The sequence below is a fragment of the Rhipicephalus sanguineus genome, chromosome 3 (genome assembly GCF_013339695.2).
Source record: "Rhipicephalus sanguineus isolate Rsan-2018 chromosome 3, BIME_Rsan_1.4, whole genome shotgun sequence".
Classification (NCBI taxonomy): Eukaryota; Metazoa; Arthropoda; class Arachnida; order Ixodida; family Ixodidae; genus Rhipicephalus; species Rhipicephalus sanguineus.
The window spans coordinates 226,715,303-226,783,944 of record NC_051178.1 but is presented as its reverse complement, the minus strand read 5'-3'; the positions used below and the strand labels follow the sequence as shown (position 1 = coordinate 226,783,944).

The 68,642-nt window shown below is 46.1% G+C and overlaps 1 long non-coding RNA gene across 1 annotated transcript; it reads right to left on the bottom strand.

Moving 5' to 3' along the window:
• Positions 1-7,980: 7,980 nt before the first annotated feature.
• On the bottom strand, positions 7,981-52,768 carry LOC119385266 (uncharacterized). Its single transcript, XR_005182151.2, has 3 exons — positions 52,601-52,768; positions 44,405-44,666; positions 7,981-8,101 (listed from the first exon to the last, which is right to left on the bottom strand). It is a non-coding gene; the product is annotated as an uncharacterized LOC119385266 (long non-coding RNA).
• Positions 52,769-68,642: the final 15,874 nt, after the last annotated feature.

Below are 68,642 nucleotides of genomic sequence, written 5' to 3'. Positions count from 1 at the left end.
GTAGTATTTTAGAATATAAAATGTGAAGAAAGTAAAGTGGACGAAAAGATGATGACTTGCCGCCGGCAGGGACCGAACCTGCGACCTTCGAATAACGCGTCCGATGCTCTACCACTGAGCTACGGCGGCGGTCATCCTCCCGTCCACTTTGTGGGGTATATATGTTGATTTAAACCTAGGAGCGTTAGTCAGCGCCAATCGCAGCCATGGCGGCGAGTGTGGAACACTCTTTTTTTGCCTATGGGCGTCACGTAGCACGTGATCTTTTTACGAGCTGGCAGCTGACCAATAATCCCTCGCATGCTACCTGAAGGCATTAGGTCTGCCAGGACGAGACCCTTGCTATGAATGAAGGAAAGGAGATGACTTCTAAGGGCTCGTTTTATCTTTGTTTAGACACAATATTAATAAAAACTAACAGACAATAACGCCAAGGAAAGTATAGGGGGTGTGATCTGTAGTATTTTAGAATATAAATGTGAAGAAAGTAAAGTGGACGAAAAGATGACTTGCCGCCGTCTGGGACCGAACCTGCAACCTTCGAACAACGCGTCCGATGCTCTACCACTGAGCTACGGCGGCGGTCATCCTCCCGTCCACTTTGTGGGGTATATATGTTGATTTAAACCTAGGAGTGTTAGTCAGCGCCAAGTCACCAGTGTTTAGTCTATGAGTCCGTGCTTACACCAGTGTATGAAAGATGGTTTTGAAGACTTGCAGTCTTTGTTAAAAATTTTAAAGCCTCCTCATGTGGGAACATCTTTGAGCCAAGTGCTTTGACCATGTTAGCCTCACTCTTTGAGCGACTAAAGTTCTGCAGTTTTTCTCTTCTCAGTCAATATACCGTTCCTGCCCTGCCACCCTCCGGAAGCTTCCTGCACCTAACGTGGTTTTGCAGAGCTGAGGATGTAACAGCGCGAATAAAGCAAGGACAACAAAGGAACGAAGACCACAAGACAAACGCTTGTCCTGTGGTCTTTTTTTTTTTGTTGTGCTTGTTCTATTCGCAGTGTTACATCATCTGCTCTATGAACCAACAAGCCCTCGTCAAGTTTGTACTATAGTGGTTTTTTCACTGCCTCTGTGATCAGCCCACTTTGACAAAGCTACGATGTCATGTGTTGACGCCATCATGTGACGTCAGGAAATATGACATCACAATGACGTAAAAATGACGTCACGAATTATGGGAATCTGTGACGTCATCAGGTGATGATGATTTTTTGCATCAGTCACGTTGACGCCGCTGACGCGGGACGCCGGTCAATTTTCGCGTTTGATGAGGCAAGGCTTTCGCCTTTATAAAAGAACGAAGGTAAGGAAGAAGTATACTAAGGAAAACTAGTATAGCTGCAGCAAGAGCATGACAACCGTTCGCCTTTCACTTAAGTGCCCCTAGGTTGAATATTTAGCAACGCGTAAATGTGCCAGCGAGACCAATTTGAAACAGCCGGCTAGTAAAGCACGAGTACGAGTTATTAAGAGCGAAGCTCTTTCCCGTCGAGCATTTCATGACCGGGACCCGTGTTAAGGCTTGTGGGCATCATAAACGGGTATGTCCCACAGACATTGGGTAAAACCCACTACTCACCACTGGTCTACTAAAAATCAAGGCAGCAGTTAGCCCAACAAATTGGTATGTGCAACAGAAATATGTGCGGCCTATCAGAAAACTATCATCACCAAAACGCGTATGTACCACAGAAATTGGCAAATCCCACTACACAGAACTTCCACTAAAAAAGGAAGGAGGCAACAGTTAGCCTAACAAAGGGCGTTCGCGTTACCACATTCACACCCGTGTCACGTGATACTTTGTAGTTATAAAAGGTGGCGGCTATACCACCACTTGAAAGCTTAACAAAGAGTGTTCAATAAAGAGCAGTGATACAACATGTCGGAACATTTTAAGGGAAGGCTTCTTTGTAACAAAGTTTGAGATTGGCCTAGTTGGTAATCCATCTTCAACAACCAGAACAGAACGCAAGGGACAAGAAAGGGACAGCGCTCGTCTATGTTCCCTCTCTTGTTCTGCGCTTGTTCTCCGTTCTGCGCTGGTTGTGGAAGCTTCTTCGTAAACCTGCGTATAGGGGCGGTATGGTGAAGATACGCTAAAACTAGTGTACCGCCTTAAAGCTTAACAAAGAGTGTTTAATAAAGAGCAGTGATACAACACATCTGAAAGACTTGCAAAACATAGAAATGCGTTAGCCTAACGAATGGAACCCCACAAGGTTCGCTGTCTCATCGGTGTCCGCGAAGCGGAGCTGGTTGAATTTTTTTTATTCTCGTATTGTAACACTGAGAAGAGCTTGCAGGAAAGTCAGAAGGAACTGCTGTCATGAATCAAAAGAAATAAGGAAAAACAGAAAATAGAAGAAATGAAGAGAAAATGTACGATAATATAGCAATGGGGCGGGTGTGCGAGCCGGCGAGGCGAATTGGTCGGTTGATGTGCTGAGTTGGGGGGGGGGGGGGGGGGGGGGGAGTACAGCGAGTACAGAATGTGGCGGCGTCGGGTGCGTCCCGCAAGCCATCAAATCAACCCTACTCGTTCTCAGGTCCGTATTGAGCCATGACCTCCCTTTCAATCGGGAGACCCACCTCTCTGGAAAATTACCTGTAGTGGATAACGCATTGTAGCCGTCTGTTTGTAACCTTCGTTCTTTCTTTCTTTCTTTTAGCGTAATTCTCCCTTTTAGACACGGCGTTGTTAGTTTTACTTGTATACGCCCGGGCAACCGTCTTCGTGATGCCTCCTTTGAGAGAGCCCAGATCACGCGAATCTGCCCGCCAATCATTTCTTCATTTCTTGTTCCGAAGCGTTGATTTTTTTTTACTTGTGATTTCTCGACGAGCTTGGAGGGTGGGGCAGGTAGGCGGTGGGTGAAAATAGCGTGCTACGAAGGACGTTTGATTGTGACACATGTGAGCTAATAGAGAGACAGTTCCATGGCGATAGTGAAGCTCTATGAAGCAAGCAGTAACGTGCATTGCATTGTCGCTTCTGACTTTTAATTGGGCCCGATCTTCGACATGCGATAGCGAGTTTCAAGTTCTCATGTTTTTGAGATTCACACACCGTTGTGGGGACAATTAGTGTCATAACGTGTATAAATGTAGTATAAGCGCGTGCAGTAAGTGCTTCTACTCTTGGAAACTCCGTTGCAGTCGGAAATTATGAAGTTTGATTCTGAAACCTGCATCGCGATGGTAAATATATTGCGCGCGAATTTCGACAAACTCCTTACCACTCACTTGTTGTGTGTGTCAAAAAAGCCTCATCAGTTTCGCCCGAAAGGGACGCTTTGAAACCGTTAGAAAGATTCAGTTTTTACTACTGGAAGGGGTTTCTGAAAGCCGACATGACGAGAAGCGTGTTAAGGAACGTGCCAGCGGCCAGGCGGGTATCGTGCATTGACTGCGCAGGGGACAAAAGAGGAAAGCCTGATCATCATCCAAAGAAAAAAATTCATGTCTACCGTTACGTCCATACCGCTGCTCAATAGAGTGCATACGCAGGACAGTATGCAGCAGTCGGTTCCTCTATTATTAAATTTCACCAATGTAGAAATATGCCTTGTACATTCTTTACGCCTCCCGCTATGTCAACGGTTGCCCAACAGCTGAAGACTCCGAGAAATGTTCAGAGCTATATCGTGGACATTCATCAAATGTTGTGATATTATGCATATGCGAATGCTATTCGAGAAATGCTTTTAGAAATTGTAAACTGCGAACTCGTCAAACTGGCAGTCACGCTCTTGTCTGTTCATTGGTAGCGAGTTCTGTAAGATAAAACTGCAATCCTTGCACAAAAAGCAAACATTCATGCTTTTGATTAGACATCAATTAATGTCCCAGAAAAGAAAGCACTTCGCAGAGCAATCATTCTCTGTGTCGAGAAACAGTCACGAATGGTATACGTTGAAATAGAATTGCGATAAATTGGGTTGGTAGTACTACATGGACAAGCGGCAAACCGAGAATGGTAAGCCGGTCTGGTCGAATGCAGTCTATATGGAAATACAGCGCATAGGAATCCATAAACAAATGCAGAATAAAATTAACACAAAACGTCGTGGCTTCTTTCCACTTTTGTTTTACGAAGTCCTATCGACAAGGTCGTACCAACACTACACTCTTCAATTACAACCTGTCTCATCTGGGCACCTGCGTATACGCTCAAGATCGATGTGTTTTCATAGCGCGCCTCGTCGCCACTATTGCCATTCTCTTACACGCATGCGGGCGTGTGCGGCATTCATTGCACTTCTCATTTTGGGATGCCAGTAGAGAGTAGACAAAGCGCTATGCCTGAATGCATCGCCACGTACCAGGTAGGCGGGTTAAGGAAAAGGGGAGTTGAGGTGTGGTATGATTGCGTTAGGCTACGGATGCCCACTCAGCCCAAGGATCGTCACGCTGAAACCGCACTTGTAGCTTTCATTTTGTCTTCGTGTATTGCCGATGTGCTCTCACTTCCTTCGTGATAGCGTAACAAAACGACATTCTCATCGGCCAAAATTTCGCTCATTTTGCTGGAGGGCTTTATGGCAGGCACCTGCAACCTTCCAAAATGAAGGTCGTTGTAAATTATGCGCAAGATAACTTCAAGATCCACAACGTAGCCAACGAGCCTCTTTTTTTATGCACATAAAAATTCACTTGAGGAGCATTAAAATATATATTTTTTTTTAATTTTCAGAGTCCACTGAAAATTACAAAAAAAAAATATGACCTTCCATCTCAATTGAACAGTAGGCCTATTCCACAAATTCAGCGTACACTTCTTATCTTGCAACATGACAAAGAAAACAGAGGTATAAAAGAATGGAATGTTGATCAGTAGACAACTTGGAGGACGCTTGAGCTTCGCCTTCAAGAGTAGAGCGCGATAGCGTAATCGGGCCCCATTCGCATCGTTTTCTCAAATCGCTAGCCTCGCTTCGCTTCTCAGTGGACACCGTGCCGCAAGGAAAGGAACGTCTGTGCGCGTAACATTGCCTGTTTCAGACTATCCTAGAATGCCCAGTGCGAGTAGAGTTGCGAAGTGCCCACTACGCTATAATTCTTCCTTTGGCGAATAGGCGATGTACCCAGTATACGCGTCCGTAAGGAAACACGCTCACTCGCGCAGGTGCACACATTGTTGATGCTGTTTTTCTTAATGATGATTAATTATGCTGTGCGATTTGCAATTGGTGGGCCTTTAAACCAACCGCTCGTTGCACAATTCACATGCCTTGACACCTGGTGCGATACTACGCTTCCGCCACGCAGTATTAAATGCTTTAAGAAGGCTCCTAGCGGTACATGAGATTCGTTTTTCGAAACAGCTTCAAGCAGTGACGTGGCTCTGTGGTAGAAAACATGCTTACCACGGAAAAGTCCTGGGTTCCATTGCCACTCCAACCGAACATTTTTATAATTTATCTATTTTCATCTCTTTCGAATTTTCTCTCACGGACATCGCTGATTTTTCGCTTAGAACCAATGACACCGACGCCGACACTGACACCAGAATTTCTGCGAAACGAGCTATCTAGCGCTATCGCGTTCAAATACATTTGGATGGCTACACAGGCGCTTCACAGCGAAATCTAAAGCCGTTGTGTACCAATAATATTTCCAATAACTGTTATAGCAAACTCGTGCGTTGAAAAATAGCTGCATGGTTTACACGAGACTGTGCATGATGTTCAATGTTTGCAGCTTGTGTGCGCCGATCTGTTTGCCTTATAAACAATATTGCTAGTGAAGTCTGGCGAGCTGCCGCTTGACACAAATTGAAGAACTGAATCGTGGCTTGCCTCTTAGGAAACTGAACTGCTCTTTTACATGAATATTGCTGAAACCACCAATCACCTTAACACAAGCCTAACCTCTTCGCGCGCCCTCGAAGTCCTTACAAGATACTCATAAGGATCACGTTTCTTTCTTTCTTTTTTGGTATGGCAGGGAAAAGGCTGGGGACGGAAGGGGGGGGGGGGAGTAGCATTTAGTTTGATAGTAGAGAGTTTTATTGCTGGGTTCCCGCGGGCTTGGGGGCGCGTGGCGTTGCGTACCCAAGAGTTCCCAAAGCGGAATGCGTCATAGTGGCGCGTACCCAACTGCAAGCCGCACGAAAGTCATACGCGCTCGCAGCGCCATAGCGTCTAGTCGCGTATGGATTGATTTGTGTTCTTTTACAATTTAAAATGTTAAACTAAGCATAGATAACGGCGTGAAATGAATTGCTTCCAATAAAATATTCTTAATTATTATGTCAAACTTATAAACCCGAGAGAGAGATAGAGAAATAAACGTTTATTTGTGAAACAGTGTTCCGAGCGATGCTCGGTATCACCCTAAGGTGGGAGGGCTCCCTAGTCCAGGAACCCTCTGGCTTCACCTGCCCTCTTGGCCCTGATGACAAGTTGTCGCTGGTCTTCCAGGTCCTCGAGGGCGAGCTTGGCCTCCCACGTTTCGGTTAGGTGGTCGTCGTTCGTGTTTAATGCTGGATTGACGTCCGTCTCCGGTTGCATATTGAGGTCTACATGACACGGGCATTCCAGGAGCAAATGTGCCAGGGTGTCCGGTACGCTGCAGAGCGGGCACATGTAGCTATGTTTCGTTGGGTAGAGGCGGTGTATTAATATTCCATGTATGTGTGTGTTGCTTTGCAGGCGTCTGATGATCACGCTTTCTTCTTTAGCCAGTTTTGCCTCCACCACATCCGAAACTGACTATAAACCCGAGAAAAAAGTTTTTTTGCCCGTGTCGGAGTTGCGACTGCAGCCGGTGCCGTAGCCCGACAACGACATACACGTGGAGAGCTTGTGGCGGGTTATCGGCGTCGTCTCTTCCCGTGCACCGTTCATTTTCATGAACTGTGCGGGTTCATTAGCGTCTTATAGTCTGTCCGGTATTCCGCCATCGCAAAGGCATAGCATGTGCCATAGCTGCCGCCACGTCAAGTGGCGCCAGCTCTGGACGAAGAAAAGAAAACTAACAAACACGTAATCTATGTCCTCCGAGATTCCGGGAGCGCCCATCCTCTGGCTAAGCCTACAGCATCGATTATTTGATTATGGCTCTCGCAAATGGTGCCGAATCGACACCAATACTTTGCTGTGGAAGCTTAAGGGACATAAATCTAAAGCAAGTAAGAGGATTGGTTCGGAGCTGACGAACTACAGAGCGCCCGACGGCCACTTAATAGATTCCAGGCAGACGTGGCCTGCTAGAGACAGCTGATCTCCGCTAGGAGGCCACTGGTGGCAGCGTTGTTTATGGCCGCGCGCACGCACGACCGCCCCGTCGACCCGGGGACGCATGTTCTAGAGCCTTCGCGCATGCGCAGTACCGCCGCCCCAACGTCTTGGGTACGCAAGCCGCTAGGGTACCCAGCACTAAAACTCTCTAGTGCCTACCAGCCGAACTTTCGGGGATAAAGAAACTCCCCCAGACGCCATGCGGCACACGCGCCCACCACATCAGTTGCGGGCTTGCCTGTATACGTTTTCCCGCTTTCTCCCTTTATTTGACGCAGCTATCACTGACGGTCTGTACAAGCGGTATAGCGGCTCATGCCGCAATCCCCTCCAAGTTTGTGCAGCCGTGCGACGCCTTATCTTCACTGCTGGGCTGTGCCCCGACAAGGCGAGAACGATGGAGCGCTCTCAACGTCGTCATCGCTTTTGGTTTCTCGTCTGCGCCCGGAGATTTGAATTCTCGTGCTCTGGAGGCCAAAACCGCACCTAGCAGACCCTTCGCTCCCAACCCTCTATTTGTATACGGAAGACGGTTCGTGCTTTGCAAAGAAAAAAAGAAAAGAAAAGGTAATAAGCTCCGCAGGTGCAATGTAGCATGGCCAGAATGTATAAAAAAGAGAGCAAAAAAAAGGAAAAGCAAGACAAAGACATCGAAGCTGCGGTCTTGAAGCAAGACGTGCGCGATATGAGCACAGCGGGCATCGACCTGTCAGCGGCGTCGCAGGCAGCGCTTGGTTTCATATTCTCAGCGTGAACGACGGTGGCTTGCCCCGTGTGTTGACAAGTCGTATTGAGGAGATCACCTCGCTTGTGCTAGGCTCCCGCCGACAATTTCGGTAGGGGATCTGAGAGAAGCAAATGGGAAGCAGTGGGCTAAATTTTCTACTTTTATGTTTATTTTCGCCGCGCCCCTGCGTCATTATGCATGCCGAAATTCAAAAAAAGTAGGAGGCGAACGGCAAGAGCCACCCTAGGTGCATGGTCGCGTGCGCTGTGCTGATATGCGCAAGGTGAGAAGCGAGAGAATACGATGGGGTGCTGCTGCTTATTATGCGTTTTAAGATGCGCACCGCTCGCTTCGTCGTCTTGAAATGACGAGGATCTGCATGGCACCCGCACGGATATCAACCTGAACAATGTTTTTGTACGTTGTTTCTTCTTCTGAGATTTTGCCGGGTTAGCGATGAATAGATTGTGAAGCACCCCATTTTGTTTCATGCGTTCTCACCCACTGCCATGTCTCCTTCTGTTTGACAATGTAACGCTCCCGAAAGCGACGTTATTGTTCGAGGAGGCAAGCTGCAAGAATTCGCTGGATTAAAACTTGCAGCATTCGAACTCGTGGGACTTGATGTCATATATTTGAACGACTACCGCTAAGGTGGTCGGATGGGACGAGATATCTTCAAGGTGAAGTTCAGCACAAATAACATATCGGCCTACAGAAAGAGCGCCTTAGTGAGAATGCTGCGGGCTATTCCCCATGCTCGTAGCTTTCAAAACGCGTTCTCTTCTAAACAAGACAATTCATCCTTTGAAAACATGGTGTTTTCAAGCTCTTCTAGCGCCGTGCATGGTTGCTGTATTTCGTGCATCGTGTAAAACCGAAAACAAATAGCAGCGCAATCTTGGCCCACGCGGCAGAGTCAGCCCGACATTTGGCAAAAGGTGCAATTTGTGTATTCTTTCACGTTATTTGAAAATGACAATCTTCTAGCATCTGCAATATTTCATAAAAGTTTTCCTAATTCTATCAAGCAAGAAATGGCAAAGTGTCCATGTTTCTTGCGTCATTCAGGAAATAGCACAGAAAGCTTATTACGACGTTTGCTAGTGCTGTTTATTAGTTGACGTAATGAGTAACATTTAAAAACTATATTACGCTACCTTAGCCTATGCAGAAGAACTGACGTTTGGGCGAGTAGGCATTGATTGAAGAACTTGGTAGCGTAGCGCCAGAAGAAACGCAAAAAAAAAAATGACGAAGCTTGCACTAAGTCTCGCAAGGCTTGAAGCAGCAAAACTGGACGATTCTGAAGTCTAATCTGGTTGCTTCTAGGTTGTTGCTAGGCTTTAGCTAGGTTATTCACGACACGAATGTTCAACCTCTCGAGCCGAGTGTTCGCACATTCATAGATCTACAGGCAAGTCGTCGCTGGCGTAGGGCTTCCATCGCTTCGGGCTCTTCTCGCAGCCGCCGTTGCCTTTCCCATTCCCTAGTATGGCAGCTTAGTACTTCTCGTGCCAAGCCTGAAGGAAGAGCGCAGCTGCATGGGTCATGATTTCTCTCAATTTTGGAGCACACCTCTTAGGCGCGCGTTCCTGCGTTTAGCGGCGCCGTCGTTGTCGACGGCGTAACCGATAGAGCGAATGAAGACGAAAGAGAGTGAAAGAGAGGCTGTCTTAATGAGTTTTCCACCATGAGAGCCAGCGAGCCACTTGTGTTAGCGTCTGCAGTGGTTGTGGTAGTGATGCAGAGGAGAAGGAAAAGGCACTTATTTTTGCAACCCTATAGGGAGCACGGCGCCGCGCCTTGAGGGGGAGGGGAAGGGGTAAAAATGAAAAGTAGGAAGAAAAAGAAGCGAAAGTGACCAGAGCGCCGCGGGCGCGACAGGGGTAGTGGCTGTTGTAACAGTATGCAGGGGTGAGCGAGAGTCCCGGGGGGGGGGGGGGGGGGGGGGGGGTCTCGTACCTGCTCGCGCTTCTTGCGACAACGCAACGCATGCCTCTCGCTCACGGTCACGAGAAAGTGGGTTGACCTACGATGCTTTGAAGGGACACTTTGTGGGTGGAACGCTCCAGCAGACTCTTAAGGGCCCTGTATAGTCCGGCACAGCGTTTGCGTCAGCATGCGGCGGCGAAAGCTGGCGACGCCAGGTTCACCACGTTACGTTGACGCGAAAACCGAGCATTCCATACTCCCACTCTCGCCGCGCCGCGTCACCTTGACGCATGCGCATTTGCTCAAGTTATCGCAAAATGAAAACACCTACACAGCTGCGCTCAGAATCGCATTAGGCAGTGTCGTAATTGTCAGTGAATTTTTTTTCTCTCTCTCTCTTTCTTTCTATAGCTTTCTTTCTCTCTTAGTGAACCAGTGATGAGTAATGGGATTTCCCCAATATCTGTGGCACATACCCGTTCATGACGATGACCATTTTCTGATAATTTTAACCGCTTCGCCGTTAAACAATACGAGCAGGAAGCCATCCTGTGTTTCTTCTCGCTCCTGTTTTTCGTTTCATACACCCTATAGACCAAGATGCTTAGCCTAAGCACCGCACACACGCTCCACGAAAGTACTCGATACAAACAAGGCAACCATGTGCTGCTTATTACTGCGGACATACTTGATGTATACACATTTAATTTCAGAACAAAAAAATAACCAATTAATGTATAGAGAAGAACCTACGAGTTCGTTCAATGCTATCGCGTCAAGTAACCCCGTAGGGCGGCGAAGTGTGAGGGAACGTTTTACGGTTTGCTTTCATGCGAACATCCTCACTCATTTTCTGCTCAATCTTCGTACAATACATTTTTGCCTTTTCTAATACTCTAGCGTCTTGTTCGCCTCCACACACGTAAGACACTAATTACCTGCATATTTAAAAAAGAGAGTAAACAACGTTAACGCTTTTCACACGATCAGACGTTCTTTTTTTCTCTCAGTAAATAGTAAGCCTTTGGAGATATACCACGAAATGAAGCTGCAGCTGCAGTAGAAAATCCAATAAAAAAAACGAAACAGCTTGAAATCAAGTTTGAAAAGACCTTGGTGTGGCTAAAAAGGCTGTCATAGAAGCGCAAGGCCCATAACTTCTTCAATTTTAAACACCGTTAACCCTTACATTGACAGGTGCAAGTGAATCTCTGTAAAACCCACGCGATAGGATATGCATAATACAATGAAATATCATGTTTCATGCAAAAAAAGAACAGAAACGATAGGGCAGGAAGCCTAGAGTCAATGTGCTATATTATCACATGAGGGAATAGAAAAGGTCTTTACAGACAGTAGCCAAAGTACGGCAAGGTGTATACGCGAGAGGCCGTTGTTTCAAAACAACCGCAAATGCGACAAAAAAGACCAGTAATATACATCTGAACTACCCGCCATCAACGAACGTGAACACAGTTATAAAAGGAGGCTGTGAAAATAAGATGACTGTCGAGTAGGAAAGCAATAAAATACCAGTATGCTTGTTTTATTTTTTTGTTGTTATTGTATTTTACATTTTCGTTAGCAGCGATGGGAAAAAATAAAACCAGAAAGAGAAAGGAGACGAAAGTCAAGCAGTATAAGAAGGTTGCATTTGTTTTAGAAGCCCACACTCAAGGAGAAAAATAGAAATAAATAGAGCTATAACGGAATGCAAAATAAATATATGAATAAGGTACCCATGGTCAAATACCTGCTAATAATTAAATGAACAGAATTTCGGTTTTAAGTATGCACCCTGTCTAGAACATTTCGGCTGAATTCAGAAGGAAGTTTTCTGGTTATAACTCGGAAACCCGCCCGTGTGTTATCAACATAGATAGCATCTCTCATTTCACGGACATTTGAAGGATGCGGCTGTGCTAACAGACGCACCTTAATTGCGACGGCTTTCGGGGCTTGAATGCTGGCTGCCTTCGACAACCTGCCAGTCTTATCAATAATGAAGCGTCAGCCGTCACATCTCACTGTCTGCATTTTGCAAGCCGCTCGCGTAGTTCATAATGCGTTGTCGCTACCGGCATATCATTGCACTGCCACAGCTGCAGCTGTACTATGCAGTTTTCATACCGCATTTGCACTCTCAAAATGACAATGCACTGATATTTGGCATTATCGCCTCGCAAAAACTAAATGCATTACGGCATTGAAGATAACCCATTGCGCAGGCTATAGACAGCCGATTTCATTTTAATTCCTCATAAAGTTCACACTTTCGTCGCAAAGGCGAAGCAGTGAATGCGGTAGCAACAAAGTGGAATGTTATAAGAACTATAGAACTAGCAGCTGCCTCCTTCAGCACTCGACCTGGCGTAACTCAAACGAAACGCTGGTGTAAGAAAACACGGCCGCTGAAGTGTGCGAAGCGACCTTCCTGCTGTCTATCGTATCAACGCAAACTGAAAGATGAGAAGAAGAAAGTAATGTTTAGTCAAGAGAAAGGAGGAGAGGTCGTCCTGCAAAGCGTTTCTGAAGGACGAGAACGCAGCACGTACAAAGATATCTGTCATCTCTGTTAGGTCAGACGCGACCGCGACCGGCCGCTCGAAGTCCTGTCAGAGCCACGAAAGAACTTCCCTCCGGGATATCCCATGGGCCTTTCTCGCTACGGAAGAAGGCCGGCGCGCTCCTTCTCCGCTCTAGCCGCGATGATAGGCTGCCCTCGCACACTTTAGCTCGCAAATAGAACATAGGACGCGCGGGGCGATGTTATTGACCTTTGACTTTATGTGGAACCGCACGGCGACGGCGAGGGCAAAAATGCGCGTGGAATATCCATATAATTGCTATCGCATATAATAGCTCAAGCACGCTCGGCGCTGAACTGCAGTTGCGTATGACAAACGACAAACGGAAGCACGCAAGGAGCGGAGGTCTTGTCACGCGGAAGTGCGTGCTCAGAAGCACCATAAGCATATTACCTTGCTTCTATATATAGTGAAGCTGATCGAGAGAAACCATGAACGCACATGCACACCGCCCCCACCTTGTCTGCACGCGGCCATATGCGCCGGCCGACGTACACCTATGTAAAAACACGTACTCCGTTTATATGAGGCCTTGCTACGTTGTGTTACGTTGCTACGTTATACGCGCCTCTGCGCGATACGCGCAGAGGCAACGCCGTGAGCTCGTGCCATGGCACATACGCAGCGTCTTACCACTATCCGAAAAAAAAGAAACGTTTCTTTATTTTTCTTATCGGTAACAACCACGACAGTAGTGGCAATATAAACACGACAGGAAGGCGAAGCAAAGATAAACCCAACTTCGTCTTGAAGAAACATATCTCTTCACCGGGCGACTGACGAGGCCGTACTGACATAGCGGTGACTCCGGGAAAGCGCACTTGGAAGAAACGTCGATGGGAGCGACGGCAAACACGAAACCGAGGAGGCAGTGTGTGGGGAAGCGCGGTTTTCACAAAGGTGCAGCTGTTTTGATTACAGGGGTCACAGCCATCTTTCCATGCGCGAAAACCTAAACACAAAATCACAGTTGTCAAGACTGGTTGAGCGACCAGCCTGTTACAAGATTTGCAACCTACAGCGCGACCGCTGCTTTCTCAGCAGTCACCCCCAAAGCGGCTGTTTTCTCGAGTGATCACTTTCTGTGATACCTTTACTTTCGTTACATTTCATTGGGTTAGAACCGGATGCTGGCGCATCCGGGTGTGACGTAACGAAATCTAGCGAGAGTGAAGGTATCACTGCTAATAAAATCTAGCGATCGATCCGACTACCGCGGCTGGGTTGGTGGTGACCGCGGTGGTCACACTGGAATGGAGGCAAAATCTTAGTGGCCCGTGTACTTAGATGCAAGTGCATGTTAAAAAACCCCAGGTGGTAGACATTTTCGGAGCCCTCCACTATGGCATGCCTCCACTACGGCGTGGTTCTGCCACTTCAAATCCCACGTGTTATTATTATTATTATTATTATTATTATTATTGTTATTATTATTATTATTATTATTATTATTATTATTATTATTATTATTATTATTATTATTATTATTACTATTATTATTATTACAGTTCTATATAGTGAACTTATTTTTTTCTTGAGTGAAAAGTCACAGTGTAACCCGCAGATTATATGTTTACTCACCCGAAGGCATGCAGTAATTGCGTAATGTCTGCCTTATCACTCTGTGTTATCGAACCCCACCACCTGATTACGTCACCCACCTTCATGTGTATGCTGTCTTCTCCGCTTAGCCACTGACGCCGTGTTCCTCGCATGAGTGCCACCGCAGATCGCCTCGAGCCGCAACTCGCCGTTCGCAATCGCAGGTAGAAATCAAGGATGTCGGTACTCAGTCGATTACCCGTGCCCCAATGACTTGGGAACGCGCATAGCCGGAGGCAAAACTGCATGCGCGTGCTTTAGATCTCTCCTTCGCATGCTCAGTCGAAAGTGCCTACCAGAAAAAAATTAAAAAATCAAACTAACAACTAGAAAGTGCTCTTAGAGACGTCGGCTTCGTTTTGCGGTTGCTTGCGGGACCACCATTTCGTTGCTCAGAAGGTAATCAAATGACTGGCACTGATTTCCCTCCATTCCTGTGATATTTCGCGCGTCCGAAGCTAGCTATGATGAGCTCAGGGCTTGCAGCCTGCCACGATGAAGTTAACTAAAGAGAGCTGGCGAACGAAAATGGTTAACTACATGTGCCTCATGCCTGGTCGACCACCCGACGTTGATTGTTGGACACATGGTTCATTCCATCGTTCGCTACAAGACACGCTGCGCTGATTAAATTCAGACGTGGGCTTTTGACACTTTTTTTACGAGGCCTAAGGGGATGCTTTCGAAACTTGCACAAAAAAAGAAAAGTTATCTTCCGTCTTTCGTCCCTTCCGCACTACATGTGGGAAATCATCTAAAGTTGTGTTGTCTTATCGCACTTCGTGCAGTGTACTCCGTTCGTTGCAGCCTTTCTTTTTCGTCCTTCAGCGCGCACCACTTCTTACTGTCGCAGAATATTGGCCTCCACCGACGTGTTTCTGCTATTAGATAGAATCCTACCAGAGAACCAGTTATAGCTTCAGGATTTAGCAAAACCACATCGTTGTCGTAGGCTAATCTTGCTTGTCAACTCGGTAAATACGGAGTGAATGGGAAAAGCACTGCCCGTCGCTATTTCCTAGCACGCATGAGTATAAGAAAATAAGAAAAACGAGACTCGAGTAGTAAATGGGTGAAAAAAAAGAAAGGCAACCTGAGTGAGTAAAAGAATTGTCCCTCTTGTGGTTTCACTATCAGCATATAACATTAGGTTGTTCACTCGCCGCAACTTAACACTGCAAGGGCATTGTTGTTTCCGTTGATCTGCCACTGACACGCACAGACGCTTCTTTTCGCAAATATACGGCATATAGAAAAATAAAAGGGCGTAATAGGAACATATTACTTCGTCGCTTGACTTGCGTCCGCTGGGTAAACAGAAATCCGAAGGTCCTTATCAGCGCCATTAGTTGCTCATAGAACGATGATGAGAGGCGCAATGTAGCGAGACTCGAGAGGGCGTAATGGCAGGGCACGTACCTGACGCATCCTCGTAAAAGTGCAAGGGTATAAGAACCAAAGAAAATAAAGCTCGGGGAGCATCAACCGCGAAGCGTAAAAGGCGAGTCCGGAAGTGCAGCCATCTTGACATCGAAACGCCATCCCCATAGGCACGTCATTTCCTCGCCTGCGACTCCGATCTTCACAAGAGCGTTGCAGCCGGAAGAAGCCGACGACATGAACGAGTTAGAGCAATACTTAACCAAAGACGAACTCAGAAAAACGACAGCGACAATCGTTAACATGGCCTGATCTTTGCCTGCTCTTTGTCTTTTCATCGCGCTGTCTCTGTTTTTTTTTTTTTCATGTTTGTTCAATGTTCATAACGAAAGGAGCTTTTGTGATGTCTGGGTAGTGTTAAGGCACGCTAAGCTGAAAAAAGAAGTTAGCGACGGGAGTTGAAGGTGTTAGAGTAGGAAGTTGGTAGAAATAGAAATGTGACAACTGGGTGATAAGGTGGTAGCGAAAGAAAAAAAATCTAGTAGTACAGTATGATGAATGTGGAAATAAATGTCGCACTGGTGATGATAACGGTCCTAAGGTGAGAACAAGATTATATATAGAAGAGATACGTTCAGTGAAGACAGGAATCGTAGAATAGAAGCGGGAAAAGAAATATAGTGCCACAAACACGACTCGAGGAGAGCGAATGATGAATGGGTATAATGAAAGCACAGCTGTAGTAATTTGGCATGTTAATATATAGACAAATATACTGCCAAAATATTCTGAATGTTAGGTAAAGTTCAGCACACATAGTATAGCCTGGAAAAATTCACATTGCTTTTGCTAACTACATACTAATTTCAAGGATAAAGCGAGCGTTTATCTTGCTCTGGGAACGAGGATGCACACCACGAGTGATGTGGAAACAGCGCTTTGCCCCAAAGTTCTGTAAAGATGGTTTCCAGGCAATATTGAAAAAATACATCCTTCTACATGCATATTCAGTATGTTGCAAGTAGTGCATGTAGCCTAGAAATCAATTAGAAGCAAAACGGAAAGAAAAAAGGTAATGTTTAACCGAGTGCACAGTAACAAGGTGACGCTCTCGTTAGAGAGGTACACAAGCCAGGGTGACATCGACATCTTTTTAACATCGGTGCGGAGCACTTATCACAACAAACGTGGCAAAAAATGCTCAAAGGTGAACAAAAATGAGACACGCACACAATTCAGGGATACGCATAAAAAAAGAGCATACGTAGCCGGTCATACACTGCACAATATATGACTTGCCGCTGGCCCGTGCCCGGCCCTTCAAGTAGTTCTCGACAAATGAAGAAGCTCTTTCTATCCCGATCGCCTCGATATATTTGAGCCCCCTCCACTATCTCATCGGACGCGCCAAAATAGGTGCCATTTCTGACGGAGATTTCGCTTTTCCGCCTCCTTCCTCCATCACACACTTTCTCTCTGTTCTTCGCTATTTTGTCTTTATGTCTTTTTTCTTCTGTAACTGTTCGTCAGTGTGGTACAGGTGCCACAGACGCCAGCAACATCCCAGTAGGAGGAAGTGTGAAAAAAAAAGCGGAAACAAGCGGCAGAAGAAGCTTAACAGTCGAAACGAAGGAATTGTGCGAAATATATCACGAGTGAAACCCTTAAAGCAATGAAGAAAAACCACAAGAAGCTGTCTTCTGGTGCTGACAGGGAGTTCTACAGATATAAAGCGACATTCACTGCGAGCTGCAGCAGCTTAAGCTCTGTTTGAGAGTACTTAAAGAAGGAGAAGGAAAGGACACCAACATCTAAAATCTTGATAAAGGAAAATTTCGCAAGAACAAGTCCCATATAGAGATCGAGAGAAAGGAAAATGAAAGAAAATATTGGCGGTGATTTTGAAAGATGAAGAACAGAAGTTATTTCTGGATGTCGTGATCAGGCGGTTCGTATATGTGCCAGTGAGAACCGTGTCTGTGTTTTGAGTCCCTTTACTTAAGCCAAGAGGATAATGAAATGACGAAAGTATAAAATATATAGCAGGCGGTTTATGGGCATTTTGCTATTCGTGAATCTTGCTTAATATTGCGCATTCAAGGCTCAGGCAGACATTAAAAGAGGAAATACATTGTAGTAGCGAATGATGTTGGTACGTGTTTAGTGCCCTAAAACCTTACTGCAGTACATGCTTGCCTAACGCAATAGCACTCACTTCGAGACTTAGAGATAACCGTTTAATTTAAGTGTGTTGACCTGTTTTCTGCGGAACATCGTAGTTTCAACTCCAGCCAAGAACAGTCTTTGTTACGCTTTACGCCTTTCTTCACATTTCGATAAACGCCTCTGTATAGTTTAAGGGACCTGATTGAGAGGACACGCTGTCCCGGCTGAGAAGTTTCTTTTTCTTGAATATTGCAGGCACTGGGGAGAGCAGCACAAACATTTACCGTATCGTCAGCATCATCGCTTGAAGAGAGATGCGTTTTTATTACGTTATAGAGCACCAGTCCACCGACACATTGGCGCCGGCTGTGAGTGTTCTAAATATGTAGTGGCTATCGTTACCCATATGTCTATACAGAGTAAAATGAACGCCCTACACAGCACCCAACACAGCAAGACACGAACGACACTGTATATACTATGCCAAGTAAAAAAAGAAACGGGGATTTCAAATAAAATAAAGAGTAGGTCACACATCGTCTAACAAAAACCGTCATGCGCCCACTTGCACCCAAATTGCTCCGGTAGCTCCAGTGTCAAGACTGTCGAGCTTTCTTGTGCCCAGCATCGAAGCGAAGTGGACATTTCAATGCCCAGTTAGCATCATTTTTTTCGGTAATTAACATATATGTGGGTTTCGCGTTGTTTCAGTAACGCAATATCAAATGCATTTGAATATGCGGCTTTTTTTTAGTCACAGAGTACAAAAATGCCGTTTCGGTTACAAGTCAGAACTTAGGAGCAATTCACGAAATTCAATCATATAAATGGCAGTAACATCGCAGTGGATAGCAGCTGCCTGGAGATAAACCGTTGTTCCATTAGAACACGTTCCGCGAGGCAAGAAATCCACCTTATTAAAGTAAACATTACATAATAAAGCAACATGGGGCACATTGAGAGGTGACTGTTAAATATAGAAAATGTACGTCGCAATAATGGCCGAGGTGCTTGGTTGTAGGCGCTGTCAGAGTAAAATGGAGCTACTATTTAAATGCTGGGTTCCGTTCATACTTGTAAAACGTGCTTTTCTGTAAGGTCGGTGTGTAAGCTAACAGAGTACACTTGCGCAAAAAAAAAAGAAGGAGCCAAGCTTGTGGTTCGAGCCTTCAGTTAATTACTAGATGGGAAGGGAAGTATAGTAGAACGCAATATATGTCGTAGTATGGCTTTTATTTCGCATTATATACTCAAATATATGCAAGTGTTTGAGCGCACACAAGCGATATCAATTGTGCACGATTTTGGGCAGCCAATCTATTGTGAATATAGAGAGTTGTTCAGTCTAACAGGCAATCATAAGAGTCATATCTACATGCAGGTGCACACATTATGCCCTGAATGTATCATAGATTTAGCATGCATAGCCGGCCGGACATTCCTGTTAATCATGCCTTTTTTGTTTTTATACTACTGCTGTATTACATGTCCAAATATTTTTTAAGTATTCTGCATTTTTGTTCTAAAAATTCCAAAGAAAGCTTCAAGTGCAAACTTAAGAACCTGTATTTTTTGTAGATCGATCTACAAAAACCCAGCTGAATTTACTACTGCGAACGAAGAAACGTCGCAGTGCATAAAAGCTATCCAACACCCTGCCCTCATTCCACAGGAACACGTTCCACGAGGTAAGAAATTATCAGTAATAATAAGTCAAACACACATAATTGAACTTAACGTATTTTTATAGGAGGTTGTTTTTCCATATTTGTAATACACACTTGCAGAACGTCACATTTGTGTCGTTCCTAGTAGCACACGTTTATGGTATAGTTGGTGTTTTCTTTCAGAGAGGAAGGATTGCGCAAAAAACACATCACACCAAGGACAAAGACGGCGACACCAACGTGTGCTGTGTTTTTTGCGCAGTCCTTCCTTTGTGAAAGAGTCTAGTTTCTATCATTCTGTTCCTCTGGTTCGAATTGCCTACGTGCAAATAAATAGTGCTTTCTAACCGTACCCTCGCTCAGTTTCGAAATTGTTGAGTGTGCTAAGCCTTTAGTCACGCGACAGCACCGCGCGTTATGGAGTATAATTGTAGTCTCAAAGAAAGTGCAATTTCTAATGTGCAGCAATAATATTACCAAAAACAACGCCCAATGTCCTGTAATTGCAGTATAATTACCACAAGTTTCTTTTTACTCTTTATTGGTATATTTCCGTTTTCAAGCTATTCAGAGGATTGTTTGCTTTTCAATTCTCTTTACTTTATATCAGCATACGCCAACACCACCTCGTGCAAATTATAGCATCATACACATTATTATCGGAATACACAAAGCTCTCTTAACGCTACTGTCCTACCTATATCTATCTTCGCACGTATAATTCAGCGGTCCGGTACCAGCGGTACTTGCAGTGCCACGGTTTCCATGTGAATATAGTTAAATAGTTGACAATGATTTCATCGCGGCAAGCGTTCCCGAGTTCTCAATTATACCTTTTTTCGACCGTGTTGAATCTGTAGATGAGATGCGATTAGTGTTGCTCTCTTTCTCGTTTTGACTTAAGACCGGTCTGTAATAGTGCGGTCGTTAAATTACCAGATGAATGGTTCAGCAGGTTGAGGTCCCCCCCCCCCCACTCTTGCCTCGCGGCGCCTCACAGGGGGGGGGGACCGTAGGAGAAAAGAAAGAGGGGGAAGCGTAGGAGAGGAGAGGGCGATACATATCACGTACTGTCGCAGCGCATTGTCTTTAGGGAGCCTTCATGCGTGCACGCCCCCTCCGTTTTTAAGACTGGTTACACACTACTACGACGGGGACGAACGGGTGCCGCTATAAGGAGCTTCGCCCCTAAAAAACGCCATGAGAATGTCATGTTGTGGTGGTGTCTCTTTAACTCATGTAATATTGCTTCGTGGCAGAATCGTAGAATAACACCTGGTGTCAAAACATATGAAATGCGCAACGAGTGGGCGGTTTAAAACTGCCTATCCATTACAAACTGTGCAGCTGCGCAGGTGCGCGTCGCACCTTACGAAGGGGTAGTGGGTACTTCCTGAATTTGCAAATGGAAGCATTATACATAGTGGGCACTTTGCAACTGTTTTTGCAGTAGGTATTCTAGGATACTTTTAATGTTACGCGCACAAACGTTCATTTCCTTGAGGCATGGTTAAAGGCGATGCGCACGTGGCCCAATTATTACGCTATCGTGTTCTTCTATTGCAGACGAAGCTCAAGCGTCCTTCAAGTTTTTTTGTACGGTTTGAACCACAAAGAGTTCACGTAAACCAGAACTTCGAGCAGCGCCCTCTGTTTGGATTCACAGAGCGGTGGATCCACCGTGAAAATGAGTACACGGAATATTTATGGGTACGCTTTCTGTCGTTCGAGCCGGAAGGCATTAAAGATTAGGATAGCTGTTTCCCAAGCAAGCTTGAGAAAAAAAAAGGTAGAGCCACTTAAAACTTCTGTGCAATCGCTCATGACATTGGCTGTTGAAGAAAAAGTTAATTAGAAAAAAAAGCTCTACGAGGCTATAATTTAACGATTCCGCTCGTGTGGCCGAGCTTCTCAAAATTATTCAGCTGTTCCCAGACAGTTTTTCGCTTTCTTGATTTTCTTTCATCTTAGATCTTTTTTCTGTAGTTTTGCCCTTTGGTGAATGTTCTTTTTTAGATTTATTCCGAAGATATAAGACTGGACTGCGAGGTAGCAATATACGAGTGATCGTTTTCTCTGCTGCAGAACGACGGAAAGGATGTCATAATTTATAATAATAGCGATTACACAATAAACGCAATGGTAATGAGGTTACTGGCTAAACGCAGCGTGTATAATTACTGCACGCCACGTCTCGCAATTTATACGTATCTCCAGCCCCTGTTTCAAGGTTGTTAATTATTCTGATAATAAGAGCTTCAGAAAATATTCCGAACGACTAACGCGAACCAGTCCACGAAGCGAGTATACGATCAGTTAGAAAAGTACTGTTCATGCCAAAGAAAAATGGCATTGCGCAATGCTTTCTCGTAACTGTTTTCATTCTCCATGCCGGGAATTCTCCAAGAACGGTTGTCGCGCGTTCATGCCCAGGCAACAATGAAATGTAGCAGCGTCTAGTGAAATGTCTCTTCGTTAAATGATTATATTGCCATATCACTGATCTATAACTTGTCTGACAAGTCCACGATCGAGAGAGCATCAGTCATTGGAAAACGGCGCATACAAAATGTGCGACCGGCGCACCTTCGAAGGCAGCATTTCGATACACTCACCGGCGCCGGATTTTTCTGGACAACGCCGCCGCCACTGCCACCAAAATTTGTCACTCGTAACAAGCTTCGCTTTAATAATGTTTGACATGCCATAAGCATGATTTCTGTATGGAGGCCTTTATACAGTAAAATTTATTTACGACAGTTTTCGCTTGCAATTAGCGTACGTTATCAGCCTTTGTGTCTTACGACAGTTTACTTTTTTCGAAGATATTAGAAAGATGAAATTTGACCACCAAACTTCTTCCGTTGCACTGAAGTTCGGCCCATTGAATAAGCGGCACCGAAAACAGGACGTCCGAAAATGACAGTATAGATGTAGCTGGGCTGCAGCATCGTGTAATGTGTCCTGACTATCGACAATGTATAGCGCTGCATCCGAGGTACTCACGTCATTTCGATACATTTGACACAGGCTTCGTGATTTATTTTAGTCCTCGTTTTCGAGACGACGACCTATCTCAAAATTTATGTGAAGTTTCTGAAACACTCACGGTAAAATTGTAACCACATCACTTCTATCATCATCATCATCATCATCAGCCTGTCTACGCCCACTGCAGGGCAAAGGCCTCTCCCATGTTCCGCCAATCAACCCGGTCCTGTGCTTTCTGCTGCCACGTTATACCTACAAACTTCTTAATCTCATCAACCCACCTAATTTTCTGTCTTCCCCTCACTTCTATACGCTTGCGTAATTGTCAACCTCCAGTACCCAGTAACTGCTTGCACAGTAGCACGGATGTGACTTCACTATGCAACGTCCTTTGTCGACGAGCAAAACAAAACAATAACTATATCGAATTTAGCACGTTTCTCGGTTCCGTATACACGTGACGTAGAAACAACGTACAATTTTCACTAACTGACAATGCCAAAAGGCCTGAATTATTGCAGCAGCACTTGTACAGCTTCGTATGCACGCTCAAACACCGGCGCGCACGCGCTTCAGAAGCTGCTTTCTGTTCTAAAGATCTATCACGACTTATACAAGAAATAAACCATCGTGCAGCCATTTCCCAGTATACTGTAGAAACAAGGAATAGAAAGAGCGAGAGGAAAGAGCAGTTCTTCGAATTCTCGTCTGCCCAATATTTCTTTTCATGCGCAAAAGTGCGTCGCCCTCGCGCGATTTTCGCCAGTGCACCACTACATGGGGCACAGGGCTCAAGTGCTGTTATATTCGAATTCACGAGGCAGTGATGCGTCACGTTCAGCTAGCGAAAATTTGTCGAGCGCCGGAAAGCGGGCGTCCTGAAAATGAACTAAACAAGCGCGGAAGTAGGCGAAGTTGTTGATGCGAGCAGAGAGCCAACTTAAGGAGACCGAGAGGGCGGAATGACGGAGGAGGCGTGTGTGGTGGTACGCCAAGCGAAGGTACCAGCGGACGAATTGCTAATTGCTGCGGAAGGGAGCTCGGGTGCACAATAGAAGACCGATGCAAGCAGATGTGGCGGGCGGTGTGCGGGGTCCCAGAGCTGGGCGCGCAAAGTACGCTTTTTTTCGGCGTTGCGTAATGGCGTTTGGCCGCTTATCCCTGAACGTCGCCTCCATAAAGCAAGGCGAGCGTGCGTTCCTGTGTTTGTCACCTCAAACACGCGGTGATCCGCAGTTGTAATATCTGCCATTAGCCTTTCTTTCCTTCATGGTTATCTTTATTCATTTGTATTAGCTTATAAGCCCCACTGAGGGACTGCTCCACACAGAAACAATGTTACGTGCTTATGGCAGTCGGAAGGCTGGCTGGCTTGTCCAACGGCTAAAACAATGTTACGTGCTTGCACAGTACGTGCTTGCACAGTCTTTGCCTACTATGGGTGTCAAGTTACGCAATATCAAACCGCACATAGGTATAAACGAATGTTGTTTTCTAGTGACAATTTGTAGCAACTAAGGACGATGATAGACGACCCAATAGCTTTGACATTTCAAAACTTGGAAACTTACAGCTGTCGAACTTTTGAATATTTGGGCACATACCACATGGTAACACTTATTAGAATCTTCAACGAGAGCTCCATCACCGCGTAAAAGCGTACACAATATAACACACTCAGACTCAACCCCTCCCCCTCCTCGCCGTGACACACACACACAGACACGCACACTCAAGCTCACAGCTATACACTATACGTTCAATCCCATCCTCCTTCCCCGCTACAACATACATATACACAAGCACCCATGCAAACAAAGTACAATGAAAGAACTTGAAGCGACGAAGCAGCTGAAGTTTTCGAGAGGCACAAACCTCCTGATGTGTTGGTTGTCGCCTGTCGCTTCGCACGACGGCTGTCGCCCTTGCGTGCGAGGGTTAGCGTTATCGACCAGACGCACTTCCTGCTGCGTCCTTGTATTGACTTTCCAGCTCGTTCTCTCGCGCAGCAAATTAGTGGGCGCTCGAAGAGTTCCAGCGCGCTGAAGTTTCTGCTTACATTGAAGCAGCAACGCTAATCCCCCCCCCCCCTCCCCTCGAGCATTTCATGGTTAACACTGGGTTAGCGAAACTACATACAATGCAGACCGAAAATGTCAAGCCACGGCTTTTGTTAGACAATGACCTCAAAGACTCGAGCCAAAATTCTGCATAAGGTGACAGCAATGACGTTTTGTAGTTATCTAGCAGACGAAACGAAATTTTCGTGGAATACTATAAACTTTTGAGTTTATGGGGGCTTTACGCTGGCGAATGTACTTACTTAAGTCACTTACGAACCCTTGGACCAATAATAAATCGTGCGTTATGGTGATGTAATGTAGAATTAACCAAATAAAAGTATAAACCTCTTCAATTGTGCTGTTTCTTGGGCTAGTTGGAAATGGACTAGTTGAACGCGCTTGGTGAAAACAAGGACACAGCCAGGCACACGAAAACCAAAAACGGAGTGCTTCCGGATAATACCTCAAACATCTAAAAGATGTGATAAATTTACCGGAACGATGCAGTTGTAGCTGATATTTGTATGCATGAAAGAATAATAGCATGGTGGGTACGAGTTAAGATACTGCTGAAAAAAAATTAAGCCCTCAATTTCATTTAATAAACGGAGCCTGTTGCGCGTGATTACAAGTAACATTTGATGTATGATATACACATTCTCAATAAAAGTTGCGAAGACAAGTGCTGAATCGCTTCATATTACGTGAAAACATATGCATTCAAGTGGCCATTAGTTCCAGCGTTTATTTTTTTCGCTTATGTTTTTCAAGTCGCCGTGGTGGTCCAGTGGCTGCCGTGCTCGGTTGCTGACCCGACAGACGCGGTTTTGATCCCGGCCGCGGTGGTCGATCGCATTTCGATGGAGGCGAAATGCTAGAGGCCAGTGTTTACCATTGCCTTTTTTTTTAACACTATCGCGGGAGCGCTGAGAGGGGGATATGGTAGCGTTGAATATTCTCGAAAGGTAACGAGATCTGCCGACGATGCGCAAGCATACATAGCACATTGAACTGCCAGCGCCGTCTGCTACGCTGATGCCCCAAAAGAGCGACATCAATAGGCGTGTCTCGGCCTCCTCGACGCTCACGCTTTGCAGGTGGATGCCTGTGGCATTCATAAAAAAAATGAGAGAAGAAAACAAAGGGACTTATAACGCAGCAGAAAGCATCGGTATCGAATGCGCCTAGCAGAACAACACAGCCGAGGGCATTTGCACTTGACTGCGCGCATAACGCGCATGCACGTACTCTATACCATTTCTCCGATGTGCCCCGTGATGCGGCGCTGTTTACTTAAAGATTACTGAAACATATGTCAAAGTAAACAGCGCAAAAGACGGTGCTCGCAGGTCAGTGTGCTTTGTGTGCTTGTGCATCGCCGGTAGATCTCGTTACCTTTCGAGAATATTCGACGCTACCATATCCTGCGCTCAGCTCATCCTCGGTACTGTTAAAAAAATGCAACGGTGTATAGTCAAAATTATCCGCAGCCCAGAATATACGGCGTCTCTCATAGCCTGAGTCGCTATTGGACGTTAAACACCACAAACAAACTATGGCAAATCAGTTCTGCGGAATCCCACAAGGTGGCAAAAGGGTTAAGAAAGTGAAACTGACAACCGGCCGTTTGTAGCGCGAAGCCGCAAGGAAATCTGGACGGATTTCCTTGTGGCTTCGTGCTACAAACGGGTGGTTATCAATTTCCCTTTCTTAACCATAAACCAACCTTTCTTTCTTTCATTCATTTATTCTTTCCCGACATTGTTCAGAGATCTAGATATTCTTGCATCTTTTAACCTACTTCTGCGCGAACTCACATGAGAGAATAAGAGCAAAAGAAAGACAGGGCGGTTAACCAGAACCAATCGAAGACACACGGAAAAAAGAACCGAGATCTGTCGTACTTCAAAGGAGACTCATACAGGACATCGATCGTGAATAAACGGGACATGATTTATGCATTGCTCGTTCAAGGGTTCGTGCGCTACCTTAATACGTTATATATTGGTAGTTTGGACAGCTTTTTAAAGGACACTCCAAAAAACAACATAAGGGCTCGAAGAGGAGGTTTTTCAGGTAAACCAATACAGATGGGCGTGAGTCGTATAAGAAATTTCGTATAGCCACCGCGGAAAATTCCACATAGTGCACGTAGCATTGCTTATGCGTCAGATAGAACCCGTCTTCAAGAAAGAAAAAAATTGGCCGCGTATCTGCGTGCTTCGCTGCAAATGTCGTTGAAAGAAGATAGTCTTGTGCCGGCCATACTACACGAGTCCTGCTCATCTACGTTGAACCGCCGCATCTGGCTCATAGCACTCATAGCGTCGCATTTTCAGCGCAGCCTAAGAAACACTAGCATTTTCAGCGGAGCCTAAGAAACATTATGGTCTCTAGAATTACTCATCTATGTATTTTCTAGTGAAGGAACACACCACCTAATACTAACGTATTGATGTGGCGCCTCAGATATGCGTAATATTTGCTTTTTGATCGCCAATGTTCACAAGTATGAACCGCCGTATACCAGTTCAAGATGGCTGGGCGTTCAGAAAGTGGTTAAACTTTGGCCGGGTGGCTGAATCAGCTGAATCGGGTGACAGACAGACAAACAGAAAGACAGACAGACCAAAATTTCTGCGTTTAAGTTCCCCAAGAAAGGCTATCGTCTTTAAAAAAGTAAACTGCGTGGTATTCCTAACTCAACGGCCGATGAGCAGAACGGGTAGGAGACAAAATCATACGGCGGTGCGGAGAGGCGGATAACGGCTGCTCGATTGATGTAGTATACAGAAGAGGCTTCAGTGGTGGAGGCGAACGGATGAGATATATCGAAGGCTGGACACATTTTACAACTTGCAAGAACACGAAGCGCGCGATAGTGAAGCAGGTGGCGTTTGTTAGAAAACGGGCGGGCTGTCGAAGCGGCCTTTATTTCAAGAGTGTTTTCCTTGTTCTGTTTTATCAACAGACACGATGCGAAAGGAGTTTCACGGTCTTCGTAAAAAAAAAAAAAATGACGCACCATCGAACAGGGTGAATCGCATGACGGGAAAGCCGGACAGAAAGAAAAGGAATTTATTTCCGCATGCATATTTTACACTCTTTTGTGAAAAAGTGCGGAGCATTCTTTTATGCCCAAAGGATGGTGCCGGTGATAACATACGGTCTCTAGAGCGATTCGCACTCGCCCACTTATATCTCTTCCGTGCCCCGAGTTCTTTCTATAAACAAACTATAGTAACGGAAACAACTCAGATGGTTTTGCAAAGATGGTGAACCGCTGCGCATTTTATTTTATTTATTTATTTATTTATTTATTTATTTATTTATTTATTTATTTATTTATTTATTTATTTATTTAACAATACTGCCGATCTCACAAGGAGATCATTGCAGGGAGGGCATACATATGAAACAGAAAAGAAACACGAAGCAATCATTTCTAGCATGCAAAACAACAGGTAATCAATACATGAGAATCAGTAGTAGCAATGAGCAAGGTGAGGGTACAAATCACTGCAAAACTACGAATTACAACAACTATAATGACAAGGCGTACAATGACGCAATCACGTTATCGATATACAGAGCGTGGATACAAAATACAAGATGACAAAAGAAAAGAAAAAGAAAAAGAACAACATTTTATACAAAGTGAAGCGAAGATATGCTATAGCCTCGCGATATTGGTCTTATGGTGCGGGGCTGTGGAAAGTAGATTGTGTTTTCCTTTTAAAGACGATAGTCTTTCTTGGGGAACTTAAACGCAGAAATTTCGGTCTGTCTTTCTGTCTTTCTGTTTGTCGGCACGTCACTCGATTCAGCCACCCGGCCAAAGTTGAACCACTTGCCCAAGAGCCAGCCACCTTGAACGGCCGACTAGGTTCATACTTGTGTACATTGTTGATCAAAAAGCAAACATTACGCATATCTGACGCGCAACATCACTAGGTAAGTATTAGGTGGTGTGTTCCTTTGATAGAAATTACATAGATACGTAATTCTAGAGACCCTAGTTTTTTAAGCTGCGCTGAAACTTGCCTTCCTCCGTGCCCTCTGCACGAGCTCATTGTTGTGTTTCGGTTTCGGTTCAGTATTGCACTGTACGAATGCCATGGGGCGCCGCTCTGGCATTCCTGTTTTACCCAGGTGACGTGTAAATAAAAAGAGTGTGCGGAGAGTACTCGTTGAGTGCGGACGTTTCTTCTGCTTCGGCGCTTCGCGCCAAACCGCGTGTTCGGGCTGGCTGGCGTCCCCGCCGGTCGCGTTGGTCACCGCCGGTCTTCGCCTGCTGCTGCGCCGGGACTACCAGCCCGCAACACAGCACTCATGTTTCCCGACGTATTGCCAGATGGCGTCCATATCTCACGCAGCGCCTCTTCTATCGTCTTTAGACGACATTTGCAGCGAAGCGCGCAGATACGCGGCCATTTTTTTTTGTGTGAGCGAGAAGCATGTCTGGAGAAGCGCCTGTGCACTACAATCACAATCTATGTTCCCAACGCTGTTCTTTATATTGAGTAGGCGCTTCCTTTTTCTATTATTTTCGTTTCTTGTCGTTTTGGAAATGGTGGATGTCCAAGTTCGGTCGATGTGGGTTGTCTAACAACTTTTGCATTAAAGTTCGTTTAGGAAAAAAAGGTCGACGTGAATTCTCGAGAGTTCAGCCTTTGTTGCGCTATTGGTTATTTTCCGTTCGTCTATTCTACGAATGTCGTCCTTGTTTCAACGTACGCTGTCATATCCCATCATTAATGAAAACGTCTGTTTAGAAAACGCTTAGTGTGACATTGGTAAGTGGATATGTCCTCTGTCATTTATTCTGACTGAACATGGAAAAGTAATTTTTGCAGCAGTGGTTGCAAAATGAAAAAAAACTTTAATGTTTGTCGCTCCCTATTTACTCTTTCCGGAACTGCGAAACTTCTTCCTAAACAGTCCAGATACGCTCCATTATTCTACACCTTTTATTGCGATAGCAATTATATGGACACTCTCTGCGGATTTTTGCCGTCGCCGTCACGTCCCGGATATGTATATGTATGCATATGTATACATATATGTAAAAAGGCAGAAAGAAAAATAAAGCAGAAGAAAAATGTTCCGAAGCACCTGACCGGGGATTTGAACCAACGACCCCACGCTCCCCAGCACGCTGCGTTTACCATTTACCGCTGGCGGTACGCAAATCTCGGTGGAGCATGAGCGTGCTTTCTATCACGCAACACTCCTACCTGTCCTTTCAATTTGAAAACTGCCCTTGAGATGCGCATGAAAAAGTGGCCCCTTTCTGTACCCACTCGTGATGGGAAAAAAAAGTAAGAACACTGGGCACACATTGCGTCAGACGCCCCCGCGTGGCAGGAGATGCAGAAGGGTCACTCCACGCGTCGCAGTTTAAAATAAAAAGAGATATCTAAGAGCGTCTGATTCTCCATAGTCGACACTTGCAGCGCTTTGCTCAAACACAAAGACGTAGCAACTGTGACAGTTGTTAGTTCACGCTTGCCCTGTGTTAGAGTCTTTCTAATACGTCTACCTGTGAATACCTGTGCGTTCTTTTCGGGCGTCCTTCTTTCTGCTTCAGCGGCGCGCTGCAAGTATCGAGCTTCTTGTCGTTCTTCGTGTGACATTCCAATTTCTTGCTATCGCATTCATTGCTTCGTCCTTGCGGCTAAACTGGGACATTTTTTAACGTCATTAAAACTTTTAGCATGGTCTATAAACATCGACATGAATGCAGTGGTTGAGGATTCTTCCAATACAATTCTTTGAGTGCAAACATTTGGTACACTATATTTCTTTTACTGGGACACGCATAATACTCTGGTATAGACGCAGGAATAAGGAGAATGAGTTCTCAATTTCAAAGAGGAAGTTGCTTTTTCGCACGACTTTCGCGTCATGACACGAAGCTATGTCGTTATTTGTTTCACAACGGGATGCAGCATGCAACAAACAAAATATAGGCACAATACGCCGTCTTCACCGTTTTTCGCCGAGTTTGTGGAGAGGTTGGCTGTCATGGGTTCAGCAAGTTTTCTTAGTTACATCAGCAAGTTTTCTTAGTTAGTTAGTTGGCTGTCATGGCGGGCAAACCCGAGAGCTAGACTTCAGATGTTGCACGTAATTACAACTCCACTAGGCGACGAAAGATAGTTTACGGCACTAAACAAAAAAAAAAAAAAGGAAATCTCTCTCCATCGTAACGTACGCCGTCGATCGTGTTGCGTCGCGGCATGTCAAAGCTGGCTGAGCTGTTTATGAATATTCAATCCACGGTTCCGTACCGCGGGCGTTAGCAGTGATGGCTAGAGGATAAATCCTTGCTGCGAATAACGAGCGTGACGAAGTATGCCGTGCCACGGCCCATGACGGGTCGGCAGATACGTACGGCCCTTCCAGTGATCCGCGAACCCCGACAAGCGCGCCCTGTTGGCTGTATACTTTACGCCACTTGTTCGGTGCACCATCGTGAAGACGTCGGCTCAGCAGTCTCTGACGGATTACAATGACGCTGCACTGTGCTCAAAAGACAGGGCGAACCACGGCAACCCATCAACATGGGCCCGAGAGAGGCTGCCGAGTGATTCATGATGAAAACGCCTGTTTCTAGCAGTCGTGGAAACGACGGAGTGCAGCCCACAGGATCAGCTTTAGTGTGTAATAGGATGGCCTCCCAGCGCGCTGCAGCTTCCGCTGCTCATGAGCCAAACGGCCGGGATCATTGCTATTGTATTTAATTAGGCGGTTATTTGGTGGCCCCAATCCGAGACTAACCGCTATACGGCCACGTTATGTTATAGGGACTGCTGTTAAGGGAACTTCGCCTAACTTTTAAGGCAGCCGCCATGGTAGCTTAGCACGTAAGGGGTCGGTCGCGCTGCTAAGTTTGAGGGTCAGGGTTTGATTTCCGGCCACGGCGACCGCATTTCTATGGAGGCGAAATGCAAAACACACCCCTGTGCTTAGATTTAGGAATAGCTTAAAGAACCCCAGGTGGTAAAGTTAATCCGGAGTTCCCCTCTACGGTGAGCCTCATAATCGTATTTCGGTTTTGGAACGTAAAACCCGAGCAATTAATATTAATTTTTATTATGTTTGTCGTCGGTATGACATCGTGTTATTAAGACCATGCTTTATCGAACCTGCTTTATCAGTACGCCCGAATTCTTACCTTTGTTCACATTTCAAGCCAGGCAAGCTACACTACGGAGCTTATTCGTTGCAGGCATTTTCAATTGGTAAAGACAAAGACGACGACCTTCCAGTGCACAGCGATAAAGAAAACTTCAAATCTCAAGTGTTCAAATTTACTTGAAAAACTTAACGCACACGAATTGTCTTGGCCTCCGGTATGTATACAAGTGCCTGCGTCATATGTACCTTCGGTACTTGTATCAGAGCGTATACATAAGCAGAGAGGCAGCACCCTATATTCACAAGAAGCGTTTATATCATAACTTCTTAAACATATATCTTTTAGGCAGTCATAGCTTCGAACATATTATTAGGAAAAGCAATCCGATACGGGAAAACTTAAGCCACGCTACGTATTTCTAATATTAAAGCGAAAGCTTTAGATGCGTACTAAAACGCGAAAATTGACCGGCATACCGCGTCGGTGGCCTCAACACGAGTGATGCAAAAAAATCATCACCACATGATGACGTCCCCATACGACGCCATCATAGCGTTACAGAGCGATAAAATTTGTGACATCATTATGACATCATCATGACGTCACAGTTACATCACGTCACGTGATGATGTCATCACATGACATGGTAGCTTGGTCAAAGGTAGACCGATTACGGAAGCTGTGTAAAACCAGAGGAGGTGCCTACGATCTTGGAGGCAGTGGAAAACCACGTTAGGTGCAGAAAGCTTTCGGAGGGTGACGAGGCAGCATCAAATAATCGACCGAGAAGAAAAAGAAGGGCTGACTTCTGGCCTTGTTGGTACGACATATGTGAAGTGTGCTAAACTACTCGTTTAAACCATATATGCCCAAACTCAGAAAAAATGACAAAACAAATATTTTTTTTTTGACAAAAAGTGTACTTCTACCCTCAAAAGAAAGCACAAGTTCTTCATTTACTGCCAGGTAAACGCGGCACTGTTGTTCAAGCCGTCCTGTACTTATAGGACACTGGGCATTAGGGGTGCTATATGCGGTTGTGGTAAGCCTTTAAACATTTCACGTGCACACCGACACTGCACTTCTTCCTCTCCATGACGTCTTTTACACAAAGCACGCGTTTGCCCGGAGAAAGCGGTCGGCACGTGGCAGCATGAAAAGCAAGCAATGTCTAGGCCTGCATACGTTAAGAATGAGGCCTGCTTGATGTGCTGTAGGTGGCGCTAGTCATCAGCTAAAAAAAAATAGCGATGTGAGAGTGCATCAAAGAAGCGTCCTATATGTAGGACACTGGACGTATATCGTGTATTAATCATCGAATCAGCTAATATTCATAGGCTTGGTAAGGATTGTATTAGTACCCCGTCACTATCTTTGACAAACAAAGAACTAGTTTTCCTCGACGGCACTGTACTTGCGCATGCGTGAGTGTTGGTTCTTCAATGTATAAGTATGTGTGATCCGGATTAAAATAAATCATGCGTTGAAAGTTAGCGCCTGTGTACGTCTTATCCCTTCTTGTCCCGTCTTGATAAATCTGCGCTAAACGCTCCAGATGAGAAAAAGAAGTTAGCTTTCGCCTTCATGTCGTCTTAGGCGATTGCATAAGGGACGCTGTGAGTTTTTTCTTTTTCTTTGTGGCTATTACAATACGGTGTGTTCGAACGTCGATACGAGCCTTGATCTCTGTCTGTCTCTCTCGCTCTCTTTTCTTAAAGAGTGCACGTGCTTTTAGTCTCTTTTTGTTTACTAAAGGAGCAACTTCTTACTATATAGCAAGAAAAGGTTTTGTTCTACTTCAGTAATATGTATACTGCTTCAACATCCGCCGCTCCTAGCTATAGGAATCTTAAATTGTAATTCCGCACAGTAATTCATAAAATAAAGCAAATTTTAATGACAGTTCCTAGTGGACAGCTATCAAGGACTCGTTGCTGTGGTACTATACGTGATTTGCAAACGGAGGAGCTGTGCGCTACGCTTCAGAACATTAGTTAAACATCCACCCAAGCTTATTACGTGCGTGAGTTCTGAGAAAAAGGAAGAGTAATAATTTGGGCAGGATGAATTATGCTACCAGGAAGTGCACGTGGAAAATGGAACTCCACATAAGCGAAGAAAAAAATACAGGAGGAGTAGCACAGCGAAATTGGTGGGCTCATGAAGAAGCTACCTCGGTACCCTTTTTCTGAACACGGCCAGGCGGGCCGCTCAAACAGCGCACCTGCAAAAAAATGCATTGCTAATGATGATAACGCAGTGAATAAAAAAAAGTGAAATGTTGTGGTGGTTCCCGACTCAATTTGCATATTGAGTAGATTGAACGGAGTCAGCTTGTCGGGTTCCTAAAGCTGACAGAGACCCCATCAATTTATTCGATGCTCGGGAAAGGGAGATAGAGTGGTAAAGGGAAGGCGGGGAAAGGAAGCTGCAAAGTATTTCCTATATACCACAGCCGCAAACCCCTTTGCCCTCACACCCTTGCGTTCTCTTACATACGGCTCCCTCGACCCTTCAGCTGCGTGCGGTCATGTCGCGATTCTCCCACACTCCTTGCTCAGTACGTGACGCCCATGATTATGACAGCGGGAGCCCATCGTCAAAATGATGTGCGAGGTCAGCGTATATGCGCGCGAACCCTGCCTCTGCGTCTTCCCGAGTTTAAACTAGAGCCACCGTCCGGATTGCATTCTGAGCGTGATGGCCCAGAAGGGGGACGTGACATGTCAGATTGGGAAGTGCCCCTAGGTGCACTGAACACAACGACGGACTTAGATGCTACCACAAGCTTTCCTCTATTTGTCTGTTTTAAAGGCCATTATACCCCTCTGTTAGATTCTAGTATAGTCTCCACCGCGATGCGCCCGCTGCTGGCCTGTAGCTTAATGCAATGCGGCATTGACGCTCGTGTCTGAGCGTTAACAGGGTATCCTTCATCAGGATCTAATTACAACACTGTTTCGTCGGGTTCGCTCAATTTAGCATTGCGATAGCTGCTATAACTAGCACGTTGACTTGGAGCCGTCATTTTATACATGTTTTTTTTTTTTTTAATCAAGATTAACACGATTCCAAAGGTAGATACTGGGCATGTAGGGCTATGGGCACCGTGCATACGTTAGGAGCCGCCGCAGTGGCGCACTGCTTCCAGCGTCAAAGCGGCCACGGCAGTAGATCTGGCGAGATAAGGGAGCAGACAACGCAGGCGGCGGCAAGCCACTGCGCCGTGTTTTGATGCTTCGCTTGAGGCGTTTCCTTTCCCGTTTGCTTCCAAAAGACGTCAAATTGTTAGCAGCTGTCCGAGAACGTAGCGTTAGCGCGAGTGCTTCTTTTCGCCAGACCTCGTGTATCCTCAGGCGAACGCGGCAACATTAAATACATGAGCTGGCGGAAGACAACGGAGGTGAGAGCCCGTTGAGCGGAAAGTGTTTCAGGCCCGTGTACTTAGATTTAGGCGCACGTTAAAGAACCCCAGGTGGTCGAAATTTCCGGAGCCCTCCACTACGGCGTCTCTCATAATGATATGGTGGTTTTGGGACGTTAAACCCCAGATATTATGAGCCCGTTGAGCGAAACTGCGCACGTGTAACGCGGGCCGTCTCACTCACCAAACAATCACAGCTTATCACCCTCGGGCCAACGCGGCAGCGAACTCAGCGGCAGCTGGAAACTGGCGATACCAGATGTTGCACTGTCACGGCCGCTGAATGAAAAAACGCTTTCCATCGAACGGCCATGGCGCTGCATTCGCTGCGCCGACTTAACCAGTGCAGCCGAGTTCGTCGTCGCGGCTCGTGTTTTGCTGCCATGGCACTGCAAAGCGTGCCAATTATTATTACGTTTGGATTCAGAGAGCTACGTGATGTAGTTTCCACCGACGAGCTAACCTGAAGAAGGGCAGGGACCTCCTCGACGCGGGGCACGTTCACGGCGTCGTGGAAGAGGTGTTGCTCGGCAGATCAAGAATCACGGGCAAATGCAACCCCAGAAAAAAAAATACCCCATCTATTCACAAAACTCACTTTTGTCGTCGAATGAGTGCGATCCACCGTTCACGCCGATTCCGTTCATATTCTCTAAATAGAAAACGGTAAAAACGCGTGCCCGGAGTATTCCTGTAGCTGTTATTGCACCCAACAACACAGCAATTAATCCTGGAGTTCGGCATTCCTACGAACAGCGGAACCGGCACAAAACGAACTGCCCGCGAAAATACCTCGCGCCGTCACAGCGGGAGCGTGGAGCGAGCAGGGGTGCAATCGCGGAGCGATGTTTTATGCTATATTATTCTTATCGTCCACCACCTGCGGCTGACTGATCGCGTTGATAACGCGGACGTACCGTCGCTCTGTCACTGGCCAAGCGCGAAAAGTGCGAAAAGCACGAAAAGTATAGTGATCGTAAAAGGCATAGTTCCTCGACTTCACCCCATTGCGAGCGCGTCAGAACATCCCGCCAAATCTGCGCTTCTTGCCGCTAGGGACGCCTTCGCTCGGGCGTGATGGTGCATGATACAATGCTTAGATGACTTGACATTGTTCAGATCGAACTAATGGCCCACGGACAGTCTATTTTATGCTGATGATATTGTCTTATTTGCGGACAGTCAAGATGATATACAGCGACTGGCAGATATATGCGGAAGGGAGTGTGAGGCTCTAGGACTAGGATTTAGTGCAACAAAATGTGGATTGATGGTATTCAATGATCACGGAGACCATACGGTCTTTATACAGGGCCAAAAAATACCGAGGGTAAGCGAGTACAAGTACCTCGGAGTATGGGTAAATGAGGGGGATAGATATATGGAGGTACAAGAGAAAGCATCGGTAGCAAAGGGAAAGAGGAATGCTGCAATTATGAAGCACAGAGCTTTATGGGGATACAATAGGTACGAGGTGCTTCGAGGGCTGTGGAAGGGTGTGATGGTTCCGGGGCTTACATTTGGGAACTCAGTGGTGTGCATGAAGTCAGAGGTGCAATCAGGAATGGATGTAAATCAAAGGACGGTGGGCCGCCTCGCGTTGGGCGCTCACGGGAAGACGACAAATGAGGCGGTAAAGGGTGATATGGGATGGACAGGCTTTGAAGTGAGGGAAGCGCAGAGCAAAATGAGATTCGAAGAGAGGCTGAGGAAATGAAGGAGAGTAGATGGGCAGAGAAGGTTTTCAGGTATTTGTATAGAAAAAGCGTTGACACGCAGTGGAGAAAAAGAACTAGGAGGCTCACCAGTAAATATACCGCTGGCAGTGCGGGCGATATGGCAACAAGGAGCATTAAGCGGAAGGTCAGAGAGGCGGAGAGGACTTATTGGATGACAGCGATGGAAAAGAAGCCGGCTCTGAGTAACTACCGAAAAGGAAAAAACGAAATAAGGAGGGAAAGGTTTTATGATAATTCAAGGGGAAGCGCTTTACTGTTGAAGCAAGGTCGGGCTGCCTTAGAACGCGTAGTTATAAAGCGAGATTTAGTAACGAAGAAGAACAATGTACATGCTGCGGGGGAACTAAGGAAACGATGGAACATGTACTGATTGAATGTGGCGATATTCACCCAGGTATACGTGTGGGCACGAGTCTACATGAAGCCTTGGGTTTTAGGGACAACAATGGAAAGCTGAACACGTCCGCGATAGAAATAAGTAAGAGACGGTTAGAGTATTGGTGGCAGAAAAGTAGAGATAAAGAACAAAAATAAATAATGGCGGAAAAATAAGGTCATTCTGCCTTAAGAGGCAGAGAGATGGACCGTGAATTTATATTTTTTGGTATAATAACATAGATTTAATCAATGTAGATAAGGTATTAGGCCAACATGAAACAAGGAAGCTTTTTTTTTTTCTTTTTTTTTTTTTTTTTTCTTCGAGCCTGGTGGCAGACATGTCACCGCCCCGTTTTAAAGGGGACGCTCATAGCATCCATCCATCCGGAGTTACGTCTGCACGGAGCCTATACTCAAAGGAAAAAGCGAGACCATATAAAAAATTTGTTTACGAAAGCTTTCTACCTGGTACTCACTTTATACGAAGCGTGTTGTATAACAACATGCCTGTAATCGACATGCATTCACTTCTAGTAACTCGGTAGTTCGTAAACACCACTAACGAGTTTGAGATGCGATCTGTTACTCTGTTTCCACGACGACATTGAGCTGTTATGGCTATGGCGTTACAACGGTTTGAAGATGATATTCACCGAATGGATAATTCGACAGAATTGGTGCGACAGATACAGTTTGCATACTTCGGTACCAGGCCCGTAGCCAGGGCGTCGGGAGCCCTACCCCCCCCCCCCCCCCCCGGGGAATTTTGGTTAAGTAGGTGTTTTTACCAAAAATAAAGAACGAAACTGGTGTTTTTCTCAAATAGTCGTTTTCAGCAAGTGCCCCCCCCCCCCCCCACCCACCGAAAAAAATTCCTGGCTATGGGCCTGCTCTGCACACACATACGCACCTAGCATTACGACTTAAGGGCGAGTCTGTCTTGCAGTAAGGAAACAAAAAAGGTCGTTCTGTATTTGTGCGAATCGCGTATAGCCTTGACTGTTCTGCAGCTTGACTTAACTGACGTTCATATTAAGCGGTTTATGTACAATCTAGATTGTTTTTTGCGTGGTTTTGCTGTTTTTTTGCTTTGATCATCTGTGCTTATTATAATCTGTCGTGTGTATAGTATAGCTGTAGCTACGCCTGTATGGTATGCTGCGTTATGAGGGTCTGGCGTCGCTTATTTCCTATCTTTGTACACTTCAAAATAGAGGGGTTTGACGCCGATTTATGTCTCGAACTATGTATAGCGCTGGTACGAACATGTACGACACAAGACACACTTAACGAAGTAATATGGTAAACCTCCACAACCTCCAGTAAGACGTTCCAAACAAAACTTCTGACGATGCAAATAAAGTACAATAAAATTGTTTGCTATGTCAACTCCCTGTCGTAAAAGCATAAAGGTCGACTGTTGAGAAGCATAGAGATTCACTACCGCAGGAATGCACTTGGTTGCACTTGGTTATTGCAGGCGCAGTGGAGAAGCGACGAATACAGAAAGCAACTGTCCAGCGTAACAGTATAAGCGACGCCATGGCAGTCGCGCTAATCCCAGTCCGGCAGCGAGGATCGCTCTGCCTTGGCAGCACCACGTCGCACGGTAATCTCGGCGCGCTTCAGGTGGCGTTAACGCCACGTCCGAACGCATTAGCCAGCTGCCTCCGAGTGCGACGGAGCAACTGTGGGCCCGAAACACGAGAAGCGAGGGCTCGGGCGCTTCACCACTGGCGGTCAGCCCCCTTGGCGCAGCGCGTACAGAAGTCTCGTTTGTCACTTGGTTTTGCTACGAACAGGGAAGCTGAGAACAGCGATGCCTTGCCGGCTCATGTGGTTTACCTTTACTCTTTTGATTGAGCGCGAAAGAAGGAAAATGAGATAGTCTTTTTATTTGATACGTTGTGTTGCTGCTATGGAGGATATGTTCGCCTACCTTTTGCTTTCGTGCGTCTTTGTACGAGCACATTCTACTGTGACAATGATGCAAGAACGCTTCTTTAGCTTTCTTTTTTTTGTTCTCGACATTATTTCTTGCTCACGAAAGACGAGGCCGAAGCGTACAGAATTAGCCACGTAACGAAAGCGGTGACGACCTAATCTTACTGAGGATTATCGCGAGGCTCGAATGATCCTGTCCGTGTACTGCAGAGCTAAAGCCGCATGAAGCAATAACGTATTGACCAGGCCTGTGTTTGTAGTAGGTAAAAAAAGCGCGCAGAGAAATAGAGAGGAACACATCGAGCCCGACACGCAAGAAAACGAAGAAGTGTTCACATATCGCTATGAAGTTAAGAGGGTGAGAGGGAGCGGTGTTTGGTGGGACATTTTATACGCTTACGCACATTTTATTTTTTTTGTTTTTTAAACATGCTTGCTGTTGCCAGGTTGCAGCAAAGGTCAGCGATATAGATTACAGACACGTGCTGCAATATGCAAAATATCGCGGCGTTCATCCCTGAAGTACATGTAGGGAAATGTAAACAAAAACGTTCGCCAACCATTACGATACTGCAGCTTCGTATTGTGTCAAGGCCAACTGTGTTTGAAGTTTTGGCTTTCCGCAAGATATCGACTACACCATAAACCATAATTTTCGTGAAGTAGGACCGCACCCACTACGCCATTATTCGTCTTTCTGCTGATAATCGAGGTAACCGCTACACATCCGTAAGGTATTATCAGTATTATGTGCACCTTCTTGATGCTGCACGTGGCTGATGATGGTGAAGAATTATGGCTGAGCACTTTGCCTTGGGTGGAAAGCGTGAAACCACACACTCGTTGCGTAATTAGTATTCTGTGATTACTGGGTATTTTACTCTTCTGCCACGCTATATTAGATAGGTTAACGCGGTTCCTTGCCCGACATGACGTCTGTAAAGGGTCTTTTTGCAAAATGAGTTTCAGATGCATTTTATTTCTGGGACATTCTTGAGAGAACCATCAGAAATTTTTTTCCAATTACATCTCATGGTATTAGGTTCCTCCCATTCAAAAAGAGCATCAACAATAATGTTCCATACGATTTAATCATGTTGTTAGGACCTCATTCATTATGCAGAAGGTGCATGATTGACAGACATGCTGAGCCACCTCGCTCGACAAGGTCTGTCTTTCGAGAAGGAGCAGTAGCTAGTGTGCGTAGCGTTGCTGAGACTTTTGACCCGATTCTGGAGTGGCTTGGACTTCTGGACGCTTGAGTTTGTTTGCCGGACTGTTGAAGATGGCTTGGACTGTGTGAAATCGTGTGTTTTGTGCATGTGTGCAGGTAAGTGTAATTCTAAAGCGATGAATTCTGTAGGAATAGTTGACAAGATTTGATGGCATTATTCTCATGCGTTAAAGGAAAAAAAAAGAAAGCACCAGCGTGGCTATGTGGTAGATATTCGACTGCCACGTAGAGGGCCCGCCATTCCCCCTGGTTACATTTTTCTGTTTTTTTTTAATTTTTATCGGTTACTTTTTCATGTCTCTCGGTTACGCCGGCGATGACGACGCCGCTCAACGCAGGAAAGGGCGCCTAAGAGCTGAGCTCTACAATGATAGAAGCAGCCCTATGAAGTAGCTTGTATGCATGTTCTGTGTGGCACACAGTCTTTTGCACACATGCAGTTTGACCAATAGCTGCGGTTTCTATGTATTGCTGTTTTGGCTGTGCCATATTGTGCTCTGTTCAATAAGCTACAGTAATTCGAACAAAAAGGTTCATACTGAAGTTCAGTGCTTTATATGAAAACATCAGTCGAGGACACAGCACGTACACATACTCTCCTGCAGTGCATAGGATCTATTGCTTTAAAAGCTCCGATTAAGTTAAAATTTTCGCAATTGTAAAATAAGGAAAAAGAAATATATTATTCCTTGCGAACAACGTGCCTAATTACAATCTTGGGATAGTAAACGCTACACAGTCATGTCTAAAGGCAGCACTGTGAACACGTTGCTGTTGACCTGGACGATGCATGAAACACAAGAACAAACGAATTACAATCTAGTGCATTGTTTTGAAGCTTCGTACAAACGAAATGGAAAAAGCTCCACTCAGTAATCACGCAGCTCTGTCTTTATGATGATATGATGCTTTGTATTCATCAGGAAGTTTGCTAGTCTAGTACGTTGGAGAAAAAATTCGTTAGAGAGAAATTCAATAAAACGCTAATACGTTGAAGATTTAAAGTTTAAGTATGAGGTTTCATTCGAAAACGCATGAACAGTCTTTTAATGACGACAGCCGCGACCCCGATATTGAATATTCTCTTCTGCTATACTCTCACAGATCGCTCAGAAATGCGCGAGGCGTAGATCTATGGCGAGTGCTCGAATATCATTTCCAGTGGCCGGCGCAGATGCGGTCATATATAGAAATGGTCAGAAAGCGTCTTCCGTCAGGAATAACTAGAGCTGAATAGACGCTCCTGTGCCGTCTGTGGCTCGGGGTTGCCTCCACGAATGCCTACTCATTTCGAATCAGAATGGCCAGCAGCCCGACATATGGTAACTGTAGCTGCGCGGAGACAATCGCCCATCTTCTCTGTGAGTGTCCTCGCTTCAGTGCAGCAAGAAAAGAACTGTCAAATGTGTTAGATAGACTTGACAATCGGCCAGTGTCATAAGCCCTTTTCCTCCGACAATGGGCGATTGTCAAGTCTATCTAACACTTTTGACAGTTCTTTTCTTGCTGCACTGAAGCGAGGACCCATTGTCGGAGGAAAAGGTCTTAGGACACTGGCCGGAACCGTCTTCGGCACGGAAAGCTTTGAGAGCGTTGTTGCGCTTCTTGCGGACGACTAGTCTCAGAGAAAGACTTTAAGTAGCATCGTTTATCGCATTATTGTTCTTTTTTTTCTCTCCCTTCTTTTTTTGTAACATCTCTTCTCTATCATCTTTTATTCCTCTTACCCCTTTCCCCAGCACAGGGTAGCCAGCCATTCTGAGAACTGGCTAACCTCCCTGTCCTTCCGTTTTTTTTTCTTTTCCTCCTCCTCCTCGTCCTCCCGCAGCCCTCGTCTGTGAGGGTTGGAGTTAAATTGAAGAGAGGTTCACAAGCGGTTCGACCAATGTGCCGGCTCGGGCCTGGGTTGAACGGTGGTCTCCCAATGTGTAGTCGCCCACGAGGTTAAAAAAAAAAGAAACACAAAAAGAAGTCAGAAAGTGGCTTGTCTGGAGGCGCTAATAAAAAGCGTTGTAACACGTTTCGTTTCTGCAAAACACCGAGTGCATGCATTTCCCCGCCGCGGATGCGGCTTTGCGCCGTTTGTGATCGCCTCTGTATAGTTAGCTTTGCCAGGCAGTGAAAGTGCTTGACAGGAGTCGGAAGACGAAGTAGCGGCGCCGGCTCTTTGAGATGGGACCATTGCGTTCATTGAAGGGGTGTCTGCTAGCCGACGATAATTGTAATCTCCTGCTGCCGCAGGTCTTTTTTGTGTAGTTTGTTGGCGAACTAATTCAATTCCGCAAGTTCGGGTGGCCTCAACTTTGACATCGGGTACTACAGACATAACCTGACATTCTGGTTTTACGCAATATTTCCTGCCTTTATTTTTCGCCGTCTGGAAGTTCGAGCCATCGCTGGCGTCGATCGTGATGAAGTAGCGGAATGACTTCTTCGACTGTTTAGTCTGTTCTCTAGAGCTACTGCGTATGATTTGTCAATGGTTGTACGGCAATACACTGGGACAGAACAAAATGTCCCTCTGACGTTAGGGTCAACTCGGTATGTGATTAAATAAAACATATAATTTGCATTATATCGCAATGAATTTTCAGCCATGGGGATCATTACGGCACTACCTGCGAATGATTGTCAGCAACTACGTCTATCGGGCGTCAGCAGAACGGAAGCGACGCCAATGCAATCGAGTGGCTTATATATTTTTAAAAAAGGAGTCTATGTGTTAATAAGCATAGTCACTTAGTGTATGTGCCCATGTGCGTGAGCGCATCCTGCGTGCATGATTATATTCTAGCCAGGCGCAACATAAAAGCTTAGGGTAAATATTTACATGCAGTCGTGTGGCTGAGGGTTGCTGGTATATATGCATTTCTGTATCCCCTGGCACTACAAGCCATATCTGTAGGAGGAGGGCGTATGTATACTGGGGTTTTCAAAATTAGCCTTTATGGTTTCCTTAAAATTAGGCACTGGTAGGCACGCGAGGATCACCTGTGCATATAAGTTATATGGCCAGGGGGACACAAAGTGAGATGATGATTATCGCCGACAGCAGCCTAGTTAACTAAGAGTGAATAATTAAACTTTATTGACTGCAGTAAATGCGTCTGCTTGTATTGAAAAGTTGGAAGCAGTCGTGTTTCTACATAGCTTCGCATGGAAGAATTTTATAGCATGTCTGTGCTTCGAGATATCTGACTCAATATTTTAATTGTCGTTCGCATGACTTACCCATGCAAGAGAGGGAGGATCGGTGCAAAGCTCCTCCCTGAGGTGTCGCGGTTGTTGCGTGTGGTGGTGGTGGTGGTGGTATCTTTATTGCTCCCAGAACGTCGTTTAGACCGACAACGGGGCAGGGGCACGGCAGAGGCGATACCGATAGTAGACCGAGTCTGTGTATATTATATGGATATTGACTGAGGAATGAGCAGCTGTCGCTCTAGGAGAATGGTTATGATATTTCCGGAAAAAAATAAGAATATCGTCTTTTTTTCTCTCTCTCGTGCAAAGGATGCCGCCATCACAGATTATCAATTAACAGAAGAATAGAGAGAGGGGGGAAGATGAAGTAACGTCAAGCTCCAATACATGTTTTAGGATACTAGCCTCGATTTCAAGTTGTTCCCTTATTCCACTTTACGCCGGCGCTGACTTGATGCCAGCTATTTTGTAGCAATAAGTGCTTGAGCTAACCTATCAATAGTTTCACGAGTATCAATGAAACTATCAATATTATCAGTGGTTTTGCTTTACTCACGGCCCAGAAATATATGAACGCATAGTCACTCGGAAGTTGTCTTATAGTTACATGCACTTTGTCATAGATGTGTCAGAGCATCTGCGGCTTTTGAGCGCCTCAATCCCAGGCAGTATATCAGCGCATGCGCTCATATATTGCTGGGGTTTGAGGTGCCAACACACGCCGTATAGAGAGGCTCTGACACATCTCTAGCAAACTGCAAGTAACTATATAAGTTTTGTATGACAGCATGATGTAAGAGCAAAGAGGAAAGGTAGCCCTAAAAAAGAGCGATAGAAAGAAAAAGGACACTAACGATGGTTTTCTTTGCGGAAAGAGGACGCATGGAGCGAGGAGGGAAAGAAAAAAATGGCACTGTAAAAACGATGTCGCGGCAACCAGGAGCCATGCATTTTCGCGTCCCCACAAAGAGGGGAAGCCATCCTTTTCGTCCGAGCGCCGCTGGAGATACGTCGCCTCGCCACTGTGGACACAATGCCTGAATGGCGCGTCGTAGAAGGCGGTCGTTGCGAACCGCTTCAAGGAGGCCGGTGCTCACAGCGCTTTCACGGAGCCGCCAGCAGTCGCCTCGCAGCGCAGGTCACAGCTGGCACGCTGAGTGAAAGAGATAACGCTGCTTGATGCCATGATGGCGCATTTTCCGGGAAAGCCGAATGAAGGCATTGATTCTGCACAAACGGAAAAGCTCCCATTTTACAAACACGCAGTGTATATACTAGGAAGTCACTTTACGCATCTGCACTTTGCTGACATTGCACAATAAGAAACATAGAAATACAGAAACAGAAATAATCATTGCCATTGCATGCTCTTGTTGCTCTCATTAAGATCAGAATAGGGTTCCGAATAGCTCTTCCGCCTAGGCGGATCTCTTGTGATTGCTTGGCTGCGTTTCATACTGCTTTTAAACAGCATGCTGTTGTCCTTGTCTCTGATTGCGTGTACATGTCTGCCTGTCAGTTTTCATCTAATTAGCGGATGTAGCGCAACTCGCAGTAAGTATAAACGTTGAAGCCAGCAAGCTGTACAGTGCACATTACTTTCAACCCCGTGGGGTCCTTTAACAAGTACGGTGCACGATAGCTTTATCTTTTGTACTTATTTACCGGAACACAAGTTCCACGGCTGGGAGCACAGCTCACGACGTTTTGCTTAGGAAAGGAAGCCTAATACCATTGAGCCACAAGGTGGTTATTGCCACCTGTCTGTAGAAAAAAAGAAAACAAAAGACCTAAAGAAAAGAAAATCAGCTCGGTGAAAAAATAACGTTGATAGACGATGCGCTTAGTTTCATCTGATTCGCTACTCATGATCTACTCTACAAGCTTCGGAAGAAACGGCGTCATAGAAAAGGAAAACAACCGTAACGCAGCCCAGCACTGTTCCAACAATCTTTCGAGAATCCTTTGGTGAACGCTTTAAAAAACCGCTCAACACGTCTCTCCTGAGCGAGCTGATAGTTGGCTTGTTGGAAGCAAGACGTATAATAGAGAAGCAGAAGGAGAGGGCTGCAAGCTTTGCGGGGATGCAGACAGAGCCAGCCGTAAATCTATTCAGGCCACTACACGATCTCTGGCTGTGGCTTCGACTGCGCTGTGCATGACGTGTCAGCCGCTGAAACAGCCAGGTGTATCTCGCACCCAGTGCGTTTCTGGCGCGGTGAGAGTTAGTGTGGAGGAGAAGGCTACGCGGCCATTATACTGCCACGTGCGTTTCTTTATCACTTTTGCTGTATTCGGTTTTCGGCCACATATACTGTCAGCAACGCTCAGCGCGAACCGCGCCTCATTGTTCGAGAAGCTTCGCGGTCATTGCAGATCGTTTTGTTGATATTGCGCGCAAGACGCGCACACTCGAGCTTATTCTAAAATTTGCACGACAGCCAGCGATAACGCTGGAATATTCGACGGCACATGTTTAAATGCCGACGCGCCTCACCGCTTGTCAGTTGATCGACGGTCGACGCTCTGTCCGCCGCTATCAGTGTATTGCTGTAGCTTTCAGTTTCTCGGCCACAAGTTCGGCCTAATAAAGAGTTTCATCTCGACTTGCTGACTGCTGCCTTCGTCGACGTCACGACCACGTGACAATACAGACGCGCCGCACTGCGCTAGAACATGCGTCAGAGTGGACGACGCCGACGACGACGAATCGGGTGGCGTTACCGCCACTCCAGACCGCAGCGTCCAGGCCGTCCGCGTCCGAGTCATTAGCCTCGTGGACGGTCATTTGAAGCCTTCGAGATTCTGACGAACGCCCAATAACCGAGGCGGCGGGTGTGCATTTTCTGGAGCTGAAATGGAGGACAACAGCTTGACTCTCTCGGGCAAGCCGGAACTGCGAAGGATGGAAGGAAATGGGCGGAAACTAGAAGAGGGGCGTTCGGCAAAATTGGAGAGAAATTGGCTGCCACGTAAATTCTGTTCTCTTTCTTTCTTTCTTCTTTGCAATGCTTCTCGCTGTAAATGAAGCACGCCATCGATATGTGTACAGTGGCCGCCATCGCTGCGGTACGGCTCTGGCAGGCGAATAGGCGCAAGAAGCCTTCATCTCAAGATGCTTCGCTTTCTATCTGCTCACGTACAACCGCTCTCATTATGTAGTGCGTGTTCAAGTTGACACCGTATTGAGTGCTGCGCCAAGCGGAGAGTTGAGTCATGATATAAGCCGCTGCAGCTCGTTGGTGCAGGGATGTTTGAGAATAAAGAAATGCATTACATGGAATAAGAATGGAATACTGCAAATGATGCTTCTTCAGAATATGCGGGCGCGGCCGCTTTTGAGCAGTAAGCTTCCCTTCCAGATCAGTTTTTCAAATTGTAAAGAAAGAGTAATGTTTCTTTTTGAAGCCGCTTTAAAAGCATTTACATGACTTTTCTGCAGTGAAAACGTCCAGGAGCTTGGCTTATTAACGCGACAGCTTGTTTTTCAGAAACTCCGGCGTCGGTGGTGTCGGCAGCGGCGTCTTTGGTTGTGAGGGAAAAACCAGCGTTGTCCATGAGCGGAGATTTGAGGTAGATGCAAATAAAAAAATGACAAAAAAAATCTTCTGTATGAGTGGGACCGGAGATTCGAACCCTGCGACCCCTCGCTACGTGGCGCGATGCGTTTAGCCGCTCGGCCACCACGCCTATATCATGTGGCATACTAACGGCGAGCTACCTATATACACCATTTAGCGTTGGTGGAACGCACATCTAGGAGGTTCTGCAGTGGCTTGACAGAAATCCCACGAGATGGCGCGAAGGACCCATGGCCGTTAAAGCCCCTGAAACTTCGTAAAGTAGCGACACTCTCCTCCTCCGCTCTCGTTCCTCCTCGGTCTCCTCTCCTTCGCACCCTCTTTTCGAACGAGGCGCCACCTACCTTGCTCCTGCGTAGCAGACGCCCTTTCGTGGAGATAGCGCTTGCTTGCCAGGCAGCGCGCTGTATTCGCACCAGTCGTCTAGCTCTTAATATTTTTAAAGACGATAGTCTTTCTTGGGGAACTTAAACGCAGAAATTTTGGTCTGTCTGTCTGTCTGTCTTTCTGTTTGCCTGTCTGTCACCCGATTCAGCGACCTGGACAAAGTTGAACCACTTGCTTACCGCCCACCCATCTTGAACTGGTACGGCTGTTCATACGTGTGAACGTTGTCGATCAAAAAGTAAACATTACGCATATCTGAGGCGCAACATCACTAGGTAAGTATTAGGTGGTGTGTTCCTTTAATAGAAAAAATACATAGATACGTAATTCTAAAGACCCTAGTTTCTTAAGCAGCGCTGAAAATGCGGCTGCGCTGAAAATGCCTATGCGCGCCGACGAATGCCCTCTGCCACGGAGGAAGGAAACCCTCTGCACAAGCTCATGTTCAGCGTTCAATGAACGCCATCTGGCAATACGTCGGGAACATACGTCGTGAGATATGAACGCCGTTCATATCTCACGCAGCGCCTCCTCTATCGTCTTCACACGGCATTTGCAGCGGAGCACGCAGATACGCGGCCATGTTTTTTTTATTAGTTTTACAGCGAAAGCTGTTATGAGATCACAACAAGGGCCGTTTTTGGCGCCGTAGTTGCCCGTCGCCGCTGTCCGTAACCACTATGACTCGAAATGAGAAAAAAAAAGAAATAAGAAAAAATTTCCAGGATGCAACGAGGTTCGAACCTGGGCCCTCTGCGTGGGAGCCCAGTGTCCTACCCCAGAGCCATGTCGGTGCTTGAAACTGCTTTGCAAAACACCCTATACCGGCTTCATGTTGGGAAGGAACCACATTAACATATGTAATGTAGCGTGGTAGAAGAGTAAAACAACAACCAAGCGTCACACAACGCGAATTCTGTAACCAGACGTCACACAATGCGACTTGCGCAACGAGTAGGTTGTTGAATGCTTCTAATCCATTACAAAGGGCTCTGCCATAATTCTTCATCGTCATCAGCCACAGCATCAACAAAGTGCACATAATGCCTTACAGGTGTTTAGCAGGTACCACGGTTCTCCGCAGAATGACGAAAAATTGCATAGTGGCTGCTTCTCTACTTCACAAAAATTATGATGATTTATAGCGTAGTGGGTTCCTCGCAAGCGCACTTCTATTGGTTGCCAAGGAAGCCCATAAGGCTCCCATGATCCACTTCCTCAGGGTCTCAATAAAGTTAATTCCCTCTCTCTATCTCTTTCTCACGTTAGCGTATGTTATAAAGCGTGGTGGGAGAGTGACATAACGACCGGGCGTCACACAATGCGAATTAAGTAACTAGTGGGTCCTTTAGAGCTTCCAACCCATTACAAAACCCAGTCGTAATTCTTCATCGTCCTCAGCCATCGCATCAAGAAACTGCTCATAATGCCTTACAGATGGTACCTCGCTTCTCCGCAGAATGACAAGTAATGTCGTGGTGGGTGCTTCCGAACTTCACAAAAATTATGATTTGTGGCGTAGTAGATACGTTGCTAGTGTATTGTGTTAGTAGCCACAAGAGAGTTTATCACGGGCTCTAGAAATGCCGCTCTTCGAGCTTTCGCTGTGACTGTGCTGCGCTTTCCGCGCAGGCCTGGCGTTTTGTTTAGGGGATGTAAGCGCTTTTATATAGTAGCGGCTACTCCTTTTCGCAAATTGAATTCGCGAAAATCACAGCAGTGAAAAAAAGTTGCATAAAAGAGCACCGAGTGAGAATTCATGTATCTTCTTCTAGAGCATAGAAATTCTCACCGGTGGCTTATCCACATTTATTAACTGCACCTTTTGCTGTTTGAAAGCTTATTCTAAAATTATCTAAAGGAGCCTAACGCTGACCCATGCCAGCTCTGTGTAGTGCCGCATAGGGTATTCAATATGTGCCGAGAGCATGTGCTTACCTTTCATCGGTAAATTTAGCAGTTTTTTCATTGGTAAGGTAGCTTTGTCATTGGTAAATTTCAACTCCCGAGGCACACTGCAGTCCCTGAAGTCACTGCGCGCGCATGATGAACTAGTCCTGCACAGCAGGCGCTTAGGAAAAACTCAGTGACCCTTAAGCGTTCGCCTAAGACGACTGAAGGCGAAAACCAGCTTCGTGTTCTTCAATCGTCGTATTGATCCTACCCAGCACCCTCCTAGAACTTTCTGAACCTCGCCTGGTTTTGCATTGCCTCCGTGATCGGCTCAATGATCACGGAGGCAAGGCAAAGCGACGATGTCATCGGGTGACGTCACGTTACATGATGCCACGATGACGTTATGCGACGTTGCCATGACGTCATGATGACGTTATTTTGTGACGTATTCGCGGGGTGATATTTTGGACCACTCGTGCTAACGCCGGCGACACGGGACGCCGACAGTGAGTTTTAGCCTTTGATGAGGCATCTAAAGCTTCCGCATTAATAATGAGCGATAAGGCGTACATCAATTATAGTCGATATATTTGGACGGCGTTGGTTGCTTGGTTAAGTGATTAAACGCACTAACCGCATTGCGCAAGTGCGCCTTTAGATGTATCTGACAAACGAAATATACCGCTGAATGAACGAGCAAACGAATGTAAAAAAACTAGCGTGTCACCGTAAACATTTCCATCGTGAAACCTCCACTCGCGGATATAAACGTTCACACGAAATAGCACGTAAACCTACGTGCGAAATGGCCCATATACGTAGGTTCCTAAACGATGAACGCCCCCTGCGACTCGGTTGAGCCTGCACTCTTTGCATAGCTACCTTCGCCTCGCTAGTCCACCGACTGATCAGTCAACGTAAAAGAGCCAGTGAAAGCTATTTGCTCCGAATTAAACGAGCAAACACCAAAGACAAACGGAGAGTATAAATCCTAATGTGAGCTTTCGCACTCCGGCTTTGTTTATTAAAAAAAGCTGCGCCGAATCTCTGAAGTTTCGCAATCACATTGTCGATCGTCAGTCCGCGTGCATGACGCCAGCTGCGCACAAACCCATACCGCGAACTCGAACGAGTCGGCGCATCACGTCAAACAGGAAACGTAACCACGTATGGTTGACAAAGAAACAAAAACTAAGTAAAGACGCCGCACAAGCAGTAATTAAACGTGCGTGAGAGATAGCGACGTACTGTGGTGCGATGCCTGCTCTACTACGGCGTTAGAGCAGGCATCGAACTTCGTGAACTTCACGAATACTTACAGTTTGAGAGACCCGCAACTTACCTCGCATAGTCGAGTCCAAAATGTCGGCCTGAAGCTCGCCCTTCCGATTATGTGCAACGAAGTCTCTCGTCGCAACTCGTTGCGCGTACGGGACGGTATCCCGAGGAGCTTCTTGCCTTCGCTAGACTTCTTCTGACATCAGAAGGCGCCGCAGCCGCCCATGGCAACCAACAGCGACGTCCATCTTCTGTGAGAAATATTTCAAAGCACAACGCTATAGTGAACTGAGTTCACTATACACAACGTGCACGGTATGACAAGTGCGTATTCATAAAACACGTGCGCTGCGCACCAGCGAGTCCACGGTTCACGAGCAAAGATGGCATTCGAGAGCCATTGTGAACAAACGGACGCTGCGCGCGGCCCCACGTGACGGCAGCTGGCCAATGCCGACGCGGCATCAGCCTCGGAGAGGGCGGAGGAAAGAGAAAAGAGAGGAGGCGCCGTTTTACGCACGTATGTAGCTACTTTACGAAGTTTCAGGGGCTTTAACGGCCGTGCTTTCCCTGTTCTGTCGCGCCTGGTGTATGGATATAGAAGCCGGCGCGTATCCGCACTTCGGCTTTTCTTGCAACACAGTTTAGGTGTCGACCGAGAAGCGAAGCGAGGCTAGCGATTGGGAAGGCGACACGAACACGGTCCGATTACGCTATCGCAATCTACTCTTGAAAGCGAAGCTCAAGCGTCCTCTTAGTTTCTGATCCTTATTTCTAGGGGAAAACTCAAAGACGAAAATATGCATTTTTATGCCCGACAAGCCTTCCACAGATTATATTCTCAGCAAAGAGTGATCCCACCTATCAGGCGTTTAGATAGCGTTCTACTGGACAGGCTTTTTTAACTTGAGGCCCGAGTATCTCACGAGAGAAGTGAGTCAAATAATCAGATATCTTTAAATCCCGCAGAGCAGTTTATCAGTTCGTTACCTAACAATATGCGATTAGAAGTTACATATTGCCATGTGAGAGACAGATAAATGACACATCAAGGAACCATGGGACGCAATTTATTTAGTGAAAGCTGAGCATTTGCACGAGGATAGATCGAGTGACACTCATGATAATAGGTTTTCGCGCAAATTAAATGCAGAAATAAATGAAGCTCTCTCTGTTCACGTAACACGTTCAGGGAGCAATCCTCATGAAGGAAACCGTATCTGTCAGATAACATTGCTAACGTCGATGAAACCCTGACGAATATCTATCCGCTTTAACGATGTTCTATATGTCAAATCCAGCACTGATTTTCACGTAAACAGTGCCGTTGAAGTCTCCACAATGATTTAAATAAAAAAAAAACCTTTGACGAAGGCTCTACAAGCAACTTAGAAAGCTCTCTGAGAGTACAATGAATGGGATCATATTACGAAAGAATAGGCTGCGAATAAGGGTTAATTTACCGACGCTAACAATGCACGTTTGGTACAACTCTCTGCCTAGGAAAAACAAAACAAAAAAGAACCGGACTTTCATCCATAAAGAAGTAGTAGTGGTAGTTTTTTTGTGGAAGTCCCGTTGCGGCACTTGTTTTTTTATCTCTCTCTTTTGTTTTTGTAGTCCGTGTTTGGAACAAAGCGAGTTTCTTCGGCGTACCACTGAACAACTGGCTTCATGATACGATCACGTGCCTTCTGACAGAACGAGACACCAACGCTGTTTCGAACAGCCTCGAGAGGAATGTACCATGCTGTCAATGAGAGTAGGAGACCGCAAGTAATATATAGAAGGCAGCTTGAAGCGTAAGACGCATGGTCGTAGACAACAAGCGCAGAATTAAAAAAAAAACAAATAACAGGAAAAAAGCGATACAACTATAGATAACGACAAGACAGGACAAGGTGTCACTATCAAATGCACGTAAAGGAGAGACGGAGACGCGAACAACGAAGGAAGGGAGCAAGAGAAAAAAAATAAATAAATCTCCGTGTCTGCAGAATTCGTTGTGACAGGACTCACTGGTCTCGAAACTGTTCCGGGCTCTTTCGCTGTCCTTCCACGTTTTTCTCGAGGGACAAAGCAGACGCCCTCCCGTAATAAGGGATGCCTGTGCTTGGGCCAAAGTGGCTCCATTGCTGAGTTGATTCCACGAGGAACGCGTCTTTTGGAAACAGAAGCGAAACAACTCAGTGTCACCATCCCGAGCCCTGCTATCAGGAAACACCCTTTCGTTCTTGCTATTGCGCGAAGACTGGTGCTAACTGAAGATCACAGACACTGATGGTGCTGGTAGAAACAGAAAATGGGCTTATGCTGCGACTCTTGCTCCCTCTAGTCGGCAGCTTGGAACTAAACAGCAAGGCCAGTGTTTGCTGCTGTTAGTTTATCTAGCAGTAATTCGCAGTATGTGATGTTGCCACTCTTGCCACTAGAGTTAGTAGACTTTGTGAGCTATTGACATGGCGGAGCAGTGCATTTTGAGCCGTTTACACCGCGTGCAGGTGATTATTGTCGCATAAAAGCAGTCGTTGAACGTCTTCGGTAATGTAAACTGTTTATTAATGTAAACCAGAACAAGAGAAAAAAGGGCGCTCTAAACTGTTTCGGCGAGGATTATAAAGACGCTGGGCAGCGTTCAAGAGAAAAACCCAGCCTTTCGTTTTAGTCCTCTGATTGCAACTGGGCCTGTACCTCTTCTCTTTCATGTTCGCGCCCCCAAAGATGGGAGCCCACTCTCCCTCTCCTCTCCCCCGAGTCGCCGGCCCTCAGTGCTGTTGCCGGAGTCGTCGCCTCTCGTGACCTTGAAGGAACCAGTGGCGACCACGGATGGAGGAAAGAAGATGGAGGCAGGCGAACGCAAATTCACAACAATTATGTTACAGGTGTACGTATACGTTACATATAAAATTTACGGACGGCTTGTAGTTTAATTCTGCTTCGTTTCACTTCCTTTACATGTAGTTTTCTTTGCACACTATCGTATTTTATGCGGCAGAATGTTGAATACTTATGCTTTATCCAGATTAGATTTCAGCATACTGACAGTTACTCTCTTTTCAAACAGGGAATTACACTTCTCGTGAGACAGCTGCAATGCGAGAACCAGAATAAAGTGAAAAATATTGCTATCACGATGCAGTAAAATTAACAGTTGGTGTCAAGCACCTAGGCGCGAACAAAAGCTGAAATTCATTCCTAAATTCCCTTTCGTTACTATCATTTGTCTTTTTTTTCAAGTTTATCTTTAACCATCAGACAGTTGGCACAAAACGGGTCGATAATTAATGTAGTTCACATGGCACTTCAATGTCATCTTGGTTTTGTTCTAAAATCGCATTTTCAGCGATTGCACGATACTCCAGACAAGGACTATTATATTTATGTTTGAGGGACAAGCGTAGTCTAGCAATTTAGCATCACACACTGTAGCGAATAAGCTTGTGAATTATGAGACACCGCTGCTCCGAATAAATAGATATATCGCTTGCTCCGAACTACCTGTATTTGATGCCACTTGTACTCTGTCTGCGCTCGCGATGATCGGTCCGCGCAGTGACCGTGTACTCGGTCGAAGCATATGCTGATATATCGGAGGCCATGTTACAGTGCTTTTGTAGCCCTCTGTAGCTTTCGAAAATACGTGCACTCAAGATTATTGCTGCAATATCGCTTCGCGCAGCGTCAAAGCGTGTGGCAGGGGCAGAAATGAACAAGTACGAACACGTTTAGCACTCCTACTCTTTAGTTATTGCTAGACAATCGGCATTTAGATCCCCAACAAACTGAGTCACATTGCGGGTAATGTTCGATGTGGCCTTCGAGTCTTAAGCAAAACGATTGAATGGGTTCGTGTATCTTACTATACAATTCTTTGCTCTGCCAAGGACAGGTCTCACATCACGGTACGGCTACGACAATCTTCTCAGACTGCTTGTCATTCTTTTCGCCTCCCCATAAACCTTGAACTTTAAATGTTTTTACTTGCTGGGCGCGTATCTTTAACTATATGCACGCGTACATCAACTCAGTCAAGTCGTCTCTTGCCGATAAGTCACACGCCCACGTGTTTTCCTGGTCACAAGCCACTAAGCGGGAATATAACTAATCGGTAGCTAAATAAGGTGAAGTGAAGCTGGCAAAGCACGCAGTGTGGCAACAGGGTGCGAAACGGTATCAGCATACATCAGAAATCCTAAATATTGGCCATGCTAAATCGGTCAATCATGCACCGAATAGGAGCCGATAAACAGCGCACAACAAAGATGCAAACTAAAAGGAAGGAACGGCATCAAAGATCCTGTTACGTTGTTTCTTTTTCCTAATCGGCACATTTATTGTGCACAGTTCATCGGTCACCATACAAACAAGTACCGTTCCCCTTCTGTAGCTTTATACTCTGGCGTGTACGTACCAGGGCTATATGAAGAATAGACTAAAAAAATATCAGTGCTTTATCCATTTGTGCTTATCACGAAAACCAACTTTTGCTGTATACTCACGTTTTGAAATCCACCTGTTGATGGTGAGATTGAAAGAATGAAACCAACTATTTTTTTTACTATTTCCCGCAGAAGCTTCTTGCTTCAGATTCTGTTCGTCCTATTCGAAACATCTCGTAAATTCTACCCTGCGTTAGATCAATTTGCTCCAAATCTCTTTTTACCGATAAGACGAATATTCTGTAATATCTGTAATATGAAGTCTTCTTGACAGCTTTCTGGGTCTGTGGCCAAAAATTAAAAAAAAAGGAAAGCAGTACAAATACACTAAGTCGTTTTCTTCCATCTTCAGAAACAAATAGCAGTTCAGTGTTAAAAACCCTAAATGTTTTCTTTAGATGAATGGGAAATAAAAAGTATCGCTTTTGTTTGAAATGGAAGAGGAGGCTTTTGCAAAGTTACCGATAGGCCCACAAAAAAACATGTTTACATGCCGGAAAATACTGCAAAACGGTTGCAAGATGCTCTCCACCGGAAAGCAGTCCTCGAGTTCTAGACGTTTGCCCGCCTACGATCACAAGTAACTCTGTACGCTGCAGCGTTATAACCGACATCTGATGAGCAAAATAGATCAGATGCATATTACGTTGCTGCTTTGATCAATATGCATAATGCATAATGACTTCTAAACCTAATTTATGCGCTGCGCTTCAAAAACTTCACTGGTTCTTACTGGCCTGTTGGTGCCTACGTTATGCTGGCATAAGGAGGCCACACCTGTAATAAGCAACCAGGATTACCACTTCCATAGCGCGCATTGTTCTCGGTATGCAGCACTAAGGCTGCATTTCCCTATCTCTATATTTGACATGGCAACAGTGCCCCTCAGTCGATCACCCGAATAACCCATGAATCTGCCGTTTATCTAGGTGGTATAGCTGCAGTATTGTTTTGCGCAATCTGTCTATTGATTTCGTTGCAAAATCAGTGCTGGCACCTCATTGGTTGTCGCATGTAAAACGCTTAACACACGTTTCTTCAAGCTTAGACATAGAAATACCGCCACCTGCATATTTAAAGATTTCCGGGGTAGATTAACAGTATAGTGGTAGCTGGCACGCGCAGAATGTCTGAATGCTTCAAACTTGAGTAAGCACGTGCACTAGATTGCAGGATGCATGACGGGATGTCCCAATAAGGCCGCATTCGACGGCGCATTTAACGTATTTGTTGCGAAATATAGTTGTAAGCATAGCGTTTACCAAGTTCGCAGTTTCTAGAAAGGTGGCCCTACGATAAACCGGGAAATGAAGTGCGTTTTGAATCCCGTCTGCGGCGCTTTGGTTAATGCGGCTTATCTATAGCATATGAAGAACGGATTGCGCATTTCGACACCTGTAACGGAAAAGCGTTGCTGTATCAAGGTATCTTCAAGAAGGTTCAATTTCGCGGGCCGTCTCTGTATTGAGCGACTACCGATGGGATGGACAGCCTTAACTGCCCTGACCAGCATGCATTATTGGAGTTTATTTCTCGCCCCTCCGCCTCCTCATTCAAGACACATCCTAGCCTACTCTTTCTCAACTGTCCGCATTGGTAATGCAGTGGTTACGATGCTCGGTGTCTGACCCGCAAGTCGCGGGTTCGCTCCCGCGGCCACGGCACTCACATTTCGATGGAAGCAAAATGCTAAAGGCCCGAGTACTGTGCAATCGCCGTGCACGTTAAAGAACATCAGATGGTTGAAATTGCCGGAGCCCTCCACCACGGCTTGTCTTATAATCACATCGGGGTTATGGAATGCAAACTTTCACATATTATTGATTACTCTTTCTCCAAGTCCCTCGATTTTACCTCCTCTACGCCTCCTCTTTCTACTTAAGTTTTTTATTCCATCCCCTTGTTCCGGATTTCGGACAACACTTTAGCAAATGAGCGGTTTTGCCACCGGATGGATAGACGGACGGATGCAAAACTTTATTGAAAATCCTGAGGTGCGCGATTCAGCGCCCAGCGTGCGAGTATATTTTTACAAAAGTACGTGCACTGAGTCCCGCAAGTTTTTTGCCAATCGCACTTCATTGGAATGCGTTACATAATTTGGCTAGTCGGCCCAAAAATTACTTCCGTCAGCGGCCAAAAGTTATGGCCAAAAGTCCAAAAGCGGTCAAAAGTCTGTTCCCGGAGATACTAAGCAGACTCGCGGTGGAGGTAAGTGAGACCTTCCGCTAAAGTGAGCGCGCGGCGATCCCCAATATAGTGCTTTAGGTGATAAAAAACTTAGCAAGAAGTTGGACACATCCTGTGAGCCTGCTCTCAGACGAGAGTTAATTCGGAGCAGTGGGAGACCATACTGCTCAGCTCGGAACCGGAAGACCATCTGTGGGCAGTCGAGCTGGCCGAAGACGCCGCCATGACTTAAGGGCAACTGGAGGCCGTTCAGACGGACACTTTCCCCCCGTGTGATTTAAGTTTTCTGTCTCTCTCTCGAATTTAGAAAATTTCGAACAAGATGTTTTTTTTTTTAATTTCACGCCCTAAACACTTAGTGTGGAGATGTTTCTTAACTCGGCACACTAGTATAGAATACATTACTGAATTCACTGGAAGCCTATTCTATAAAACATATATGTCACAACAAAGAAAATGTGAGCATGCGCGTACAGTTACGCCCACAAATTTCAAGCCAGATTTTTAGGAACATAAACGGGTATTCAACGAAGCACACGTTATTCGCATCAATGTTGCAATCTCGGATTAGGGTCTTCCTTGAAGCTAAGGAAGTTAATATTAGTCTGGAGACCTCGACTATCACGTGCCTGGTAATGGTATCATGGTTTCGGCATGCAAAATCCCTTGACTTAAAGTACGCTCTTCCTTTAGGCAACTGATGTTGCTTGGTGTGCAGGAGACACCAATGTCGGTTTTGCCACATCAGATAAATTATTACATCGTCTCGTACCTTTATATCTCAGGTCTTAAGGGCCCAATAAGTAAAGGGCAGAAAGACAGAAACCGCGCGGGCACTTTTCCCCTCTATATTAGTTATAGCAATAAACAAGCTATGGAGTTTGACCAGCCGCAAATAGTAGACACCCTCCACCAGTCACGGCGGCCATACAAGTATCTGTATTGTTTGTTAGGTTAGAACCCAGTATTGCGAAAAGCACTCAGCCGTTCATCTCGATTTCTTTCTACTCTTAGTAAGCAGAGGTGAACTATTGGCCGCTGTTCGCCTAGAAAGCGTGCTGTGCCAGAAGCCAAAGAAGCTTGCGGGGCCAGGGCACTGTGGTTCTCCTTTGGCCGTAATAATGATGGATCCCTCCGGCTAACCTATATTGCACGTTAAGGGAACTATCTAGTAGGCGTGCGGTTTATCCTGTTGGAGATTATATATGACTTTTTTCTTCTGCCGCTGTTAATCGTCATTTCAGCGATACTTGGAAGGGATGTGGGCGACGAGTCACAAAAAGTTATGACGATGTTGCTTGCGGCTCCGTCTTCCGCTACAAACAACCCCAAATTTATTGCGCGTATCGTGTGTCGGTGCGCAAATGAATGAATGAATGAATGAATGAATGAATGAATGAATGAATGAATGAAAGACTGTCATGCGAGCTTCTGTCCTTATGAAATGCAACCTCGGAAACAGGTTTCATGAAACGCTACGTGCGTGCAGGGATGATGCTGAAAGCTTCAGTACACATATATAGAAAACTTGGCTCTGAAGCCCGCCTTCAGATTTCCACTTGAGCGGTTACTTGAGTTCCGTAAACGTAAATTTCTTCTCCCGTAATGCGTGAGTTTGACATGTGTGGCGGCGGTCATGGGTGCACTTGAATTTATCATCGAAACAGTGCACGCACGATACAGAATGGGTCGATATTTGATTAATATCATTGTGTAAAGCATCCAATATAGTCAATATATTATGGTTAGCCATTAAAATAACCATTACAAGAAGTGCCGACTCGTAGAACAAGACTAAATGCACATAATCGTATACAATCTGGATGACATATTGATAAGACCCGTTGTTATGTTTAAAAAAACATTATGTTATCAGAAAATGTTTGCGAAAGAGAAGGAATATTGATCTTAGTCCAAACGATAGCACAGACAGTTTTGAAGTTGCTCTTAAATCAGAATGCAATAGAAAAGAGATCCCAATGTGAACTGCTGGCTTGACTCTTTCATTTTCTTGCTTTGCTGCATCCGGCATTCATTATTATTTTGGTCATGTGTTTACCAATGACATACTCGTCAATAGCTGAAGGCGAGTTAAAACATGCTCGTGCCTGCAATCTTCCTTGGTTGTGTAAAAAATAAGCATCATTCGCCATTTTCTAATGAAAATTGGAGAAGTTATTGTCCAATGTGTCCACGTGAGTTCAGTTGGGCTAGACTAGTGACAATTTTTTATGTATATTGAAAAAAAAAACGTGTCTGTCCGAGTGCAAAGTAGTACAAAATCAATCTTAATTTTACTAGAAAGGCATTCATCTTGGCGAAAAAAACCACGAGTTCAATTCCGTAATGATTTTGAACTTTACAAGAATCCATATTTATATTAGCGCTAAAAAAAATACAGTTGCAGCCATGACTATAAAATATTTAGTGACAGGCTGCGGGTCATTATCATTCTTGTAGCTAGTTGCCACAGACTATCCGTGCTTTGAAAGTGAGATAAAAAATTGTGAAGTTTCCAAGGTGCATTATTTCCTCGTCCGTCTTCAAAACTTAAATTTACGGACTAGTACGCTAGACCATCTGGTGATACCGCCGAGAGAAGCGCCGAGGAAATCAAACTACGACAATTTATGATTCTCAGTTACGTACTTCAGAACTATATTTATGCCAAATGGTTCCTAAGTCTATAGGCACGATGAGTTATCTATGTGAAAGGATTACTGCTTTAATGGTTCTGCGCAATAAAATGGTCGAGTTGGTACTGCCTTTTGAGTGTTAGCGTCAGCGGAAATATCCGCGAAATGTTGGCAGAAGTCGTCTAAAATGGTGCTTCTGTGTTAATAATAATAATATCTGGGGTTTAACGTCCCAAAAACCACGATATGATTATGAGAGACGCCGTAGTAGAGGGATCCAGAAATTTCGACCACCCGGGGTTCTTTAACGTGCACCTAAATCTAAGTACACGGGCCTCAAGCATTTTCGCCTCTATCGAAAATGCAGCCGCCGCGGTCGGGATTCGATCCCGCGACCTTCGGGTCAGCAGTCGAGCGCCATAACCACTAGACCAGTGTGGCGGGGCTAGTGCTTCTCTGTCGGATGGCGTTCGATTTTTTTCTTCAAGTGTGCCGAGAATGCCCAGGGACTGTACACAAGCAAGTAAGTTTCAGACGTATGCTACGCCATATTTTAAAAAAAGCGGCGGGCGTGAACATCGGGATTTCTTTCCTTATACCATGCAACAACCACAAACTTAAGTTAGTGAAATAAGGTCCGGCAACTCTGTATTAATGCAGTGTCAAGAAAAAAAAAAGAAAAGCTGATTTTTTTTCAAGCGAAAGCGCACACTGGCTGAGGGGGGAGGACAAAATCTGACAGGGTCCCTTATGCATTCGCCTAAGACGACTCGAATGCGAAAGCCGTCTTTTCCTTTAAATGCGAAGCATTTGTTAGCGAACCTTTGGCACTTTGAGCGTTTCTATCTATCTATCTATCTATCTAGCCGCCTACGTCTACGTGCTCTCGTGATCGCCTCCTCAGCATGGTGGAGACCAAATCGGGTATAGGAGGGTAAGAGCGTTTGACGAATATGACTGTCGGGTCATGACATGAATAACGTGAAAATCCTGTGGAGTACGTCGTCAAACCCTTTCCTCCAGACACGTGTGGCACATACCCGTTTACCACGGGCCGCGTGTGCGGGTATGCGCCACAGGTGATTGACAATTTATATCTACCCAGGAACGGCGAGAACAGACATTGGTCATTTTAAATGCAAGAGTGTTAAGAAAAACCGACATTGGCAGCGTTGACCCGACTAATGGAAAGAATAAAAATTAGGATCCCAGCAGGAATCGAACCCAAGCATTCAGCGTGGCAATCGGGTATTCTACCACAGAGCCACGACAGGTCAATAAACTGGTTTGGAAGAACAGCCTATGCAGGCGTAATGTCGGTGCAACGTCGATTGTGGTTGTGGTGCTGGCTATATAATTTTGCAAGACGGCTATAAACAATACATATGTACTCCTACGACACAGGCGTCATATAAGATTAACGTCGGTGGTTCCATTGTTGGCTCCGCTTTTATAGCAATCTAATAAACATTACATTTGTATTCCTATGATTGAGCAAGCTATATTGAAGAATTGCTCGACCCCGGAGGAATACATTAACAAACGTTTCGTATGATATTCACATCATTGCACCATGAAGTGCACTTAGTGCACCCTTTAAACGCCAGTGTTGTCGATGTGCCTTGTAAGCCCACGATGCGCACACAGCTACTACACTTACAAAAACACGTCAATCCACCTCGTAACGCTTGGTTCAAAGCCATAAGAAGCAGCATAGGAGTACTCGCTGGCTGCTTCGCAAGAAACCGATTCCAACAACGCGTTGGATCTGCGGAATTTTTTGCATCACTCGTGTTGCCGCTGCTGACGGTCAATTTTCGAATTTAATGAGGCATCTAAAGATTTCACCTTAATATATGTGGCATGCACTTGCTACGGTTCTAAAGTGAAGTCCTTCTTTCACCTTCTTCCTCTTTCAATGAAGTCGAGAATAAAGTCGCGAGGAAGTCCGAGCCAGCCACCTGTGACTTCACCCTATAACGCAGGTGGTCGACTCGGACTTCACTCGCGACTTCATTCTCGATATCATTGAAAGAAGGTATGAAACACTTCTCACTGGTGGGAACGTCCGACTCGCGCTATCCACTTATAGATTTTTTTTTTCGGATGAAAGCAATGCTTAGAGCCCCCTTAGGTGAAAGGACATAGCGATTCCCGTTTGTTTCGTTTAAGTCTGCATTTCGTGATCCGTCGTCGACCCCGTCTCCCTATAACCATAAAAGAAGTTACGGCCACACTTTTACAAGAGCATTTATTTACCGTTTAGTTTCCAAGGATTTGCTCGATCTAAACGACGAAATCAAACATAAGCGTAGACCCCCCTTCCGTCGTGGTACGTTCATGAAGCTTATGGTACATCTTGAGTAGTTCTGCAATTGAAACTTTCAGAGAGCTGCGAGGCTCGAGATAAGCATAATTCAGCAGTTTAAAGAGAAAACGCGTCGTCAACACCATCGTGTGAACCTGTCATCGTGAATCGATAAACGAAAGTTTTTATCACAAAAGCTGTTGGCTTATTCTACGCTATTTTTGTTTCTCTTTTTCTTCTGCTTGCAGATTTTTATTGTCATGAGGTGTGCACGCAGGAATTTCTTACCAAACTTCGCAATGCAGTGCAACGGGTCAAAGGCAGCGCGTGTAAAGAAACAGGTATTGCGCACTTAAATATGCTAATTGCGCATAGCGAAGTGTTCGCACGATGGGGGCGACGTGCTGCGCACGAAGTAAGTTTACGAGGTGAGTGGCGCGAAATCCAGTCTCAGTGAAAGCGGTGCGTATATTTTGAGAGAATTCTTGTGACTCTCAGATTTAGTCACGCTTTCACAGTTATCTAAAAGAAAGAGACACGTTAAGACCACCGGCAACGTAGAGTATCACATCCGCGGGTGTTTCGGCCATTAGCGCATGCATACTCATGAAAAGTCGTATTATTGAGCTGAGTTTTAAACTGTTCATACTATAGCCTCGACTTTATATATGCAGCTATAAGACGCAGACATGGATGATGTGGGCCTTCCCAGGAATTCCACATCACATCCCTGTTAAACGACGCCTACGAGAACTTATCTCTGGCATCAATTTCCGGCATCTGCGCTCAGAATAGACCTGAGACTGTCCAACTTTTTCTTAAGGCTTCTAGGGAGCGCGCACGTAGCTCTTTCATGGTCGCTCGGTTGATTGCTCAGTAAATAATGAGTGCTAATGAGTATTTTCGAGCACTTCAATTATGATTCCTAAAAGGCTTAATGCATGCAGGACCAGAGAACCAGCGTCTCTTTCTTCTGTACGTATTAGGAAGAGCGCATGGAGTCACTTTTCCCGAGGGATTACAGCTAGAGAAAAGCTGGCGTATAAGCGTTGGGAAATTGTACGGGATGAAGGCATTCCTAAAGGATTACTTTATATGCAATTAAATTGACATAGGGTTAGTCTGTAGCGCAGTGGGTAGCGCAATGCCTGCGCCAGGAGACATCATTACGCATGGCTTTCCGGTAATCTTTGTGACAGCTTCTCAAGCCAACATCGCAGTAATTCTAGAAATTTGCTCTTAGTTGGGCGCCGTTACAAACTGTAATGTTAAACCCTACGAAGAAATCAGAAGCAATGTAAGGCTACTGTGTCTTTACACGAGAATAGCATTACCAAAATCCATTTATACGAGAACTCCAAAAGGTTGCATTTGCGTATGGCTAGCGGTACGCGCCGTCATTCGCAACAGGTTGGCTGGTGAGAAATGTATATTTGGCTTCAACGTTAATTACTTTCCCTACGCAAGTAAAAAAGTCGCACATGATTCTCTTGTAGATTGTACGACAAAATGATTGTTTGAAGAAAAATGTCGAACTAAAAACGATAAGCAACATTGGGCGAGATCAAGTTAGTTAACTTTTGTTTCGGCTAAGTTCTCTTGAATAAACAAGAATGTGATGACGATATGTCCGATATTTTGGCAGTGTACGTCATTATCGTCCAACCAAATTAGAGGCAGACTACACGCTGCACGTTAACTAAAGAGATGCCGAAATTTGCTAAGCATGTTATTTCTGGCGCAGTGCTTTAAACATGAAGATAGGACAGATAAAGAGACAGATGAGCGCCAAATCGGTGCTCATCTGTTTTGGTGCTCATGTGTCTCTTTCTCTGTCCTATCTTCATGTTTCAAGCATCGCGCCAGAAATAACATGCTTAGCAAACTTAGGCATCAAATCGTCCAGGAAAAAGTTCTTCTAGAACATGTCCAAATGCAAGCGTGCCTTGGGGACTTACTGACACTTACTCGCACTTGGGAGAAAAAAATTCGTGTTTTTAACTAAATATAAGCCACGTATAATGATGTATGTATACCTGCCGTAAGACCCCAGAATTCCTGTGTTCAAAGCTATGTTGAGCGAAAGCGCACTCGTGGATGTATTTGGATGTTGTATATCAGGAGGCTGGCCAGAAATATTTTCCGAGGTGGGGGGTGGAGGTCGCGCAGAGTTTCAACCATACTTTATGCACAATCGTGTGTGTGTTTGCATGTGTGAGTGTATATATATATATATATATATATATATATATATATATATATATATTGTCACGTGGTCGTGACGTCGACGAAGACAGCGGTCGGCGTTTGCAGGATGAAACTGTTTATTTGGCCGAACTTGTGGCCGGAAAATGAGAACTAGGACTACAGCAATACACGCTGTACAATGATAGCGGCGAACAGGGCGTCGTCCGTCGATCAACTGACAAGCGGTCAATCGCGTCGGCTTTTATACAGGCGGTATCGAACTTTCCAGCAATATCGCTGGTGGCGGCGTTATCTCTAGACAAAGCTGGAACATTCGCGTGCGGGGCGCAATCTTAACAGAACGATCTACTATAGACGTGAAGCTTCTCGAACAATGCTTCGCGGACAGCGTCGAGCGTTGATAACCGTCCCTGCCGGTCAAACCCGAATACATCAAAACAAGACAAGAAGTGGGCGTGGCATTGCCCCCCTCTGAAAAAGCATCGTCCCGATGCTTGTGAAAGAACATAGAAGAGAGAGAAAAAAAACAAGTGCATACAAAAATAAATTACAATAACAAAGGAAGAAAAAATAGAGTCCGCAGGTTCGCTAACGCGCAAAAAACGGCTTAAGGCGCACGACATGGACGACTTCAGGTCGTGCGCGGCGTCGCTGGGAGTTCGTAATGCCGTCCGGGATCACCTCGTAGTCAAGAGCGCCGAGGCGTCGAAGAACCTTGTATGGCCCGAAGTATCGCCGAAGGAGTTTTTCGCTAAGCCCACGTCGGCGTATCGGCGTCCAGACCCAAACACGGTCGCCGGGCTGGTACTCCACGAAGCGTCGTCGAAGATTGTAGCGACGACTGTCGGTGCGCTGCTGGGTCTTGATGCGCAGGCGGGCCAGCTGTCGAGCTTCTTCGGCACGTTGTAAGTAAGCGGCGGCGTCGACATTTTCTTCGTCGGTGACGTTGGGTAGCATGGCGTCCAGCGTTGTCGCCGGGCTCCTTCCGTAGACCAACTTGTACGGCGTCATCTGCGTCGTTTCTTGGACGGCCGTGTTGTAAGCGAAGGTCACGTACGGAAGGACGGCGTCCCATGTCTTGTGCTCAACGTCGACGTACATGGCCAGCATGTCGGCGATGGTCTTATTTAGACGTTCGGTGAGGCCATTGGTCTGCGGGTGGTAGGCGGTGGTGCGGCGGTGGCTCGTCTCGCTGTATTTGAAGATCGCCTGAGTTAAGTCCGCAGTAAAGGCGGTACCTCTGTCTGTGATGAGGACCTCTGGGGCGCCATGACGCAAGACGATGTTCTCCACGAAGAACTTGGCTACCTCGGCGGCACTGCCTTTGGGCAAGGCCTTTGTCTCGGCGTAGCGGGTGAGGTAGTCAGTTGCTACGACGATCCACTTGTTGCCGGAAGTCGACGTGGGGAACGGCCCCAGTAGATCCATCCCGATTTGCTGGAACGGCCGGTGAGGTGGTTCGATTGGCTGCAGAAATCCCGCTGGCCTAGTCGGCGGTGTCTTCCGTCGCTGGCAATCTCGGCAAGTCTTAACGTAGTGGGCTACGCCGGCAGCAAGGCGTGGCCAGTAGTATTTTTCCTGTATTCTGGCGAGCGTGCGGGAAACACCGAGGTGTCCAGCCGTCGGGTCGTCGTGTAGAGCCTGGAAGACTTCTGGTCGCAATGATGAGGGCACGACGAGAAGGTAGTCAGTTCGAAGTGGCGAGAAGTTCTTCTTCAGGAGAACGCCGTTCCGTAAGAAAAACGACGGCAGTCCTCGCTTGAATACCTTCGGAACAACGGCGGTCTTGCACTCGAGGTACTCAATAAGGCCCCCCAGTTCCGCGTCGGCCCGTTGCCTTTCGGCGAAGTCGTCGGCAGTTATGGTTCCGAGGAAGCAGTCATCGTCGTCGTCTTGCGGCGGTGCGTCGACGGGGGCACGAGACAAGCAGTCGGCGTCAGAGTGTTTTCGTCCGGACTTGTACACGACGGTAATATCGAATTCTTGAAGCCTCAGACTCCATCGTGCGAGACGACCTGAAGGGTCCTTCAAGTTAGCTAGCCAGCATAAGGCGTGATGGTCACTGACAACTTTGAAGGGCCTGCCATAGAGGTAGGGGCGAAACTTTGACGTAGCCCAGAGGATGGCAAGGCATTCCTTTTCTGTTGTGGAATAGTTTGCTTCCGCCTTGGATAGTGACCGGCTAGCATAACTGATAACCCTTTCAAGCCCGTCAGTCTTTTGCACAAGGACGGCACCGAGTCCTACGCTGCTTGCGTCGGTGTGTATTTCCGTATCGGCGCAATCGTCGAAATGAGCGAGTATGGGTGGCGTCTGCAGGCGTCGTTTAAGTTCTTGAAAGGCTTGCACTTGCGCCGTTTCCCACCTGAATTCCACGTTATTCTTCGTGAGAAGCGTCAGTGGTTCGGCGATCCGTGAAAAGTTTTTGACGAAGCGTCTGTAATAGGCGCATAAGCCGAGAAATCGGCGCACGGCCTTCTTGTCAGTGGGTGGCGCGAAGTCGGCGATGGCAGCTGTTTTCCGCGGGTCTGGGCGCACTCCAGACTTGCTGATCACATGACCCAGAAACAAGAGCTCGTCGTACGCAAATCGGCACTTTTCTGGCTTCAGGGTCAGTCCAGAGGCCTTGATTGCTTGAAGTACTGCCTCAAGCCGCCGGAGATGCTCGTCGAAGGTTGAGGAAAACACGACGACGTCGTCCAAATACACAAGGCACGTCTGCCACTTCAATCCGGCCAGTACGGTGTCCATGACACGCTGGAACGTCGCAGGTGCCGAGCAAAGACCGAAAGGCATGACCTTGAACTCAAAGAGGCCGTCGGGTGTTATAAAGGCAGTCTTTTCTCGGTCTCTCTCGTCGACTTCGATTTGCCAGTAGCCGGTCTTGAGGTCCATCGATGAAAAGTACGTCGCGTTGTGAAGTCGATCCAGGGTGTCGTCTATTCGTGGGAGGGGGTACACGTCCTTCTTCGTGATTTTGTTCAGGCGCCGATAATCAACGCAGAAACGCAGTGTCCCGTCCTTCTTCTTTACTAACACCACGGGTGACGCCCACGGACTCTTGGACGGCTGGATGATGTTGTCGCGTAGCATTTCGTCGACTTGTTTCTTTATCGCGTCGCGCTCTCGAGTAGAAACTCTGTAGGGGCTCTGACGGAGTGGTCGAGAATGTTCTTCTGTTATAATGCGGTGCTTCGCAAGGGGCGTTTGTCGGACCCGCGATGACGACGAGAAACAGTCCCTGTATTGCAGGAGCAGGGTTTTCAGCTGGTCTTGCTTGGCCTTCGGAAGGCTCGGATTGACGTCAAAATGCGGTTCGGGACCTCTATTCGTCGAAGCAGGTTCGGCAGCATCGAAGAGGGCGAAAGCATCGCTGGCGGCTAGACATTCGTCGATGTAGGCAACCGTCGTACCAAAGTTGAGGTGCCTATATTCGTGGCTGAAGTTTGTCAGCACCACCTTTGCTTTACCGTCACGCAGCTCGGCTATACCTCGTGCGACGCAAATTTGACTGTTCAGGAGTAGGTGCTGATCACCCTCGATGACGCCTTCAAGGTTCGCAGGTTTTTCGGTGCCGACGGAAATAATGACGCTGGAGCGCGGCGGAATGGTCACCTGCTCTTCTATCACATTCAATGCATGGTTGCCTGGCATCGCGTGGGGCGGGAGCGCTTTGTCTGAGGTCAGTGTTATCGACTCAGACCTCAGGTCGATGACGGCGCCGTGGTCACTTAAGAAGTCCATTCCAAGTATCATATCCCTGGAGCAGTTTTGCAGGATTGCAAAGCTCGCAGGATAAGTCCGGTTATTGATGGTGACTCGCGCCGTGCAGACACCAATCGGCGTTATCAGATGGCCTCCAGCGGTCCGGATCTCGGGGCCTTCCCAAGCAGTCCTAACTTTCTTCAACTGTGCTGCGAACGGCCCACTGATGACGGAATAGTCGGCTCCAGTATCGACGAGAGCAGTGACGTTGTGGCCGTCGATCAGAACGTCGAGGTCGCTAGTCCGCCGTCTTGCGTTGCGGTTAGGTCGCGGCGTCGGGTCACGGCTACGTCGGTTTGCACCGCTGCTTCCGCGTTGCGTCGTCAGGTCTGCTTCCGGTCGCAAAGTTTCGTCTTCAGGGCGTCGTTCGGCGTGCGGCGGGGGCTCGGAACTTCGTCGCGGCTTGGTCGTCGACGGCGGAGGATCTTCAGCATTTCGTCGTTCAGCAACCGCACCTCCATCGGTTGCTGCCCTTAGTTTTCCGGATACGGGCTAGGCGACCGGCCCCGGTTTGG